Source organism: Sceloporus occidentalis, unplaced genomic scaffold, assembly GCF_023333645.1.
Source record: "Sceloporus occidentalis isolate IW3139 unplaced genomic scaffold, rSceOcc1.0.p SCAF_22, whole genome shotgun sequence".
NCBI lineage: Eukaryota > Metazoa > Chordata > Lepidosauria > Squamata > Phrynosomatidae > Sceloporus > Sceloporus occidentalis.
Window position 1 is genome coordinate 13,353,641 of NW_028317002.1, and position 72,089 is coordinate 13,425,729.

General features: G+C 40.3%; 1 protein-coding gene across 1 annotated transcript; it reads right to left on the reverse strand.

The window, feature by feature from the left end:
- Nucleotides 1-1,274: 1,274 nt before the first annotated feature.
- LOC149301085 (potassium voltage-gated channel subfamily KQT member 4-like) lies at nt 1,275-49,655 on the reverse strand. The gene is made up of 13 exons (XM_089484566.1): nt 49,381-49,655; nt 22,665-22,755; nt 18,177-18,303; nt 15,688-15,863; nt 14,859-14,984; nt 13,721-13,831; nt 13,466-13,561; nt 12,027-12,115; nt 6,745-6,962; nt 6,186-6,285; nt 5,658-5,789; nt 5,071-5,215; nt 1,275-1,493 (listed from the first exon to the last, which is right to left on the reverse strand). Exons 1-13 carry the CDS (start codon nt 49,653-49,655, stop codon nt 1,275-1,277), a joined length of 1,905 nt encoding a protein of 634 aa, XP_089340692.1.
- Nucleotides 49,656-72,089: the final 22,434 nt, after the last annotated feature.

Consider the following 72,089-nt stretch of genomic DNA (forward strand, 5'->3'; position numbering starts at 1 on the left):
TTGACATGCAAATGTAATAATACACTGCAGACTTAATACCACTGCATTCTTACTAAATTAATTTATGAAGTGTGCTTACTAAAGCAGCGGTGACCACCCTGTGGCTATAAGATGCATCTCTCACCTTTGACAGTAATCTAGAGACCTACAAGCCAGAGGTAAAGGTAGCCATGCTAACTGCTTAAATATACCACCAAAGGCTATTATTTTTTAACACAACAGGGTCATGTGATAAGGAAAATATTGGTTGAAATAACCACTTGATAATCTATTATATTACCAAGGGACAACTGCAAGAATATTGATGTTGTATACCCACTGTCAACCCTGCATTATGGGATTGTATACTTCATTAGACATACAGAGCATTTTTAGAATAGATTTTAATTCATTATTGCAAAAGTGTACACCAAAATATACACAAATGCGGGCAGTTATACAAACACATTCTCTCGTGCACACACTTCTAGAAACACACATACACGCTTCAAGCTTTAGAAACATAGACAAAAATCCGTCCATCTCACACTATTGGATCTAAACCTCTTCACCTTTCTTCCACGCAGAGGTGAAATTTTAATATTCTGCCAAGAGTTTTTGTTGTTCTCCTCCTCTTCCTCTAGAGATGAAGTTGTGTTGTTTTGAGGTCCCTTTGAAAATTCTAATTTTTGCCTCAGCACTGGGGTTGAGTACGTCATCCCAACCTCCACCAAGCCTCCTGCTGCCAACACACACTGTGTGAGATGAAGGACGGACATGAGCAGTATCTGCATGTTAAGGTCTTTGAGGCACTTCCTAGAGGCTGGGTGTGTCAAAGGTGGCACCCACCATAGTAACAATATATCGAAGCGATAATATATGACACACAAGGTCTGTGTTCATGTTCATTGACACAGTGCAGCTCATTTCTGTCAACGCGTAGCTAGAAAGACATCCTCTTTGCCCCATGAGAGACCAATGGCACAAAGTTTGTCATTCATATGGCAAAGTGGCACAGAGTGCCCATATGGCTTTTCAAGTCCTATCCAACACTCTGTGGCAAGATGAATCAAAGTTCAATTTACAGTGGATCCTCTGGATATTTGCATATTCATTATTTATTGATTATCCTGTTAATTTGGAAGACACAGAAATAAAATGACTGCCAGAAGTTCTTCATAGATTGGGGTATCATTATTTGCAATGCCTTGAGGTAATACACTCACAACCCCCCATCCCTCTGAGTGCAAATGGTGTCATGAGGCCTTGTTGTGTACCCCTGAACTGTGTCTTCCTTACTCCACATTGTTGCTGGCTGAGCAGGGGATGTTGAGTGTCTGTGCTGACACTGAGATGCCCTCCTGATCCACTGGGCTCTGGTAATCAGATGTCAAATCTTGGTCTATGAGTGGCATCTGCAAGGAAGTCAGTGTGAAAGAACTGACTGGACCCTTCTTTAAACACTGAGAGTAAAAGCCCAGCAGAATATCCAGTTTGTCCTCGATTGACTGCACCTGTATAAAAAATGGAAATTCAAGATAGACACTGAATGCCTAATTGCGTAAATAAATGCAAATGAGACATACTGCAAACCTTTATCTACATAATGGAAGTATTGCAGAATGAACAAAAATAGACATTTTTTGTATCACTTAATCTTTTTGTTTACATTGTGTCTCTTGGAATCGCATTCTTAATACACAGGGGTGCACAATCCTACAGCACAATTGGCCTTCAAGGCACCCTTATCCCCAAGGGCTCTATGGTGCTGCCACAACTGCTCTCAACAAGCATGTCTATATACAGTACTGTGCAAAGTTTTAGGCAGGCATGGAAAAAAATGAAATGCTTTAAAGTAAAAATGTTTTCAAAAATAGACATGTTCATTTATTTTTGTCATTTAACAAAATGCTACAGAATAAAAATCTAAAATAAATCATTATTTTGGTGTGACCGCCATTTGCCTTCAAAACAGCATCGATTCTTCTAGGTAAAATCGCACACTTTTTCAGGAACCTGGCAGGTAGGTTATTACAAACATTTTGGAGAACTAACCACAATTATGTGGATTTAGGCAGCCTCAGTTGCTTCGCTTCTCATGTAATCCCAGACAGATTTACTGATTTTGAGATCAGGGCTCTGTGGGGGCCATATCATTGTAAGAAATGAAGAGTGCCTTGAAAATGTGATACTACATTTTATGCATAATGCTTTTGGAAGACTTGGGTTTCTGTAAGGTGAGATATCTGGTTTTACAATGTAAGGTCATTTGCACTACAAAAGGTTTGGAACTCCCAACAGAGATGGAATACCCCCTAGGGGATCAGATAGCTGAAGCAGAAGATGAATTTTAACTTAGATGTGTGTGTATTTTCTGTCTCCTCCATAATTGGGCCATGCAGTAAATCTCTGGAAAGAGGGGTCGGGTGAGGTACAAGGAATTCTGGAATGGCTAGTTAGAAAAGAGAGCGCAGTGAACAGAAGTGTTCTGGGTCAGGAGACTCAGAACAAAGCTATGAGCTGACAGAGGTTTCCCGATAATGTGCTTAAGTATCCCTTTTGTTTTGTATTATTATCACGTTTTGTGTATGTTATATGTTTTATAACCTGTAACAGTGACCTACTTCAATATAAATATACATGTTTCTATACGCATGTATTTGTGCTTCGTCACACATTCCCCAAAATAACCCTGTAAGAGGGTCATCATTTCTTACACCATCACTTCCAGGACCCACAGTAGATGGGTGCACCAGGGTCAAACTGTTTTCTGCCAATGCTGGGCTCATGACACTGCTGGACATCGTCCGACCTTGAAGGGAAGTAAGCATGATGTGTCTTTCATCTGCTGCACTGCAAGTTTCCTTGTCTGACCATTGCCAGTTTTTTTTAAAAGAGCTTGGACAGAACATCTGGCATCACCTTGTATTATTATGGGGTCAGGTGAGGAAACCAGTACGCAGGGATAGGGGTGATGTGTATAGCCTAATATAGGCAAAGTCCAACAACATGTACCAGAACGAGAGCAGCCAGGTAGCAAGCGAGGTCTGGCAACAGGTATCAAGTCCAGAGTATCCAGGTATCAGGCAGGATACGGCAACAGGTATCAGGTAAGCGTAGTCAGGTAGCAAGCAAGGTTCAGCAACAGGTATCAGGTAAGAGTAATCAGGTAACAAGCAGGGTCCGGCAACAGGTATCAGGTAGTAAGTAATCATCAAGGACAAGGTAACACAGGGAGCTTAACCGTTAAAACAACCGAGCACTGAATGAGTGTCAGTGCTCGGCTTTTAAATGTGCCGCTTCCCCAGACCCCGCCCCCTGCAGTGCCGGTGTCCAATGGACATTCCGGCGTCTCCATGGAGGAATGAGAGAGGAAGGGGGGCGTGACGTGCACCATGCACGTCCTTCTTTCTGTGGCCGTGCTCGGACACCGTGAGGCATCGGTGCCGTAGTGATCCGGCTCGCCAGGGGGATCGAGGACGTAGGAGGACCGAGGACGTAGGAGGACCGAGGAGGTAAGTGCCGGGTACCCCCTAGTCGCGGTTACTCAGGAGACATGCTGCGTACGGGGCCGTGACACCTTGCTTGCCTTAAACCCAGGGCAATAAGGCAGCACTTCCCAATCGAGGGACTGAAAGCAACATCATTTTGCCCTAAATTGAATTTAGGACACTTCTGGTGAAATCCTCTCCCCAATCCACCATTTTGGCGGAAGTTCCTGCCAGATTATGTCCGCTGAGATGATGATGAAGATTGAAGAGAAGATAGAAGATGAAGAAGATGCGGAAGCAGTCGGCAGAAGCTAAAGTGGTCGGCAAAAGCATGAGAGAGAGAATAAACGAGAATGAGAGTGTGAGAGAATGAGTGACTGAGCAACAAATTTCGTTCCCGAATTAAAAAAGCTCGGGCGAACTGAATGTGTAAGGAACCTAATTTGTTGCCACACTTGCACATGTCTAATACATAGTATTTGGCAATCCTAAGGAAATCATGCATACAAATCGGTTCTGGCATTTGGACCTTTGTTTGCTGCTGTAAATTCTCATTTTTAGCTAAACCACTTGCACTCGCAGCTTAGCTAATAGATCAAACTGACAAATTCACATATACAGGATTTTGTATGATTCTGACACTAGAAACAGTTACATGATCAGGTTTATTTAAAAATAAAACGTTATTTTGGTGTAAAGTTTGAAAATTGGTCTTATCAACAAACAACAAACATATGCTGACATAATCACTTTTCAAACTTTGTTCCAGAATTGACCTGCTTAATTTGCATTGAATCCTTTGATTAATTAACAATACCAGAATCCTTTATCAGAATGATGCATCTATCTGCAACTGGTAATCGAAGTGAGTGTTGTGCTAATTCACTGTAGAGGAATACAAGGATTTTGTGGCCCAATAGCATATATTCTGGTATTCTGCTGCTTTGAGAAAGTTATTATCATCACAGTTAAAGACAACCTAATAAAACCAGTTACTTACAGGGAAAGTATGTGTAAATAAAAGATAACTTATAAATAGGAAAACATAAACAGATAGATGGACCTGGCTGGAAAACCACTGAGAAATGTATTTACCCCACTGGTGTAAGTTCCTGATACCATATACCAATTAAAGCGGGTGTCGCGTAGTGATTGTATCTGATAATCAACTATAATTTTGTATTTATAGATACGTCTCAGAAAAATATGCCTTTCAGGTGTATTTAATCACCTACTGTGTATCAGAACACTTATATTTTAAGTAATGCCAGGATCCCAGGAGAGGAAATTGCACAGGGGTGGTCCACGTAATCTGGAACCATACTGCTAGGCAGACAAGAAGATGCCAGGACTGGGTCAGGAAACCAAAAATCAGAAGCGTCGCACAGAATCACGAACCAATACAGTCCAATGGGAAGACAGGTCAATACCTTCAAAGCACAGTGTAAAAGTATACACCAAACAAAAGCAACGATTCAGGAGAAGGCACAGCGTTTTATAGGCAACTTCCGGGTTTATCCGAGGTCAACTGGGAGGTGGTGTTGTATCACAGGCAGTCCTCTCACGGGCCCCTCCCATCCTAAAAATGTGTGCACCTCACCTGCCTCTCTACCTTCACCACTCTGCCCATCATGCTCATCTCATCAGCTGCTTCAGCATCTGTTCCTGCAAGAGGAGGCTTCTCTCCCTTCTCTCTGGGCTTTTTCTCAAAAGGGATAGGTCCCCTGCCAATGATTTGATCCACCCTGCAAAGAAGGTCAACATGGATGACCAAAAATATTTGAGCACTCTAGATCTCAAAAACAGAGTAAATGAGTCACATTGGATTCATATGTGCCTGATATTACACACACAGTAGAAGATGGAGCCCATACTGAACATTACAATGTCAGGATAAAGGCCAATCTACAACTTTGACAGTAAAAAATACTTCCTAAAGATGTGCAGGAAATCGCACATTTAATTGTTAATTTGACATTTTTTATTCCTGACCTGTACCTATTAAAACTTGTTCCAGTCCAGTGTACAACAAAGTTACTCAAAGGTGATGTCTTCTTTCAATACCTTTTTACTAATTATTTTGCTTGTCTACAGCTACCATAAATCAGTGCCTCTCTGGCCCCTGTTCCCATCCCCATCTTGTCTAGGAATCTGTACTCCATGTTTGCACTGTAGTGTACCACTGACCGGCACTGTAGGCTCTTAATACGTCCAAGCATGTCCAGGTGTCCAGCAGAGTACTGCTCTATTACATCCTTCACGTCATATGGTCGAAGAGTTTCTTTAAACTTCCTCTTGGCCACAAGGAACTTCAGAATCCTGAAGAAAAGGTATTCCAAGACACATTTTTTAATGTTATTAGTTTTTTTTGCATTCAGTGGTAAAAGTGCCATGTGCAGTGGCGTCGCTACAGGGGGCAAATTTTGTTGCCGAATTGGAAACCACCCATCCAGGGCCGGACTGGCCCACCGGAACACCGGGAGATTTCCCGGTGGGCTGGTCGGTCCAAGGACCGGCACAGCTAGTTTTAAAGCGGGCATAAGACCGCCTCCATGCCGCAGGGCCGGACTATCCCGGTGGCGCCTAATGAAATTAAAGCGGCCGGCGTGCACGCACCGAGCCACCCAGTGGCTGTGCCTCAGCTCTTTGTCCCACCCCTTTTAAGACGTCATATATATTACATTTCCATTATATTAGAGGGCATGCTATCATCACCTAAAGGCTCTGATCAAGGTCTTCACAGTTGGCATTACATCTTCCATGGTTAGATCACTGGCGAATCTCTTCTCATCAGTACTGTCTTCTCCAGCACCCTCTATGGAGAGAGTGTACAGAAAGCGCTTAGCAATGTATCTCTTGCAGTACCTATAGCTACAATTCTTTACTTTGGCCTTTGCACCAGATATCTTTAGCATCTTCATTAGGAAACATATTAAGTTACTTTGATAGGTATCCAAACAAACGAATTTCAATAAATATCCTAGTAAATACTGTAATACAGGGTATTTACAAATGTCATCAAAGGTCAGTACCTAGCTTGTAAGACTGTCAATATAAAAAATGTAGCACCCCTGTCCAGAACAGAAATTACACAAGCGTAGATCTAGTTTACCTGTTTTGTCACTCAATGTGGTGCTCATGGTGGTGGTTCTTGGCTTAAACTAATTCTGGATCTTTCATTTTCAGTGTGAGTGACTCATTTCATGTTCCTTATTGTCCTTTACTCGATCTCAATAGATCTTTTATTCATCTTCTTGTCTGTCATTACACTTACCTTCTGGTTGTGGCTTAGCTTTGAGTCTTAATGATGCTCGGAACCTTGTTCGGTCATTGAAGCTCCAACTTTTCTGCACCTTCGTAGGACTGGGAGTTTCTGCGGAGGCATCTGCTCCTGGTGATAATCGCTCTGGGGGGGCCAGGTACTGTTTGGTGCGTGTGCTTTGTCTTGGAGCACCTGCCCCCCTCATACGATCTTTTAGTCCTACTTTATTACTGGGAAGTAGGAAGAGGATGGAAAAAACATGTCAGTGAAATGACTGGGAACAATGAATTATATACTGTGAGAAGCAGGGAAAGTGTAAAGTTAGGGTTAAAAAACATAAAATAGGTGAGTCTGCTGGGAAGTTTGTGGCAAGGCGGGTTTCATTGAAGGTGACAAGACAGAGAACACACATAGTTTTTCAAGTCAGTAGGAAAAGACAAGGGGGCTTAGGCACTATTTGATTGGAATACCCTCTTAAGAGAGCACATGTTTTTAGCCCCTACAAAATAATCCCAGCCTATGGGGTTCATCAAAGCTATCAGTAAGATGTGATCATTTTATCCTAACCAATAATACCTGAGATTTCTGTCAGGATTCATGCAGTCTCAGGGAAAAACTACTTAGACGAGATGTAGGTTCTCAGTATGGAGAAAAAGACAAGTGATAAAATACACAGCCATGGCTGTATCCTCTGTCAATCCCAGATTTTAATACAAAGCTGAGACAAGTGCTACAGGGTGAGCATGTTTTAATTGCTGCTGAAGGTTTAGTTGCTCTGGAGTTGGCACTTGGCCTCTTTCCCCGCTTCTCTGTGCAATTTTAGTGCATATCCAAAGTGGAAGCTTTCTACCCCACTATAAAAATGGACTGTGCCTATTATAAATAAGGACAAACACATGATTTTTTTTTCAAAGTGAAAGAATCAGTTTTAGTTTTTTGTTGTTGTTGTGGTGAATTAAGTTCACAGCTTTATAACTTGTCTTTTTTTTAACCATAATGAGTAGCAGTGCTTCGTTGTCAGATAAACTATTTTTGAGAACAGTTTAAATGCATCTACTGAAGCAGAACTTGACCTACTTCAGACAACAAGCTGCTAACCCAAGTTTGACCAAAATCCCACCTTCCACCAAGGAAAAACATTAGGCTGCCCAACCCAGTTAGAAAGCACCTCCACATCTACTGATGCACATGCTTTAAAAAACAGGTGATCCAGCAACATCTCATTCCTCTACTGCCATTCTACAACATTTCATTCCTTTACTAAGATGTTTGGAGAGGAACATAGCTGCATGCACATACAATTTGAAATCGCTTAACCTTTTTACTGCCAGAGATGCCTTCAGGTACCTCACAGACTCCCAAGGCAATGAAAACGGTTAATGGAATGCAGGCAAGCCTCGCCTTTTAACCCTTTTTGCACCACAATGTTAGCGTTATTGTTGTTAATAATAATACTAATATTTTGGAATAATAAGTTATGCAGTCTTGCTCATAATGGTGCCCAAAGGCTTAAGCAAAAAAACACAAATAACTTGCAGATTTCCGGTGAGGCATTATAATGCAACCATACACAACAATATGTCTTTGAGGTCTATGTCTCAAGGTGAAATCACTAAACTCGAATTGTACATCTCAGTTCCAAGAGTTAACTAGACAGGACACAAACAGTGTTTTTCATTATAAAAATAGGTATGATTTTACATGAAGGTATGCATCCCTTGATCATTCTCATTACATAGACCACTTAACGAGGATTCCATTGGTCAGATGGTGGGAGTTGTGCATCTCAAGTCCTCACCCTTCTGACAAAAGAACCCACACCGCACTGGAGAACAGGCTGGTCTCCTGTCTGCCCACGTGTTTAAAAAGGGCACACACATGCAGATTGTCTCATTCCAGCAGGTGGATACCTGGGCCTCCAGCCAGCATACAGCCGAAAGACGCTTCGTTTATTACTGTAAAGAGGTCATGGTTTTATTAAATATAGTTTTGTCTCATGAGGGAAGACAACAAAAGCTAATATTAAACCATTCTTTAGCGGTGCTGCAACTGCTTCCAACTTTATCAACAATATACACGTTATATGCCCCTACAGGTTGGAGAAAAGTATGTATAAACAAATTATTAAATAAATCTGTCTATACGCATTGGTTTGTGATAGAGCGTAGAATGAGAAAAACCATCTCATAGAGTGCTGGCATAATTTAGCAAATAAATAAAACAACCTTGACAAAAACATACAGCTTGTAAGTAGAACCCACAGAGTTCAGGAGTGAGGGACTTAACAGATACCTCTCATTGTGCTTTGAGCTGACGTAAGGAAGGATAGGGTCACACAGCTAGGTGATTAGTGAAGTTGTGAAGGAAAAAAGGCGTGGAACTCAAGGAGAAGATATCAACACCAACAAAACACAAAAACAAGAAATTACAGTGGCAGAGGGGCCAGCAGTGTACTGTGTATGTCTCCAAATTAGATCAGTGCTAACAATAGCTAAAGTATACCAATGGCCAAACCCAAAATGCTGGTTGGTCTTGGTGCAGTCTCTTGGAGAGTAAATTGCACTATGGGCAGACTATCTCTGAACGATGGAGAGTAAGACAGTCTCAAAGCAAATATTAATTGAAAATCGATAAGACAACACAAAGGAACATTATACGGGTTTAATTTGAAGACAGGTAGAATACTATTATCATAACTAACTTACTTTCTAGGTTTGATTAGAACATACACACATCAATGTATGCAAGAATGTGTACACACACATACTACAACTAGCATTTGTAAATCCATTTTTATTGAAAATAAGTTTCAATCTTCACCTTGACCATATTAACATATCACACGTTGTACAAGAGTATCTATCTACAAATATATCACATAGCAGTATATTGCAGACCCCTCTGCCACTGAGAAGACATTCAGGCCAACAGTGAAACTTGTGATGTGGGAGGGGGCCCCTACCTTTCCCCTGCATATAAAGGGGGTGCCGCAGATTTCACAGTGGAAGGGGCAGGATGATAACGAGGAGACCCCTGACAGAGCCTAACCCCTCCATTTCGGCTGCGCGTTCGATGCCAGGTATCAAACAAAAGGAGCAGCTCTCTGAAGGGGGTATATACAAATATGTAATGAGATATTAAGCCTTTGGATTTCGCAATAGGAAAGGTGACCACGGAAAAGGAATTTCTTTTGGTTCCTCTAATGACAAACTAGTTCAGTCTTGGTATTGTGGAATGCAGAGTGTGTGCTTACTTTATTTCTAATAAAATCACTGATGCAGTGTTTATTAGAGCTACCTGTCAGCTTTCCCTCAAGAAGTCATATAAATGATCTAGCAGTTTATATATCACTCTATAAGCTGTGTCAGCTAAAATGTTTTTCATATGTGTGGTGATAGGGGGCTGGTTCATACAGTTCTGTACTAAAATATCAGAACATTGCAGCCGTGTATATCTAAAAAAAAAAATCATGTTTGTTCAGGTGTTCAAACTGCAATGGAATAACTGTGACATTGGACTGGGAGAATTTCAGGGGAAATCTAGGCACACAGGAAGCCTGCTGCTCTTTATAGTGGGAGGATAACAGGGTCTTGAGGCCCTTTTTGCATTATTCTAATATTAATTGGAGGATCAGGTGAGAGGAAGTCAACAGAAGCGTCTGCCCAAACCACGACACTTTCACTGATGTCCTCTCCCCTAATCGGAGGATCGAAGGAGAGGATGTCAGTGAAACCACCACTGATTTGTCTGCAGTTCACCTTAGGGCAAAATCCTGGAGCTTTTGGTGACATTGCCTCTGTCGATTGGATTTCATCCGCATCCGGGCAGACATAAACTGGCGTGAACTTCTCCCAAAATGCTGGCGCTTCCAGTAACGTCCCCTCCCCAAGAGGACTTTACTTTGTCGGACGTTCACTCCAGTTTATGTCTGCCCAGATGCGGATGAATATAGAAGAGAAGATGAAAGACAGAAGATGAAATAAAGAGGATGAAGATGTAGAAGAGGAAGTGGTCGGCAGAGAAGGTAGTGAAACATTTAGAAAAGGTTTAGAGAGAGTGTGTGAGTGAAAGGTCCCACACATTTTTTATGAAAATTAGCTTTTCGCTTGGGTTTTTGTACACTTTGTGGGGGTCTGGCCTCGTTTTCGTGGCTTTGTAGGAATCACAGCATTTGCCAAATTTCAGTAAATTTGCAATTTGTACGAATTTGAATACACAAGTCTACCCCCTGATAATGTCATGTTGATATAGTTGGGGTCCACACGTTTTCTACTTTTTCTACTATTTCTTTATTGATTTTATTTTTCATTGTAATCTCACTCTATGCACCTCACACAGTAATCTGCAAGCAGGATTCTTCAGCAATGTGTTCTTGATCATGATATGTATAATAAGTGGCTGGTGGTCATCTGGGTCTTTATCAGACAGACTGATACAGATGGTATCAATGCTAAGGACATACCAAATGGACCATGGACCCCCCTGTCCATGCTAGTGATAACATACTATTACATCGTAGTGGTCATTGCACCCACTTTTGAGAGGACGTAACAGTACGTTCTAAGGTCATAAAGATGTTAAACAAAAAGCAGAATTTTTAAACCTGTACTTTGAATTTGCAAACACCTCGATGATAAAAGAACTGCTTTGTAACTTTATACTATGAATTTTGAGGAGCATCATATGCAAGGTTTAGTTACAGCTTGGTTGGCCAGTGTTGATTTAGGATCAATATCTGGCTAGCCTCTCACTCATACAGAAAGAAGGAGCTGAAGCTGTTGTAGTTTAGCCTGGCTCGTGGCTTAGCTTACTAGACAGCTTGCCCACCTCTACCTATGTGAAATAACCCAAATCCATGGCTCTCAGACTGTGCACAATACATATGTGTTTATGAGACAGTAGACTTTATTCAGTAGGGGCACTGCAGCAACTCAAAATGTTTCATCTCATAGTATCAGCTTCAGCTTTTTTCAGAATTAAGGCCCAATCCCAGCATTTTTTTCCTGGAAGAAGAGTCATGTAGGTCCTTAATATTTCACTGTTAATGAGGTGAGATGAAATGTTTCCACTCACCACAATCCTCTCATTTGTGAACGAACTCCAAAAAAGGTACTATCTGAAATGCTTAAAAAAACCAAGATAACCAGATAATGCTTTACAGAACTAAAATGTCAGAACCGTTAAAAGCCAGTGCTGGGTGGGAGTTTGTCCTATTTTGGTTATAAGTAACACACATCTAGTATTAAGTCCAAAAGAAGGGAACCCCTTCATGTTCTTATTAACGCAAAGCTCACCTAAAGGAAGGCAGGATACTGTCATAATAATACCATGTTGCTGTGAGGTAGGAACGGCTTGCATCAGTAGAATACAAACGCCAGGCAGCCTTAAAAGAGAGAGAGAGAGAGAGAGAGAGGCATAAATTATCACTGAAGGGACAGTTACATCATTAAAGTCAGAAAACCTTCTATGTAATCAGCTGCAATGTTCCCAGTTAGATATGATACTCAGATCATGTTCATGCTAAATTTTGGAGCCAGAGAGACACATGAGTAGAGTTTAAAATCAAATGGCACAACATTAGGAGCTATAATGTTATAATCTAGATAGCATTTTGACTGCAAAGCCTTAGATGGGTTGAGTCATGTAACTTTCTTAGGGGTCTGCATGGAGACAGTATTTCTCGTGCCTGCGATGTAAACCTAGGAAGCACTTGTGGCATTCTGTATTCATATTATAGCATACCGCACCGGTTCCCCAATTCAGCGTCATTGGTCAGATTTCTATGTCGGGTCTGGCAGGGGGTATTTAGCTCAGCACTGATGAATGACCATGCAGTTTTCCACTAATTGGTGAGGAAGTGGATCTGTTTTCTATCAATGTCAAGATACTGTGCTCCTTCTCCCCTCTCTTCGGCTGGATTTTAACAGTTCCCAGCATGCTTGGATCTTCCCCCCAGGTATAACACCCTCCAAAGACAGCCAGCTTAATATTTATATAACCAGCCGTGGCCAGAAGTTGAGGAGGGGGAACAACCTGGACTCTTTTGTTTTGATGTGAATATAAATACCAGCCATAGCAACACTGTACTCTTTCCTAAATATTATGGCTCGGATCATCCAACTCACCAAGATTAAAGACATCCATGCTGAATCAAGAAATGTATTACAAAATATGTACAAAGTACAATCTTTTTTATATTCACACCATCTATCTTATTTTTACAGATATTGTCAAATAGCACCAATGTAATATCTCTCTAAACTTTCATAGCTTACTGGATGGAAGATGTTAGGAAAACAAGACTTTTTCCCTATGAGCTAAACAAGAGTGTGTTCAGAAAAGTTCCAAAATATATTTATTACCTTTCTGTATTAGCCTTGACTGCTCAGGCAAGTAACGTGTCCTATGAAGCCACCACTCTGCATGAAGAACGTTCTCCCATATATTTCTACAGAGCCTGTCACCCTTCAGAATTCTAGTCTGACCTCATGTTTTGACACATTCCTTCCATTAAATATGCTTCTCTCTGCTAGTATGCTAACACTCTCATGCATGTGAATGTTTCTACAATATATCTTCCTTTGCGTCTCCAGTGTGGACATTTCAATATTTCTTTGGAATTTTCTGATGTTTTTTTATGATGTAACGTAGCCTGTGTAGCGTTTCAATAGCTCTGGATTTGCTTCTAATTTGTATTCACTCTCCTGGAATCTCTCTTTCTATATGATCTCACCTGGATAAGGTTTGCTGCTGGAGTCCTCCGTTTTTCAAAATGTTTCTGCCGATGCTGCTCCTGTACTTTCAGAGCGAAGCCAGATCCCAGAATACCCTGTTAAAGCACAGAATCTGTGGGTAACACAGCAATACCCTCAACCATCTTCTGCACCTTTTAGCCCAAAGTATTTCCAGGTGTCCATAACCAATTCACAGTCTAAACTGTACTTATTTCACCCATAAGTTTAATAAGGAATGATCAAGTGTTACTCACTGCAGGAAGGGCAAAGAAAGAGATGCCCAAAAGTGCAAAGCCAGCAGCAAGGACTCTTCCAAGCCACGTACGTGGAGTCTTATCACCATAACCAATCGTGGTCAGGGTTATCTGAGAATCAAGAGAGAAATGATGAAAAACACAAAAGAACTATCGTAATAGCTTTAGACGATACAAAAAGAAACAAATAAATCATTATATGCATGTGTATTGGTTAAAATACATAACATATTTATTTAAAAAAACATCTATTGTACAATAAGTAGATTTGACTCTCTATTAGATGTATACACAAGATTGACCAGTGCAACATCTTATTAATGAATTTTAGCAACTTAGTCTGCTACCCTGTTTGTAAAGAACATTGTCTTATGCAGAAGGTGACACCTCTACTCTCAACTCCTAACTCCTAAAAAAAATAAGGTGCCCTCATGGGTCTCATTAGATCTACCACGTATGGTATTAGTAAATCATACTTCCCCAGGCGGGTATCAGCTGAAACTGTAGTTTCAATAAACTGATGTAAAAATCAATAACTGCAAAAATAAGTAACACTTACTGAATTTAATAAATAGAATCAGATAATTTAGCTATATCCGTCTCAATAGTGCCGGATACACATTTTAAAAATTGTCTTTTCAACCAAGTTTTCTTACGAGTCATCGACAGGGTTCCTGCAGAGAAATGCTACAACTCCCATTCAAGTTTCAAAATCTTTGCAGACCATGTCAATTAAACAAAAATACCCTTTCTAAAAGCTAAATAGTGTTTGCAGTGTTCTTCCTGAAGAAGAAATGGAAAAAAGTCAGAGCATTACTTGCGCACTTTTTTTGGAAGAATCCCTGACAGGCAAAGGCTTACTTCAATTTGCTTCTAAAAATAAAATAATGACTTCCATTTTCAAACACCAAAGAAAGCCATATTGTAATGTGATCTCTCTCAATATTACAAAATCCTCTGGTCACAAGGAAGCTACTTCCACTATTTCTGAGACCAGTGGACTGTGGGGTGAAGCTTATTTTTAGAGCCATGGTTGAAAACTGCTATGGAGCAAAAATTAATTCTTGAGATGGCAAAATAAGTAGATCAAGTAAAATATAAAAAAATTCCCACAGTGGCCACGGCCCATCCAACTTACCGTTCCCCACCAAAGAGAGTCTGCGTATGTTGAAAACTGGTTATTGGAATCCTTCTCTGCCAGATACACCAGGAAGGAGGCAAATATAAGCACCAGGAAACCAATATACCAGGCAGTGATCAGCTCCTGGAGGGTGACAGAGAGATGTTGTTCCACCATATATAAGGAAAGATACATTAAAGTCCTGTGGCAATGGCCCACCTTATCTAAACAAAGCACCATCAAGTCATGTAGCAATACTCCTCTCAGGGCCGGCCCGACAATGGACAATTTGCTCCCGGCAAAAGCTCAACTAATAAATTGAGCAACAGAGTCTCTGGACAGATTTTCTCTATATTTAGTTGGTATGGAAGGACATACTTGGACCCATGATATACCAATAAATGCACTTGCTCACTTGATGGTGCAGTTATGTCCTCCATATAAGAGACCAGACTAGGAGATAAAGGGTTAGACCTTTATGGAGGCTTCCACATATATGCTGCCTAATTCTGGCTATGATCTGCCAATCTTTCCACTCTCTCCCCACCAATTTTAAGCATCTCCCACATTTTTGCTCATGTTCCAGGCATGAAACATTGACAGTCCAACATTGTTTCATATGTATGTTATTTTAGCGATCCTTTCTCATATTGTTACATTAATATTATTGTATTATTGGTATACAACAGCTTTACAGCAACCATTCGATTACATGTGTTTTGTTATCTATTTTAATGGTTCCATATATGCCCCCAATGGAGTGGCAAATGTTTAAAGTACATATTATGTTTTTGTGTACTAGAGGGTTCCACATAGCACTGTTTTATTGGTTACCCTAACAGCTTACCTTGCTATGAGCATACACCACGGACCCCAACAATTTCCAGGTGCCACCACGCCGGTCCATACGCACCATGCGCAGGATCTGGAGGAATCTCATGCTACGCAGGGCCGATGTTGCAAAGATGTTACCCTGAGTGCCAGCCGCAATGACAGCAAGAGAGGCCACCAGAACGATAAAATCTAAAGGTTAAGAGAAGAGAGGTTTTATTTTGGTGCAGATAATCCTTGCACAAGGTTGATCTCCATGTCTCCTCTTGAGAAATATCAAGAAAATCTAGAGAAAGATCCAATAAAAAATTTCAATTGCAAATGGCTGAATTGATACAAATGATCAAATGCAGTCTTGTTCAAAAACACAAGGGGGTCACTGGGTGCTTCATTGTTTTTCCCCTCTGCATGCTTCAGGGTGGCTGACTGATGTATTCAGGGTGAATCCAGTTTTTCTCTGAATTTGTATATGGAGGGTAGGCAGCAAAATAAACTAGCTCTTTTCCCTTAGAAGATGTGCTGCTGGAGGTAATAACAACCTCACCAGGAGGTGGCAACTCTGGGGTGAAAAGTTCAAAGCTGGCTGGTGTTCCAACTTAGAGTAGCTTGACTATTTCTCCAGTATGTCCATAAATATAAAAATATGTAAATTTTCTGAATAATCATTGGGATTTAATTTTGGTAGTACTATTACAAAACAGTACTATATTATACTATACTATTACAAAACAGTAATCACACCCATCACAATGTTATTATGTAATACTAATAATTAATAATATTAATAATATAATTAATAACCCATAAAAAAACAAAATAATTTATTGTTATATATTCAAAACTCCTACAATATTTTTAGCCTGTACACGTTGGATCTGTGATTTTATTTTCACTGTATTATGTAGCTCAGAGTGTAAGCTCCTCTGTTATGGACGTATTCCTTTTATTATCCATATGGTGTATCTTTTGTGTTTCTGCAGTCTTTTTGGTGAGGGAGGGTGATATTGCTCTCCGGTAGTCTAGAGGAGCAGTGACACTCATTGTTTAAATATTGCTGAACGCTCTCTTTTTCCCTTACACAATCCATCTATTACCTGTGACAGTGCTAGCTCGGCAATATCTCCACATACCCACCCATTTATATCTCCCTCTACCACTACAATGGAAGACAGGACCCCATTCTGCAGCTGTTCTGCTGACGGGGAATACAGAGAGGAAAAAAAGGCTTTGTCCCTTTGGAATTGTAACATCTGGAGATGGAGTGAAAGGCAAAGGAAAACATTTACAAAGATAAAGGAGTAGAAAAACCAGACGCAAAGGGAAAAATGCATACAGATTCAGAACTCACAGAAGCATTAGCATTAGTTTTTGGTTCTCAATTGCAAATTTAGGGACTTAATCTTTACTAACGGTTCACAAAATCATAAATGTGTGAATGTATAGGGCTTGAGTGTATAATTTGCTACAAGCTGGGCTAGTGAAATCCCATGTGTGGGCCTACAACCTTCTCTTGCAAAATGGATAGACCATATATTTTGATCTATACCTTTGCTAAGAAATTGGTTTGTACACGATAAAAAAGATAAAACGGCACCCTTTACAAAGCACCACACTGTTAGTTCTTCTTAAGAGTGTAAGTGAGATTATAGTCATGACCAAGTGCATTTTTGTCTATAGTCACTTCACTGTGGAGAGAGAAGTATCTATTATTATTATTATCTTCTGAAGCTGAGTCAAAGTGGGGTTTTTGTCCTTAATCTCTACATAACTGCAACAGAGCTATTGACCAATTCAATCCTTAACATAACAATTACTCCTCGTTGCAATTGGGATTCCAATTCATCCCAAAGGTGTTTAATGGCGTTAACCTATGCAACCATGTCTTTATGGACATTGCTTAGTGCACAGAGGCATTGCTGGAACAGGAAAGGGCCTTCCACAAACTAGTGCCACAATATTGGAAGCATACAATTGTCTAAAACGTCTTAGTATTCTGTAGTATTAACATTACCCTTTAACTCTCACTTGAACCAAGGTGCCTAGCCCAAACCCTGAAAAACTGCCCCAGAACATTATCATTCCTCCACCAAACTTTAGAGTAGGCACTATGCATTAAGTTAAGTAGTGTTCTCCTGGCATCCACCAAATCCCAGGCTCGTCCATCAGACGTCCAGATAGTGAATGATGATTGATCACTCCAGAGAACATGCTTCCACTCATCCAGAATCCAATGCTTTACACCACTCCAGCCGCCGCTTGGCATTGTGCATACTGATCTTGTGTGCAGCTGCTCTGCCATGGAAGCCCATATCATAAAGCTCCCTTTGCACAGTTCTTGTGCTGATGTTGAGGGTACAGAGGACACCCAATTTTTACATGCCATCTGCTTCACTCCCTGCTGCCTTTTCAAGGAGTGGTTATAGCACCAGACAGTCCCTGATTGTGGTGGTTTTGTGAGTGAGTTGTGTCTTCTCCACAAAAAAAACTGTGTTATTAAATCCTTACCAATGACACAGAAAGGCTTCCTGGCAAATCTGAGACGTCCTTTCCAGCCTCGGTAACGGCAGCAGCATCCAGCGGACCAGATCCGGATTATATACTCCATGCCAAACACCACTATCATCACAAATTCCTGGTATCATAGGAAAATGAGAGGAGGGAAGTTACTCCACAAATCATAAGACATTGTCTCACACCAACACACATGTATTATATGGTTAAGTGTACATCTGGGCCTACTCATAACCACTTCTGAAGCAATCTCAGAGTCAGGTCAAGTATAATGAGAGGTCTTCATGTTCTATATTTGTGTGTGTGTAAAGTTATCTCAGATCACATTGCAATGACTGCTAATAAAAAATGCCTTTCATGTCAGTGGCCCATAGTTTGTCACTCAGATGAATATATGTTTTATATGATAGTCAAGGAATGTTGTAAAGCAATATTAAGTGTGAGGTTTTCTCAGATGACACTGATCCACACTTCCATCACATTGATCTCCCTCTGTTGGGAAGGTCTAGTTTCCAAAACATCAGCAATGTATCTTTTGTTATCTCCAGCACCTTTCCAAAAACAAAGTCAACTGTGCTTAATCAAAGGAGAGACACCAAGGACTTCTTAATTTAGACTTCATCTCCGGAGCAAGGACTCCTGACGTCAGCCGATTGTGACACTGGGAGAAAGGGGCATTGAGGCATCAGGAAGGGTAGGAGCATCACAAATTAAACAGGAGCAGGGCTCTACTCAGCACAAATTTTTGATGCACTAACGAAAGTTCTCTTAAAAGGCCTACAAGACCTAGACTGTGAGCTTAAATGGCATTTCCAACATTAAGAATTTTTTTTTCACTATCAAGATGAAAGGAACTTAAATTCAAGATAACATTTTAAAAACATGTAATAATAAATATTTAGTATTCAAGAAAGTCTGTGGCTTTGGCTTAGGCATTCAAACAGTTAAAAACCATCTGGTGTGCCGTCACTGTTAATGAAATCCCAGAAAATGCTAGCCTTCATTTAGAGTAATATTATTGCTAGAAAATAATTGACTCTGTATTGTCAGAGTCATTGAGCGGTTTACATTAATAAGCTTTGCTATTACACGTTCTTTTCCATGATTGTTACACAGTTGTGAAAGGTGAAGCTAGGATATCTGCATTGTTACAAATCCCTAAGGCAGGTGGAGAATACTCATTTGGAAAGGGGAGCGCTATTAAAAAAAAAGTGTGGGGCCAAAACTTGCTATTATTTGTAATATTATTTTTATAACTCAGTTATTAGGAACAGAAATGGGATCCAATCAAAATGGAAAAAGGAATGAACATGGTCTTTTTTAGAATCTGTTCAACTATGTGGGACTGATCCTAAATCGCTGCCAATTTTTTTTATTGCTAGGATTGTGTGCCGCCTTATCAAAACAATTTGCTACTGTGTACAAACAATCCTGAATGTATGACTTTCACCCACTTGAAGCTCTTCATTGTTTAAACCCATTCAGACCTCTTTATACATATCTAAGCTTTAAAAGTTGTCTCTGAATACCAGGAGTTTTGAGGGTTTTAGAGTGATATTCACTAGGTTTAAAAGGCAAAACACAGGTTTAACAAGCTTATAACATTTTATAGTAAGTTGGTTAAACAACCACTTTAACCCTCTGAACCCCCTGATCTCAATATCAGCCGACGCATGGTAGAAAAAAACAGTATATGGTTGATACAAATGTAAAACTATCCATTGAACTCAATGAAAAATGCCTTTATTTCTTATCCAGTTTTTGTAAATTTAGGAGAAGAGGATGGTTCACAGTGTCAAAAGCAGCAGAAAGGTCCAATAGGATTAGGATGAACTAGTGGCCCTTGGGCTTAGCAGTGAGGAGGTCATTAGTAGCGTTAGGGCAATCTAAGTATGCTGAGGGTGGTATCCAGATTGAAGAGAGTCAAGTAAGGAGTTGGAGTCCAGAAACTTAGTTGGGTCTCAACAATTGTTTCAAGAGGCTGGAAGCGAGAGGAAGTAGAGAGATGGGACGGTGGTTGGACAGATTTGTAGAAGATGTAGAAGAGGACGAGGAGTTCAGTAAATGGGAGGGTGTGAGTGAGAGGTATGCAAGGGCAAGAAGGGGACTGTGGGAGCAACGTTGAAGGTGTTGGATTACTGTTCTGTGCAAAGGTTGGAAATGCAAAGAGTGAATAGTGGTTTGGGCTACATCCTCAAGAGCAGATGTAAATTAGTCGAGAATTTCTGAAGATTGAGAGAGCTAAGGTCTCTGGTTAGGCAAGGCCGTTGGGAGAAAAGGGAAGGCGTAGGAGGCAAAGTAAAAGAGCTGGACAGGTGGTCAGAGAGAGGGGAAAGGATAAGTGGAGAAGTTAGTAAGAGAGCACATGCTAGAAAAAAATAAGGTCTAGGGTGTGACCATCATTGCAACTAGGGGAGTTAGTATGCTCTGTACGAATCAAAATAGGAGGTAATGGAAAGACATTTCAAAGCCAGGAGGACAGTATACAATGGACAGCATGGAGCTCAAATGAGGAGACAGAGAGGAATGAAACAGAGGGAATAGGTTGAAAAGTGCAAGGTGGGGGGAGTAGGAAGCCTACACCACCATCCTTGCTATCATCAGGTTTTGGAGTATGAGTAAGGTGGAAGCCATCATGTGAGACAGCAGCGGGAGAGGCAGAGTTACAAGAGCTTAGCAAGGTTTCTGTTAGAGCAAGAAGGTCCAGGGAACCAGAGGTGAAGTGTATGTCTGTTAGGTTGTTAGATACAGAACATGCATTTTATAGAGCAAAGGTAAAGGAGGGAAAGAGGAGTGGCAGGGTATATGTTCTACTTAAAAAAAAATAAATCCTCATCCTATAGTTTAACAATTTATAGACAATATCATTGTCTGTAAATTGCAGGCCAATTTGAATACCTGCTGTTTGATTTTCACTTTTTTATTTTAGTTTTGCTCATCATGGTTTAAATTGTGCTTATGGGTATGTCCACGTTAAATAAACATCTATTCATGCCCGTATAACCCATATATACAATTGGGCTGAACTGAGCAAACTACACTCTGTGCAAGAAGGTGCTTCACCTGGTTCCCCTGGTTTTATCTCTTTGAATGCATTTTAAGTGGTGATGGGAGCTGGCCTAGTAAACAACAGCCTGGCCAACCCACCATATTATGGGGTAACCCCCCTTTTAAACACATTATTACAGTGTACATATGGGCTTTAGAAGTCCACTAATTAACCGTACAGGCATAGTTTAAGAAGCTGTCTCTTTTTTTGCTATTACACCATGTTTAATGGCTAATCTAATAATTTATTTACTCAAAAAAAAAAATCTGCATATAAGGCTGCTCTTTACATGTCCTTACACGTATGTTAAGACCATCTGGTATACCAGGCCAATGCCAGGAGGGCCAATGCATGGTAGTGGCTCCTACCTACCTTTAAAGATACTGCTCAGGCAGCCAAAGTAGTCCTTTAACATGGAACCAACTGATGGATACCTACTATATGGGCTTCATGCTGTAGCATGTGGCTTTGTGCATTCAGTAGACAGTAGCATACCTGTGATTCATTGCTCCGTGGCCTTTAAGTTAGCACTCCAGTGCTGGAACTGACTGGCAGTAAGCATATTATACTCCGGCAAATAGCTGGGATGGAAAAAGGGGCAAATGCATATGGGGAAAGTCTGCAGACTACCACCATGCATTTGCAAGGGAGACACCATGATAATTTCAAGGGAGCTCTCAGCTCTCATATGTGTTAAAGTGCATATAATGGTGAGTGTCCCTTTAAAGTGCCAAGTTTTAACCCCAGGGACACTAAAACGTAAACTTTTTTTTTAAGCATGCAATTTTGCTTCAAAATATTAAGCGGCCAGCTTTGCAATCACATTGCGACAACATATGTTAAATTTAAAAAAAAAAACAGTTCAAGAAAGTTTGTTCAAGACTCCAAAGTGTCCAGCAAACCAAGCTATAAGAGTTATAATCAGTATTTCCAAGACCTATATAACTTAAAACAGTGAGGGTCTGGTGCTTGAAAAGTGGTCTCATCAATATAGAATTCCTGCAGAAAAAATCAATTGGTTGTTAAAATGATAACACAAATTGTGCACCACAATCATTTTATATATAATCCCTAGTGTATAGAGGGGGACAGAGAATAAGAGCTTGTCACAGGATAACTTGCGCTAAAATGCATGTCTTGTTTGTTAAAATTACCATATCTCCATAAATCATAAATCTGAATTGCTGAGCTAAATATTTTAAGCAGTCGCGGTAAAGCATTCCTTGGTTCCTAAGTTTTGGGATCCGGTCTGCTGTGTAAGACTTAGCAGTAAAATGAATATGATAGAGTGAAAGATGATAGCACCTATAGCCAATACATTATCCATACATTTATTTGGACGTTTACCATGACATTTAGATTATAGTGGAAGTTAAAAAAAAAATGCATAAAAAAGAGATAATGGTTCATTGAAGAAGAGAAAGACTTCTCACCAGTATGAAGAGTCCTTTGTTGGCTAAATTATGGAATTCGGGGATTGTGGAAAACACCGAGAGCACCAGACAGCTGAAAACCAGAAAAAATCTGCACCAAAAAAAAAGAATTATAGTTTATTAGATTGACCCTTGTGTATATACAGCATTGCACATCAAACAAAATTACATGTGTATATATATATATATATATATATATATATATATATATAAACTATAGACTAAACATAGTTTCCAAAGAAACACATACATAAAATTTGTTTGCATTCTATTTCCCTCATATGGTACAGTATTGCAAACAACCCAAACTCCACAGTTTACACATCTTCAACCTTATATATCACAACTAGTTGATACAATTTAAAAAAAAAAACAGTCATCTGAATAATATCGACCAGTGACGCGCCTTGTCCCCTTTACTTTAATTTATGGAATAGTAGCTGGCATACAAGATGTGAGCAGTTTTTTTTACTAACTACAAATCCACAGGCTAGCTCAGTATCATGGGGTATTTAATTCTCCAACAGCTGGAAAGCTACATGTTGACTGCCACTTGTTCTTGTGCTCAGCATAAATGTTGGGAATGTATCTTATATTAATCAGCTTTTATTTAAGCTACATCTACCAAAAAAAACCTTTACTTTTTTTGTAGGTTGGAAAAATGTCCATTATTTGTACTTACACTGTTGTAAACGCACACCTGTCTACATTAATGTACTACCACCATATCGCCAGTAGAGGGAGCACAGGACACACAGGCTATAGATGGAGATGTTTGCAAACTTGCTGAGTTGGTGTAAGTGCTCTGTGGAAGTGGTATTTAATATTATTTATGCTATTGCAGCCAATAGAAATCTCACTGCACCACTAACTGTACTGCTGCCCACTCCGTATTTCTAGCAGACGTACAGCTATCATTGAATCTAAAATACAAATATTTTCCTGTTCTGACCATCTTTGGAGCTACAGGGACCTTAATGGTGCCTTTAGTTATTGTTGCAAAGTACACAAACCTTTGGGCTTTCTGGAGACCACAAGAAGGGGTATTTCTATAACATGTACATATAGAAACTATATCACTGCTAGCCAGAGGAGGCTAGCAGAATTTAGGCTGAGAAGAATGTCAATTTAAGTCTCAAAGTAGTTAACAACACAAAAAACATTCATTGAACACAATCCGGTCTTGTCTAAAGCACATTTACTGGAAGGGAAAGACTATAAAGGTCGTAAAAGAAGCATAAAAAACTGCATATGGTCACTCTATATGTGGCTATATGTGGAATTGTGGAATCAATCAGAGCAGCCCAGGAAGGCGTTTGCCAGCTCTTACTTGCAGCTAGAACATATTGGTCTTGAGTCAGTTCTACCATAGGCTGTACATCATTTCTCAAGAGTGGCCATTGGCATGGTCTAATAATGCCATAAGCCTCTGTGTTATCAGTGCACGTTTCATCCCAATAAATGGCACAAAGCAGAGTGTACAGCTCAGCAAAAGGGCACTTAAACACTGTGCAGGACAATGGTAACGGTACATATAAACTGCAATCTGGGGAATTGTCCATTAAAATTTCCCACCACCTTGCTCTTATCGAGTCTGGAGACAGTGGATAGAAATAGGCACTTAAAGGGACCGTCTGCCACCATATATATTATCAATATTATCTTTTATTTATATAGCGCCAACAATTAACGCAGCGCTAAATACAATACATATATTCAAGAGGTATGAGAAGACGAGAATTGACAGACTAAAACAAACCGATACATTAGAATCTGTGAAGACAAATGTATTTTATATGTGGTAGGAAGTGCACTATAGCGCAGCTTTACATTTTAGCGGCTGTATCATTTTACACATTCACATACTTAAACATATGTCAAAGAATGCTTACACAGCTTTCCGTCTCATGTTTACATGTAGACAAAAGATCGAGCTTATACTAATTAAAAGTATGGAACAGCTTCCCCACTGAGACACAGACCAAAATGGAATTTTTAATAAAGCTTTTTGCTACAATGACAGATTTATGTCCTAGGCTTTGTGAAGGATTATGGGTATTATAGTCCAAAAAAAAATGAAAGTCTGTAATTATGTTGTTTTTAGGGTCACTATGAATTAAAAAAAAAAATTATAATTTTTTTTTTTTTTAATTAAAATCAAAAAGCATTAATTGGGCTTTAACATGTTTAGCATTCCCATCAATTACATATTTTCCCATTCTGCTTTTTCATAGAAAAAAAAGTTACATTAGAGCATACCCAAAAGCATCCATAAAACGGAATTAAAAAAATGAAAGAGGATGACCACTAGCACTTGTTGTCATGAACTGAGGTTGAAAGTTGGATGGGCAAGGGGTAAAGAGTGCTCCTAAAAGGAGTTTCTCCAATAAAAGGAGAGTTTTCAGGAGAGTTGTGGTTTCCATGCAGCCATTTCACTATTCATTATAATGGGCCAACACTGCCAAGTTTCTCCAACAAGAAGAGCTGACCCTGTATAAAGTATATTTCAATCTGTGTGTTATACGGGGCCTGCAGTAGAAGTTCACTGGGGATGTACATTGACACCACAGAGCTGTAACTCTCCTAACAACTCTAAACCCCAAAGAGTAGTATACATCTAGAATGGCCAGCCAATTTGACGGCACTAAAACATACAAGTTATTATTATTTATTATTATATATAGCGCTATCATATTACACAGCGCTGTAAAATTGTAGGTAATATTATCATCTTTTATTTATATAACTCCAACAATTTCCGCAGCACTTCTTACAATATATATATTCATGGGGTATGACAAAACTAGAACCGACAAAGACAAGCTGATGCATTAGGTAGAGAGAGTCCTGCTGGCAAGCTTACAATGTATCTCTACAGATATAAATTGAACTACAAAAAGACAATGTGGTTACATGTGAGCATGTATGATTGGCATTAAAACCCTATGACTATCCAAGTAGGGTGCTAAAATAAATAAAATAATATGTTTCATGGGTAGGGTGGCATCAGATATCTGGGTTTAAGACTAGTTTCCCACCGTTTCTTATCGTCTGTATCTTAGTGATAATTGCTCTAGACACGGTGGAGTGATAAAGAGTGTTAGCTCTGCAGCTTTTCTCTAACAACTGCTGAGCATTAACAGAAATCAAGATGGACATTTATTTGCGGGCTCTTGGAAAGTTTAAGCTGGGCTTTTAAATATTTAATAAGGATCGTTGCTGCCGCAGAGAGACACATTCTGGGAGAAAGGAGGGAGGTAGGGTAGGCTTACTGTGGGAAACGGTGCATTGTCTTTTAACCCTGATTGTCATTTGTTGATGTTATTAAATATGATCGTTAGTATTTGGTTTATTATGCTGTTCACCACACATAATGGACATTAAGGTCTGAAGGGCGAGTGTTATTTTCAACACACTGAATTATCTATCTGTCAAGTAGGGCCAACGCTGGAATATCTCTCTTATAAGCAGGGGTAAGGTGGACCCACATAATGCGCAATTTGGTCACTTTGCTAATTTTTAAGAAAACACACAGGTTTAACAAAGTATTTATAAGGGGCTTCACAAGCTCTTGTTCCACCCACGGATTAGCCCTTCATGACGAATAGTGAAGTTGGGGAATTGAAACCCCAACTTTTCTGCACACTCACAAATATTGAATAAACTCCACACAGTATAGGATGTCCTGGAAGTACTACAATTCATAAATATTCTCAGGTACAAGTAAGACTTCAGTGATAAATGCACTCATGCAGGGTGGATAAGTCACCAGAGTAGTTGCTGGATGTTTTAATGTTTGATTAGTCAGCCTTAACAGCCTGGCACGGGATGGACCATTAAGAATGCTAACGATCCCACCACTTCTACAAGATGCTGAGCACCTTCCATGCAGGGCCAAATTACCCATTAGGTCACCCTGACCAGCGCACCATAGAATTACAGGCCCCTGTAGAAAATGGCACCACATTTACACTTACACCTCCTTCAAAGTTTAAAACATTCCATCAAAAAGAGAGGTGTGTGTATTCTAACGGCCCACAAAGTACCCTCCACTGGTCCGTAATAAAATTGCGTGGGATCTGGTGCACTGTGGAAGCATTGTGGGAGTGCACATACAAGACAAGCAAACAGTATATTTTTTATCTATACGTGTGCTACAATTATTATAAGAGTTATAGGATGCCATGTACAAAGGTGCTCCAAACTTGGTCAAATACTTGACAATGACTACACGGCAAAAAAAACTCTAGTAAAAAATAGGGCAGGGTGAGTACAGACAGTAACATGAGAAAGAGAAGAAACGAAACCATTTCAGTATGTAAAGATTAGACAGTGGTGAAGTCCTGGTGTGTTACATACTGCTTCCTAGAAACTGACAGAAGAAGAAAAAAAGTCTCTTGTCTTGCGTTTGTGACAGAATGAGTTCTGAGTACTACTGCCGTGCTGAGTAGGAAATAACATTAAACATCACAAACGGGGCAGGGGAAGTAAAATGCTTCCCTGCCCCTAGATCAGCACATTATTAAACAGCTGCCTGAGGGGGAGGCATTAATTTGACGTACACCTCCCTTCCTATTCTGGTATCACTTACCCCCCAGAGACCCTCACACACACCTCTCTGCTGCTTACGCTGCACAACCCCGCTCTCCTGCAGCCTGTGTAAGGGGTTTACATGCTGTTACTGCCCTCTCACTGTTCCAGCATCCTCAGGGAGAGGGGATCCAGACCTCCAGTACCCCTAACTCCTGTGCCTAGCTAAAAAGCCAGATCAGTCATAAAAAAATAATAATAATAAAATTAATAATAAATGATTATGCATTAGGATGATGATTTAAAATATAGCCACAAATTCATATCGTACGTAAACAAGCAAATGCATGCATACAATAGAGATGTATACAAATATATACATAATATTCTTATATACATATATATATATATATATATATATAAAAGTGGTGCACATCTATGTGGAGAATATAAAATATACTTCCCACTTCTAAAAGGATTTCTGCAAATGTCTTTACACAATCCCTGCTTAGAGGAACGTTGTTCACAGAGTCTTTCCTTAGCATACACCTCAGAAGAATCTCAGAAGAAACGTGAAATGATGCAATAACTATATGGTACATAGTATATCAAAATACATAAAGCTAAATTCATATTGCTACACCAATTTACATAACGTATTAGAAAGGCCGCTATAATTAATTATAGTAGAGCAAGTTTTTCTAATCAATAGGATAATCCTTTTAGCATCCAAAATTAAGTTTATAGCACTGTGTAATATGCACTCAATAAATAGAATGTAATGGATGTCTCTTTATGTCCAGTAGAGAGGGAGTTAAACTATACAGTAAGAGTTGTTGGAGAAACCTTCAGCTTGTGTTGGGAAAGTTGAGAACTGAACTGGTTAACATCTGAGAAATAGGAGGGGAGGGATGTCAAGATCACGCTACAAACTCCAAAACTGTTTTTTTTTTTAATACTTATATTTTCCCTTAACCAGCGTTTCTAAATGTAGAAAGAGCTTGGTGCAGTCATGTGATTTCTAGATTACAGGCAGTGGTGTCTATCCTGCATGGATCTGAGAAGTCTCACCAAGCAACTGCTTCGCATACTGCGATGCAAGCCCAGGACAAGAAGCCTTCACTCAGTGTAACTTCCACAGAAATAAAGTGTCTCTCATTGAGGACAAATATAAATCTGTTAACAAAAAGCAGGGCCACTTGCTAGGTAAAACCATGTCTATTAGAAAACACAACCACTCGATGTGATACCAGAGTTATCCAGAAGGCAGAAACATTTTGGAGGTCAAGGGCTGGGTTGTAAGAGGAAGCTCTCCTAGTCAATTCTAGGTTAAAGACCCATGCACTGGATTTGAATGGCCACTAGAAGAAAAAAACACATGAAACCTACAAGGTTGATGTGATATCCCCCATGAGTGTCATAGGTCTGGATGAATAGCAAAGGCTATGAAATGGAGTCACTGAAAATCACTGCCATAGGCATCAGTTGGCCTCGGGCCTGCCCTGTGCCCTTGCAAGCACTGTTACTTAATGGGTAGTTCAGTAAGTAGACATGATGTTATGAAAGTGCTGGACAGTCTTACTGTGTTTGGGTGGTGTGCTCGGTGGCCACGAACATGGCAGGCACAGCTCATGCACAATTTGTCCCACACTCTCAGGCTTCTGGATCAATTTAATGGAGGATTTGGATATTTACTATATCTGTGCCATAAAAAGCAGCATAAAGCACTATTAAAAAGGGTTAAAACAGTCTTACCTTTGCTATCAAAAAGCCACAAAATGAAAGACAATATCTTGTATAAATAATTCAGAGCTTCATATCTGTTCCTACTAGCTTAGCAGCGTCATTTTGTTGTGTCCCAGAAAGATAGAATTCTGAATTCACCAATCAGTGCTAACACATGGACTTGATGTGTAGCAAGACTCAAATAGTTTTCTACTTGGAATTGAGTTTAGGAAATTAGCGAAGTGGGTATGGTTTTAGATTGTATGTGATGTATATTTAAGTGTATGTATAAGAGTGTGTGCGCATGTAAGTGTGTGTGTGCATGTGTGTTTATATTTGTAAGTGCATGGAGAGTGTTAGAGTGGCTATGTGCATGTATGTATAAATGTATGGTCTTAGAGGGGCTGTATATGAATCTATGCGTCAGTGTATGGTATTAGTGGGGCTATGTGTGTGTGTGTGTATGTGTAATTGTATGTGTCTGTTGTGCATGCATGTATGTATAAAGTGTTAGTAAGTATGTGTATATGTATGTATGTTTATGGTGTTATAGTGGCTGTATTTAGGTTTGTATGTATTTATGTATGTATGTATGTACATATGTGTTAGTGTAGAGTTGTCCCGGACTATCATCATACCTAATGCATTCCAATATCTCCCAGCCACCATATTCATACCTCCCACCATGATTTCCATTCCTATCATTATCACTCCATAGTGCACCACAATCATCACCCCATCTTCATGCTCCCTAACATAACTTCACATCATGTCTATACCTATCCTTTATTTCCTCGTCATCTTAATACCCTTGGGGTAGCATGCCCCATTCATACAATATTCAACAATAATTGTCATTAATTCATGCAGTTCAACAGAGTATAACTAGAAAACAGTGCCCCCAAACAGCTTGCCTATTCCCATATTTGTCCCCAAACAGCTTGTCAGTACCCCAAACAGCTTGTATGTGCCATCTTTGTCCATAAACATCATGTCAGTGGCCATAAACAGATAGTTTGTGCTATCTTTGCCTCCAAACAGCTTGTCAGTGCCACAAACAGATACTTACACATCCATGCTAACACACAAACACTTACACATCCATGCTCACACACACAGACGCTTACACAAGTACACATATATGGTGCGGCACAGACTGGCATATGCGCAGTTGGAATAATTATATGTGTACCCACAGCGGCCACCGACAATGTAGCTGCAGGTACAAAATCTATTATAATCATATTGATTATACCACTACTTGCGCTGTCATGTGGGCTATACAAGAGCTCAGTTCAGTTATGTACAGCATTCATATTAGTGGTGCTGATTTCTCAATTTAACGTGTCTACACATTTAATATGACAATGTTGCTAGTTTAAGGGGCCCTGTCATATAAAATATTCTCATGAGTGTGATTTTTCAAAATAATATATACATTGAGCTTACACATGGAAATGTAGTTGCTTAGCTGAAAATATAACTATAAAAATAGTTTTTTTGTCTCAGTTAAATGCTATATATATATATATATATATATTACATGCTTAACAGTATTTCACATTTTTATAGTCACTAACACACACCATAGATTATACTATTCCCATTAGAGCCTTAAACCTCATCATGACAGCAAAGCAGAGGTGAGGGCTGTTCCCTGGGGCATGATTAATGTTTAGGGAATACATTTCCAGTGCTTTCACACAGCTCTGTAGTGTGAGAAATGTTTAAATCCAGTGTCACCTGTTTAGGATTACACTGAGCCTCTTGAACAGAAATGCCAGCTCCTTTGGCAGAATCACAGCTAGGAGGCATGCACTCTATGTCCTTCAGATGTTTTTCCAAAAGTCTCACACTTTCATACTCAAGTCACATCTTCACTAAGATATCTTTCCAAAAGGTCCTGTCACTCTTACACAAGGCCTCACACTCGGATCACACACATCAAGATGCCAAAGTATGGCTCAACCACTCCTTGGCAGCCTCGATCAGCTTCAGTTACTGTGTCAAGACCAAATGGCACCTTAAACTCAATCTTGTAAAAGGACTGGGATGCCCCAAGCCCTAAATTCAAAAGGCTAGAAACATGGCTTACACACAGGAATCTGGGATAGAATATCAACCCTTGGGGGCTGTTGATGTGCAGTATGAACTACCCAACAATATATATATATTCAATATTCCACCCATAACACTCTAGCAGCAGTGGACAACTACAACAATTTGCTCAACCTAATATCTTGCAAACCCCCACTCAGGAGTATTACAACTATGTGCTTCTTATGCAGTTACAGAGAAAAAACCTTTTTGACACCCTTAAGGGCATACCAGACTTGAGCTGACACTCATAAGCCTTATCAATGAGATGCAGTTGGCATATCAGGGGTTTGCATTTGAGCTACTAGTTTACTCATAGGGAGGGCCCAGATTGTTCAAATAAAATATCAAATATGTTGATATACTCCTGTAGGGAGGGACTAACCATGGGCAAGTTATTAGGTCTTTCCTGTTCTTGGTCTTTACCTAAGACTGAAACTGGTAATTCAGCCATGGATGCCTTGCTCACAGAGAAAAAATACATTTGGGTATATGTTTGTCTCATGCAGCAGCATTGGAATCTGGGCTGCTCTCATCGGCGGAATTAGTGTAATATTTTGATGGAGAGTTTCATTTTGTAAAGGTTAATGGTAATGCTTATTCTGTAAAGCTATTAAGTGTTGTCCTTTCTTGGTCAACCAAGTGTTAGATCTATTTGTATGTTTCATTTGAGGAGATTCTGAAAGCTGGCACTGTATTGAAAGCCTGAGGGTATTGGCCATATGGCTTCTAAAGCAATGCCTGTTTTCAAGATCACTACCCATGTATGCTGGTGAATCAGAAAGAGCCCGCTGCACAATGATACAACCTGAGCACTACCCTTCTAAATGAGAGCTTTTTACACCAGCCCTCTTCTGGTAGCCAGCAATACGACCTCTTTAGTTTTTACAATGCTCCAGTGTCCCCTTTCCCAGCCAGACAACAGACCAAATCAGTGCAGTGACATCCTCCGATGATGACAAACAGCCTTGTGCAAAACCATGTTGTACATAGAAAAGGCAGCAATTGGCTTTTTGGCAATATATGGCATCCGTACTTGACAGATGTAATAATTCGCATACTACATAGTGTGAGATGTCATTGCTGCAGTGATGTTACTGTTACTTAGTATGTTACTGTATGTGTATAAATATGTTAGTGTGTGTATATGACAGTGTGTTAGCGAGTGTAAGTATGTTACTGTGTGTGTATACAAGCAGCTTGGGGCCTCCACCATAAGTGTCACAGGACAGCCCTGGTATTTTTTTGTTACGCCACTGGCTACAAGGGAATGTTATGGAGTACTTGAGCTGATAATCACCTTGGAATTTTTGTATTTCTCATGAACTCAGACCAACATGCCTCAATGAATAACCATGACCTACCCAAGCTACTAAATTCTGATGCAGATTAAAAATGTGATTATTCTTTTTTCCAACTAGGGTGCAAAAACCAAGTTAGCCTTAAAAGGGACAGTTTACTATCCCACCGAGCCTTACATACTCTGTGCACATTCTACCAAAACAAAAAAATAGCATTGGAGGTAGAAGCTGCAGCCTTCCTTCTCCTCCTTGGTCTGACAATTATTGCCACTGATTGACTGCTTGAAGCAGTCAGTGGCAGGAATGCGCTGCCACTGCAATCAGTGTGAGTAGTTTTGGCAAATGGGCACATGGATCTGATCAGACACCTGCCCGAGCTAGCCCTATAACTAACGGGAGATAAGATATAGTCAGCCGAACACATCTCCTGCACAGAAAATAGCCAAGGGTATTTGCATGGACAACCATGAACATTTAGAGTGCCTATGAAGGCTGGATTGTACCTTTAATAAAGGAAAAGACACCGAAAATGATAATATAAAACAGTCCTAAACATATGTAAGATATACTACATTAGCGTGACTTCAATAGCTCAGTCTGCCATGGTATACTGGAACTCTGATAAGAATCTAACATAAGAGGTAGAAGAAATTCTGAGGAGAAGAGAAATTCTACTTTACTTAGACGAAACACAAACTTCTGCAAAAGCCATTCATTATGAGCCAGTTCACTGCCAGAAATGGGATCAAGGATTTTAGAGACACTTCTGTATAATGTAGCACAGACATGCCTTTTTAACCCATTCAATAACATGCTGTCCTAATTATTAATGCAATGTAACTAGAGATGGGGGGGGGATCAGCGAGTTTATAATGGGCGCTCCCATTCAGCATACCCTCTGCAAATCTCGTTGTCTGTGGCAACCCAAAAACATTTATGTTCTTTTTGGGAAAAGGCTCAGGATGAATGTAAGCTGGATCTAGCCAGATTTATCTTGTGTTATGCTCTGCACGGATTACCATTACTGTGGGGATTATTTTTTATTCTTTAAATACAGTACACTTATGGAGGAACCACTTATAAGTCACCATGAAATGGGTATTTTTTTATAGGCAAGAAAAACAGTCTAGACTACTAGACTGCAACACTTGTTTGTTGAAACACTTTGGAAAAATTGCATGCATGGCTGTTCTACCTGGGAGAAGAAAACATGAAATGTAGAATATTTTTATATGACTATTTAAAAAAATCAAGAACACAATTTCATTAGAAAATTCCAAATCTCATCCAGGCAGGTGTGAAACAGTCACAACGGTCTGAAGGAGAAAATAGAGGGGCCGGGAATCCAGGGTAAAGAAGCTCCATTCACATTTTCATTTATGATTTACTATGTTCCCCTTCCGTTGCTATAATGAAATTCTAAGTAATCCCCTTCTCATAGTTACTGATATTATGGGGTAAATGAACTGCCGACTGCATTGGACTATAATTAAAACCTAGCCTTAGCTGGAGGTCCAAGCCGGTTTTGCTGTTAATGGACAGTGTAGTGGCTGGAGTCTTGTACACTGATTCTTCATGAAATGGGACAATGATCCTGATAAATCCCTAGTACCTTCCACGTAAGCGAGGGAATGAAATGAAGTGCCTTCTTTTTACTTTTTATGAAACCTTGGGCTTGATTCTAAACCCTATTTTTTTCTAAATGGTGGTAGAAAATGCATGGTTTGCAATTCATCTTCCTAATCTTAAAACAGTGATCATACATTGACTGGATACATTTTTACACAAACACTCCAGACCATGCAAAACGCATCTAACAAAATGTAATAAAGAACCTAATCTTGCATATTTACTGTTTGTAAGACTTTGATTACATGACAAATGTCTACAAGTATAAGACAATATAGTAAGTAATAACAAGACTACAAGCATACAACAATTTCGACACATTTAAAGGTTATTAAGATATTACTTAACATATGGCTTGTTTTAAACTTATTAGACTAGCATTGAGTGGGCTGTGATTAAGCAATATGTCCACTAAACCTTTATGAACATCTGAGCAGTTAGCGATTGTTTTGAGGCTTTGAGTAGTGGGGGGTGAGTTTTCAGATCGGTCACCGACTCAAGCCACGTAATGGTGGGTGAATCCATTTGTAGGACAGAATGCATTTGCTTGTGGAGGTGTGAGTCTATATAGATATTTACCCTTTCATCTTAGTTGAGATAAAAAAACGGTGAAAGTGGTTGAATAACTCTTAGTTTGCTAAAGTGAGCATGTGTTTAGTGACAAGTAGACAGGGGTTTAGCTATATCCCGGCATTGATATAGCTAAGTCATCTACCAACAGAAGTGCAAAAGAAAGCCTTTATGATTAATGGCTTTTCTGGGGGGTTTTTCAGATGCATCAATTACCTTTAACCATCTCTCTGTTCACTGATTAATTACAATCTTCTTCATGTATCCTATGTAAGAAGCATCATTATTTTATTGGTCTGTTCCCACAGGCACCAAATCAAAAGACGAAAATGTCATCTAATTACACAATGCGGCAATTAAACAAGCATATAAAAAAAAGGCTCCTCTCACATTATCCCTGAAAAAACCTGATTGTTTAAATGAAGAGTAACTTGCTAAGCAACCGTCTCCGGTATCAAATCTATTAGCTAAATCACAGGCTCTCTTTAAGTGTTCTGCAACATAAACAGTGATGTTTGCACAGAAAATTATAGCAACACACACGTCAGTCATCTGGGTAAGAAAATGCTGTATTTTGAGGTGACCAGATGATTCAAAGAACAGCTACTGACCAAGACCTTGGTGCCTGCAGAATGGTTCCCACTTAATGATAAAGGCTAATTACATTTACTTTGGTCTTTTGGTACCATAGTCAATTCATTATAAAAAATGTCACTGTATTGTGTAATTCATTTATGGTAAATCACATTTAATAGTTTATCAGTGAGAGGAACAAAAAACATGTATTTAAACATAGTTACAATTAGGTTAAAGAATGTGCGCTGTTTATAACAAACCCCACACCATATCAATGTACTTAAATTGTGCCAAGACTGACATGGGCAGAATGCTGGCAACTGTGTTTAAGTTACACGGCAGCATAAAACTGTCTATGGAATCTGCTGCACAGCTCTGGTCAGCAGATATTTATCATTTAAATCAAAGCCTCTTGTACAGCATATGCACAGATATATTTGTTTCAGGGGTGTAACATAAGCCCCTGCAGTCCAAATGTTGTAAGGGGGCTCCCAAAGTGTCCTGGTGCACGTCCAAACATCTGCTGCTAATGGCTTTCCTAAATATTTCTTAAAACCACAAAATGGCAATGACAGGGTGGCGCTGGCACTTTAAGGCCACTAGGCCAGTGGCCTCCCAATGACATAAGTGCAGTAGACAGCTGGATACATACGGACCACGCTACATTTTTATGCTCACAGCCAGTCATATTCAGCCAGTGACCACTACTGTTCTGTAAGAAAAAAGAACACTTTGACAACGTTGCAGGCTCTGGCCCATTGTTTTCCCTTCTTACTGTGATTTTCGCTAGCTCTGGGATTTCCTTTCTTTTTACTTTTAATAGATAATTAATGCATCCTCAGAATTCAGGAACAAATAGCAATGCTCAATAAAAAAATCATAATTTGAATTAGAAGACTTCTCTTCCGGTGAGAGGCTTTTAACCCCGACTAGAGGTAATCAGAGCAGGTTCACATAAGACATCTTAATCAATAGCTGGTTGTCAACCTGGCCAGGGAAGGGTTAATATATTTAGAAAAATCTTCCGACCCTCAGGCCTCCTCCTGCCTTCTTCAGGACCATCCATGCATTCTTACAGTTAGTGGGTGTAATTATTCATTTTCATGTGGACGGCCTGTACAGAACTCCAATTTGAGACACTTTGTCTCCTTAATTATCTGTCAAAAGAGAAGTAGTCTTCCAAGAATCATACAGTGCTTTGGTAGGTAAGTATAGTTTTACAGCCACAGGTAAATATACCACTCAGCTGTCGCACAATGAGCAAAGCAGAAGGACCCCAGACATATGTGAACATAACTGAACGCTGACACCGTTCATTCCAATACATCATTCATTCACTCATTCACATTCCTGTATATGTGCGAAGGTAAAGTACACAGACACACAGAATCCACACACGTTATAAAAACACAGCTAAGTGATACAAAAATCATTCACGCATATGAACCATCTAGTACATAAAAATAAACAATACTTTTTACATTTTTATCTATATACGTAAAACCTACCAATGTACCAGGAAATGCATTACAAGGTTAAGACACATTCACTTCAAACGAAGCACTTCACAAATATGCGCACAGCTAATTCTCACTCACACTAACCAAACACATACAGGAAAACTGCAGGTCATTCACACACTTAAATCAGAGACGGTTTTGTACACACACAGCTAAGAGCTCTCAAGTCCACTGTTAATTCACACTAGAGCCCACAGATGTCCCATATGCATAGTTTTCATACACAACTCTGCCACATGCTTTTTTTTTCATTCTGAGTCAGTGTTTTTTTCTCTCCTTTTTCTGTTTGTCGTCACAGTGTATTTTTTGTGTCTATCCCTTTCCTGTCGCACAATAAACAGTGAGGTAGTAAGAAACAAACAAAGTGTTCCTGAGAGGGCATCTGATAGATTGCTTGCCTTGATATGTAAGGAGAGAGGATGGAGCAGTAAGTACACAAGAGACAAACTAATCTCTCCTGAATCCTGTGAGATTCCTGAGGAGTGAGAGAGGAGCGCAGGGCAGCTGTGAGGACAGATCGAGATTCCAAGAAGGATCCTGATGCCAAGATTCTATCGTATATCATGCCAAATGTACTCCCAGCATCTTTTCACAGATAGTACGAGCAGGAGATGGGATAGTGTGCATAGGCAAGAGAGACGGTGTGAGGAACAAGGCAAGGTCTAGAGAAAGCTGTGAAAGCTGGAGATGTCAAGAAAGGAGGCTAGTGGGCAGTAGTTAATTAGAGAGGAACGTAAACAACTGGAGATAAATGGCAGATAAAAGCATTATAAAAGCGAGCTAGGCTTTATGAGCCTTTCATTTTTTCATATTTATATTTAATAAGAATCCAAAAATACAATATATGATGTATGGTCATTTTTACTTTGGTGGTTTCAACAGAAGCAGCAGATCTGTTTTGTATGCTAATATTAAGGGAGATAGTTGGATCCCAGAAAGGATGATTAGAGACTTGAAAGGAAAGGGCTTATTAAAGGAAACTTGGATGGAGGCTTGTATTCTGCCTCACTGGGAGTTTGAGGGATATGCTCATGGAGAAACAGTGAAAATTAAAGGGAGGGGTTCATATGGAAGTGGAAGATGTCCCCCTGGAGAAACTATGGGGAGGACTGGAACTCACACTGCAAAATCGTTTGTCCTTTTATGTATCTATATTCTATTAACTAGTTTGCAGAACTAGTACATAAAAAATATGCATGTGGGCTAATACTGTAAACAGAAAGGATGCCCTGCGTGTCCTGAAAAAAAGGATGTCTAATTGTGTGGATACATAAAACATAGAAAAGGGGGAATTGCGATTAAGTCAACATATGGTAAAAATGGCTGAATAGCTGGTATTTATTGTTATAAAAATCCTCATTACTGAAGAGTACTTTAGAGGAACAGTTGCGTGTCCCTGAAACTCCCATTAAAGAATAATGTATATGAAAATAGTCTGTTGGTACCTAAATATGCATTCTACAAAATGAGAAAAGAAAGAAAACACTTGGCCTACAAGTTGCAGCCCTGTTGATGCAGCTGCCCTCCTCCGTGATCTGACATTTCATGCCACTGAATGGCTTCTTGAAGAGACACCCGCCGGCACAGCTCGCTGAGCCAATGAATTGGTGGTAAGCATATAATGTGAAGATATGTTTGTCAGGAATTCTGCTTAATCCCACCCATGCATTTACAAAAGCAAATGCATGAACATATAGCTATGGTATGCATTAAAGTAGAGCAACCCTTTAATATACATTCTTCCTTAGCGTGGCGGTTCATGTCACTGATTTCATTACGCAGGGCCAGCCCTTCTTACAGCAGAATGCATAGGGATACCATGAAAACTTCCAGTTTTGAGAATACATACAATACATATCTAAGATGAACAAACTCACTAAGAAACGTAATTCCCCACAACAGAAGTGAAGGAATAATTTACATAAAATGTAAATACAGCTGAAGCAGAGAGACAGGTCAGATTTGTGAAAAAATATCCATATGGAGGGTGCCTGCATAGTTCTCAGAACATAACACCACATGTATGCAAAGAGGTGTAATTGTGTGTTTGAACTTGTATTTTAGCCATAAAAACCACTTAGTTCTAGGTTTAAAAAAAGAAAAAGGAATACCAATTTAAATACCAGCTTTAAATGGGCTTATTTTCCAGCAGGATGCTTTTTTGACGTGCCTCATTCCCCGCAGGCAAGGAGTATCTGAGACGCGTAAAATCAATAGTCAATCAGCCTGGGTACTGAGTCAGCATCATAACAGCAAAGAAACCTACCCCAAAAAAACCCTTTTGGTTTTCACGACGTTTCAGCATAACTTTACTTATAAGAAGGGACTGAGGAGTTAAAGTCATGAAAACCAGTTAGTAAAACCATTTGGTGCTCATGTCATTATCCTACTAAGATGCCTTGGCCATTGGAGTGGGTTATTACAAGAGGTGTTACTGGAATTTGTGAAGGAGCTATTATGAAGGGATATTTCTCTATGTATATGTCAGTGTAAAAGAAGGTATTCTCTAATAAAACACGCATTATTTCACAGAAGAAGAATTTGTTTGTTTATGGCACTGAGTGCTATCTTTCTTATTTACTCAAAGGTCCTTTTAACCTAAAGTTAGCCATGCTGCTAGCTAATTTTGACATTCATGCTTCCAAAGGAGGTCAAAATTGTAGTAGTAGTAATAATAATAATAATAATAATAAATGACTTGTTAAAATAGATCTCAATATAGATATATAGTTAGGCAGGCATTACAGGAAAGATTTTCTGATCTCCTGTAGGCTCAGCTGGTCCTAGATGGGTTGCCCTTGCATATAGCTGGTGTAGTACAGGCCATGGGTGTGAACGTACGTACGAAAAAATAATAATAAAAAAAAATATATATATATATATATAAAAACAAAAACTATTAAAAATAAATAATAATATGTATGGACCCTTCTTCTACTAAGGATACTTTGTGTGTATTCCAGCTGTAGCTGACTTCTTAATGCTACAGTTAGGTAGGTACACTAATATATCACACGCGTTTCTGTGCCATCAAATAAAGGACACAGAACTGCATTGTGTCTTTATAATTATGTTCCTGATTAAGCCAGGGCTTTAAAGTGTTTACCGCAGAGCAATAACATAATATTTCAATAGGTTTTATAAGCTCAATAGAAGCGATAAGAGCTCTAAACACAACAATTTAGACTAAATGAAACAATCCAGATGAACAATCGAATGCAAATTGACATCTATAATTGATCTGAGAAATACTGCACAGCATTTAAGGTTTTGTTTAAAGAACACGGGTAATAAATACCCGAATACAAATACAGTGTTCCATTACTACCAAAACGGAAAAAGAAATCATTTACATATGATTCTATTATCCACGATGAAAACAAAATTACAAAATTTACTTCCCAAAAATGATGTTACATGAACTGCACTGGGGGTTAAAGGCACATTACAGCTATCATATGCACTTTAATGTGATATCTGAAAGGTCTGTTAAAATATTCATGTTACCCCCCCTTACAAATGGATGGGGGATTCTGCGGAACCTCCCCCGTATACATGTGCCCCTCGCCCCAACCCCCCAGTTATTTGCACTGCAGCAGATGTGTTAAGCCAACTACATCTTAAAAAAAAAGACTTACTGTCAATCAGTTCCAGTCCTGGCTTCTTTAACGCTCTGGGAAGGGGTCTAACAACTCCTGTGCACACGTGTGGGAACTGCTCTCGTTGATCTAAATGGGAGTGCTTTCCTGCAACTGATAGGTTACTTCAATCAGCCAATCAGTGGCCCAATATCCCAGATCACGAAGGGGACAAGGTGCTGCAGATCTGCAGCTGCACTTCTCCTTTAAGTAAATACGTTTTGTAGGTTTGATGAATGCATATAAAAAAGTTCATTGTTCAGTGTGGTGGTTACTTGGGACGTTGCAGTGTTCCTTTAAGAAATATTGGGTGTTTTGTATAAAAAGTGACCATTTGAAAAGTAGTCTGGTTGCTGTGGTGATAAGACCACTTTGTAAACTTTTGCACCTGAATCACATTTTATACATACACCCCTCTTTGTATTTATCTACGAAAGGTAACAGGTGAAGTAGCTTAAGAAACATTTACCCAAGATAATTTCCCTAGAAGCTTTGGTCTCAAAGATTAGCAGACATAACCTTAAAGAATAACATAGCTACTACAGATCTGCTTCAGACTTCTAGATGCCTAGTTCAGGGTGAGGGTGAAACAGCTACCTAAAGAACACTAGCCCCTGGGCTATCAGACAGCTCACCAGCTTCATCCATAAACTGTTCATTTTATTATGATAGCAGATTACTAAAATGAATAACTAATTGCATGTAATCAGGTACGTCTTGCTGTTTTACCCAGGCTAGGCTATAGGAGTGAACAGTATTATGATTACATTTAATACACTTTCTTCAGGTGTTGTGCCAACATCCACTGAACATAATATGAGATGGAGGTGGTCATTTCCAGTGAAATACTGGCTATAAAGCTCTACCAAGGCAGCGCGAAGCCAACTCCAACACCGACCTCTCCACTATGAGAGCATACAGCACTGTGAGAAAAGTATACGCTAGAGTAGAAGAGTGGTCAGTTGGGGATCCATGACCTGAGGACAGAACCAGGGACCTCCATGGCAGAAATAACCCTGCACACTACAATGTCCAAGGCTGCCATCTAGGGGTAACCAGACTCTAGCTGCATGGTCACATTGTTCACACAGAACAACTCAACTTGCCCTATGGAGTGTGGATCACCCAGAGGTGTCTGAGATTGTGATTGGGATTGTTTGTAAGTGCACCTTACCAGTAAATTGCTATTTTCTTTATTTGGAACTTGTTTTCTTGTTGTGAGAACTGTAAGCTACTTTTAGTGGGAAGGTTACACGCAGCGCCAGTTGACGCATCTCTGAATATCTCAGCAGTAGAGCTGAAATGTCTGTCCCACCTACCTTTCTAACTAAATGCAACATTGGAAGAGAAACATTATTCCTAGCACTGCAGAATGACCAAACTTCTCAGAAGTGATTCATTAATCATGTCAAATCCTGCATCATTCATAATATTTGGGAACAATTGCCACACAAAATCAGGCGCTGATAGGTTGTTGCCGTATATGTTGAAAAGCTTGTGCTTTCTTTTTGTTTGATTAAACCCCACAGTAAAATGAAGTTGCTAAGGTACATTTGCTTACTGTACTAGACAGTGAAATTACTGTTTTGAGGAAGCGAAACAGCCCCCTTAACTTAGGAAAATTTGCCAAATGCTCACAGCATTAACGTTAGTATTTCTTATATGTGAGGCAACCAAACGTTGTAGCTGTTTTACACAATATTTAACTCTAGATTCTACTCTTGCAACCGATTCCCCGTTTACCTATAGTATCAAGGAAAAACACAAGATGTAGGTACTTTAAGTATATTAATGTGTTGAAAGCTGGGTAGGGTACAGTTCCACTAAAGCTAATAATGAAATATCTATGGTTTAATATTTGCATAGCTATTAATTGCAGTGATGTATTCTGGCCTAGGGCAGCAGGTCCATAGGGCAGCAGCCCCACAAAACAGGAAGCCAAATGCCCTTTAGGGACTGGTTCAAATTAAAAATGAGATCACCGATCTCCCCATCCAGCCCATTGACACAATGGCGGACTGTGCAGAGGAGGTCTTCTGCCCAACACCACAGGTTCTTAAAAGGGGGAGCCCAAGGATAAATGCTGAAGCTTAGTAGGATGGTGGGATGGAGGGGATGGTGGAATGGAGGGGATGGCTATTGGCGTTGCACTTTGTTAGGCCTAGGACCGTGTTGGAGGTAAATACACCACTGATTGCCATACAGGATATGCAAATCAGATGATAAACACTGAACTTTAAATAAAGTCTAGTTTTCTAATATTGTTGTATAGATACAGGAATAGATCAGGAATTATGCGTTAACAGTCAACTGTGCATTTTAGTGACATTTGAACATTTGCACCAAGACATGAAAGCTCCGCAAAGCCTTCTGCCTGGGACATGCAAATAGTGTGGCCTGTTAAAACTGGTGGCCACCAAATCTATGTTTGGCCACAAACCAGACAGAACCATATCGCTAAGCAAATACAAAGGAAATCTGTGATGAGAACGGGGATTTCCGTCTGCCTGCTCAGACCTTTCTACAGAATAAAAAGTGCAGGTATTACCAGCATTAAGGAAATAAGAACATTTGCCAATCAAATATTAGGTATGTCACCATAATGTGCATAAAAATGTGCACGTGAAAATATTTTTCTTCCGGGACCAAAACAATATTAAACATCTGTTAACTTTAAAGATTAGTCTTTCCAGGATGCTGGTCTTGGGTTTTCTGGTATATGTTGAAGAGAGGATTTGTTTTCCGGTGACTCAAGAGAAAGGAATAGCAGGTGCAAGAAAAGCATGTACAAGCAAATTTCCTTTGCTTGCTAATTAGAAGAAAGCCCTCACAATTTATTTCCCCGTGGGGCTTTACTTGTCCTGTGGCATCATACTGACTGGCTAAAGCTTGCAAATGGGTGCAGCTGAACCCGGTAGACAAAGTCAAAAGGTTTTGCAAACACCCAAAACGTCATTGTGACTTCTTAACGCTTAAGATCAAAAGATCGTTGCTCTATATAGGAGCACAAGAGTTTGAGAAGACAGGTCTGTAACATTAACAGAGCAAGCAGCATAGTCCCTCATATCTCCATGGCTAAAGCTGAGAAGCATCTCAGAAACCTTCTATCATCTATTTTTCAAATAGGAAAGTATTTGTGATATTTTTCTATTAGGGGAAGACATGCTGTCTTGTATGTCAGACAAAAGAAGGTAGCAATGACTGTATTATACAAAGTCCTTTGCTCTATGAAAGAGATGCGGAGACCTTGCACGATGTTCCTGTCTAGCTCAATCTCTTATGGTCTGTTATCTCATCAATAATTAGCCATGAATGCATAATTAACCCCTGCACTTCCCAAATAAGAAAGCATCATTCTAGAGACGCTGAGGGCACTGAGGTTTTATAAAGCCGTTTTACTGCCGGCATGATGGAACCATTTACTTTTATTCTTTTGCCAAACTTTTGTCTAGCCTTACACACTATTCCGACCTGAGAAGAGGTTTTATTAAGAGAGATGTGATAAGCCAGGACGTAAGTGACATTTTGTAACCAGCTGCCAGGGGAAACGTGACTATCCTTGTTGCAGGCTGCTCCTTACGAGACAACATTCTGCTTATATGCATATTTCATTATTGTATAGACTCTGGAGAACAGGATTCTGGTCTTTGCAGAACAAATGATGAGAAAGAAGATGGGGGGGGGGGTGCCTGCCTTGGTGTTCCCACATTGCCATCAGCAGAAGGGTTAAGAGTTTATCCCCTGAGCTAGAGGAATTGAACTGAAAGCATGCTGTATATTCTGGAAAAGTAACAGAGTCCTCCTTGTGCCTATTTAAGACCGAAGGCCTCCTTGTGTACTTAGACAAGCTCTGCCTCTGTTCATAGTCTAAAGGAGCTTCAAACAGGCTCAAACCAGGGGTATTTTTGGAGGTCATAATTACATGAAGGGTGAAGACTCTTACCCTTTTAATTGGTGTGAAAGGAGTTGTTCCACCTACACTTCTGAACTTAATGCATGTGATTAAATGCAGCATCCAAAAATCATTCCACGTACTGCCCAACAATTATTTTTTTATCATGCTACATTTTCTCGTATTCATAATTGTTGGTCTCATGTGACACAAAAGCAGGCAATTATAAACTGTTGATGCTAAAAAATGCTTCCTGAAAGTTTTTGGGGTTCTTATGTCATTATACCTTCAGTGTAAATTGACAGATCTGCTAAGATTTATTGGCTTAACACCTCCCAGCAGCACATAGGCAGGAAAAGCAGGCGCCATACAGAGCTGCCGGAGGACACATGAAATTGCTCTGGACAGAGAAGCTGGACATGCGAAGCAGCTCTGTATATATGGCTGGACACATAACTCTATATAGAGCCAGGTTGTGAAACATATAACCCCAAGATATAATTCCTAGTCTCCATCATGACCTGGTGTCTGGGTTTGGTCAAGCCCTGTAATTGAGAGTACAATTAATATCGTGTCTATGCGGAACTACTTTAACTAAAAAAAATAACGTATATATTTAAGCTGGAACAGAGTAATGTGGAGAGGATGAATAAAGACAGCAATAGTATGTGGAATGAATTATTGAAAGGAGTTTCTGGAATCTCCATTTCTAAGTAATGAATATTTCATACAAATATTATCTCACGTGTCTCTTGTTATCAATACTCTGCAATCATCATCACATCAGTGGTGGGGTTGTCCATCAGAAGAAACATTAGTATATATAAACCGGACAGCAAACACAATGTTATCATAAACATGTTGGACCGACCTATAAATTCACAGAAGACATCTAAATTGATACAGGACACACTGGCCCTACTGTGTAACGCTATACCCAAATTAAAAGACATATCTGGTGACACAACAAGCACTGGATATCATTAGTGCCCATTTTCTGATGGGTCATGCCAGGTTGACAATCCAATTATGCTTACTGAAAATCTGGCAAGGGCATATGGATGGTGGCAAGGCTTGGTGGTGTACCAAAAATCAAGTGATCTGGTCATGTTTGGATATCATAGTGTTGTGTTACATGTATCCAGATTCTCTATAACATCGCTTGTGCATCATAAGTGCACCAAAAAGCTGAAAACTGTAAGCAGACTTTGTAAATGTTGTTGTTTGTTAGAAGTTACATATAAAAACGAAGAATAAGAGGAGGGTTAGTCATTCTCCCATTTTTTGCATGCGCAGATGAAAAATTGTTTGATGAACTACATGTACATAATATAAAAATTGATATATAAAACAGCAAGTAGGTGAGCCTGGAAGAGCAAATGTTAGAAAGGGACTGTGCCTTGTAATAAGCCCATTTACTATTAAAAAAGCTAAGCTACTAATAAATGTGATTGACCTCTCATTACCACTGGCAACCCTGTATCTCAAACATGATTGTCACTCAAAGCCAGCTCGGCTCTCCTTTAGCAAGATGTTCACTTGTGTTCACCTTTCATAATGCTTACTTTTCAGATACCCGACGTGTTCCTTGGTTTCAGGGCCATCTTTAAACATAAAAGGGACCCGGGCAACCCCCTTCCATAGCCCAACTGTACCTGCGTGGAGAATAATGGAGCTACTAACAGTGCAGACTTCTCCACCAAAGCTTCATTCATGGTCTGCGTACCATCTGCTGCTGGTCCCTACTACATGACATAATATCCCGGCCCCCTCTAACAGCAGGGGGACAGTGCGTTACTGGAGTATGGTGGCTGTTAAGAAAGCCCCTGGGACAACTGTGTGGGCTCCAACAGTAAACCTGGGCCCAGGGCAGCAGCCCATTTTGAACCATGTCAGAGACAGCCCACCCTGGTTTGCAGGAACCATTACCACGAACATGGTAGGAGCATGAGTTTGTGCTAAATAACAACACTTAGAGAAACATGCCCAATATCCCTCTCACTTTAACCTACCTCTAAAAAAAACTCATTTTACCAGACCCACAGCAGACTTCAATATACTGTATCTAACTCTGCGATCAGAGTGAGGAGCAGAGCTTCAGCAGCTCCCTGTGACGTTATAAGGCTACTGGAAAGTGTGACTTTAAATACCCGTCTGGAGAAGCAGACATTACACAGAAATGTTGTCCTACCAGAAACCCTGAGGATATGCAAGCTTGGCCTTCGAGTGTGAATTAACATGTTCTGTCCCAGAATACAAGATGGTCCCTTGGAGGAGCGAGATAGTTTGTCATTGTGTGACACTTTCCAGGTATTCACAATGTAGTACAATGGCACACAACATATCCCTGAGATTTGTAGGTATGCTTGGGGCACTCGTGACTTTGGGGGACTCATGCACTATTGTTGCTTACTGATACTGTTGTCAAGTGTGATGAGTGGTGTGTAAAAAAAGTAACATGACAACCAATATTCCCTTATAGCTTCTGTTCTCATCATGTTCAATACAACACTCCGAAAGAAGGGGTCCTGTTCACCGTTTCTGAAGCTGTTCAACTGCAAAGACTTGGAGCATCTGAGGTCACAAATGTACGTTCCATTTACCGTAAAACAGCTCACCATGAGGAACACAACTGTTTTGTAGCCACTCTTACATAGATGCAAACTAGTAGGAACTGAAACAGTCCTAAATGGTTACAAAGATGATTAGTGATTCGCTCTTGAGCTCTTAAATTTTTTCTTAATCACACCTTGCAATGGAGGCATTTTAAGAGATTCATGGAACTAATTCCCACAGTCTTTCCATGTGCATGGAAGAAGCTTTCCATAATAAATCAGATTGTTACTATGTGTTTATTAGTAAAGGGTCAGCAAGTTACGCAGCTCTTGATCTCCCCATACCCAGAGCTAGTAACTCTGTTACTCTGTTTTATAATAAAAGATTGCACCCTAGTAACCCTGAGGACTACGAGTAACAATAAATCCAACCTCCAAAAAAAGCCTGCAGTTTAAAATTTGATAACATACAGGAATTGAGCTGTAATGCACATTTGCATTAAATAATATGCTTTGTATTTTATTTTTATTTTCATCATTACTTATCGCCTTCGTTGTGGCAAATGAATCAACGCATAATATTGTGGATCTCCTGGATTTACTGTTTATTACTAGTTCTCATAATCTCCGCGCTAAACGGAACTTTCTATTGTTAAAATAGAAATTCCAATGCAGATTTTTTTTAAAAACCTAGTCGTAAGTTATTACTAGTGAAAGTGCATGATAATGTATGCAAGGTATTGCAAGCGTATATGTAGAATTCTAATCCTAACCTCTGCCTATGCGGCCAGATAGTTAGCTATTCTACTATATCTATCTATCTATATATAGATAGATAGATAGATAGATAGATATAGATATCTATCTATATATAGATAGATAGATATCTATATATATATATATATATATATATATATATATATATATATATATATATTGGTCTCTTGAGAACATTCAACCTCTATATGAAATCTGCCTTGGCCAAGAATAATTTTCTTACAATCCACAATAAGTTCCATCACAAAAAGGGGATATCATACTGATTGGAATGTGGCTTGCACGTGCCAGATGAGAAAATGTATATATTTCAACTTTCTACGTCAGCATGGCCAACATGCCATTAAAGGGTTAAACTATACACACAGGAACCACATGGTGCCCCCTGCTTACAAGACCTGTCAGTATGACTGATCTGAAGCAGGAGAATAAAATTCCTATAATGTAGTAGGGGAGTGTTTTTAGTCTCTCTCTCTCTCATGGAAAGTCATTTCCCAACATGCAACCTTTATTGATACGCTTATTATTGGAAGGCATGGGGGGATGTGCTAATGCACTACATTCCAAGCAAAGGGTTAATTTACATTGATGACCAAGGCTGCGAAATTGATTTCCAAAACTATAATTTACTTAACTTTTTGTTTTATTATTTATTTTAAGTCGTCAGCGATGAACATGGCGTGACGTTATTACAACCCTTCCGAATTAAGGGAACGGCATAACCTGAAGTGTATATATACAAGCCAGATATTAAAATAAATATTAATAAAATAATACATAAAATAAATAATGTGGCTCCGGCTTTCACAACCAGGTGTTTTAAGATGTTTTGGTTTTTTTTGTTTACATATAATAATTATAAGGCTTGATGATAGTATTAATAAGATTAATAATAATGGGCTTGTACTGACCGCGGCATAAGCTAAAACCTTTTTTTTTTTAACTAAGTATTAATTAATAAAACTGGATATTAAAATAAAATACAGATATTTTGCATTACTTGACTGAGTTCAACTCCCACAATCCCCAGGAAGCAAGTGCGTAGCTTAAGGCTCCAATTTTTAGACGACGTTGATTGATATCTAAAAACTATTTTTATGAGAGAAAACTTTGAAATATATAAGTATAAAAACATCATTAAAGCCCTATAAATAGGAGTGATGAAGACATGGTTTCATGGGACAACAGTTTGGTACATTTATTTTAGTGGATGATTTATGAGTTTTGAGAGTGTTTCTCATGGTTTCTCACCACACAGCAAAATAGCAGAAAGAAACGTATGCTATTATAGAATGGCTCAACACAAGGTATAATAATAATAATAATAATAATAGCAATAGAATTACTGATTGGAGATGTGCTTTCAGGAAGTCAGAAGTACAAAATGTTAATATAAATAAATAAACAAAACGTTTACAATACTGAATACAGAAATGTTTGAAACTTTTATACCTATAGACTATTTTGGTAACTGGACTTATTTTTTCAAGTTGAATTTTTTTTAGATAGATTGATAGATATATAGATAGATATTTACAGATTGGTGGATGGATAGACATATAGACAAACATATAGATACAGATTGGTGGATGGATAGACATATAGACAAACATATAGAAACTGATGGATGGATGGATAGATAGATAGATAGATAGACATATAGATATAGATTGATGGATAGATATATAGATAGATATCGATGGATAGATAATGGATAGATATATAGATGATAGACAGGTAGCTATAGATTGATGGATAGATAGATGGATAGCTATATCTCTAGACAGATGGATAATGGCTACAAATAGATGTAGATGCGCACATGCTGACATTATATGAGACTGCTTGACTTTTTGTGGCATAGGGCTGTCAGTCCCATGCCCGGTAGTGAGGACGGTGTACTCACATGAACACATGGTAGACGAAGGCCCACCCTCGGGGTCTCTCCAGCACGTTGTACAGATAGTTCTGCAGGCGCCGGTACCTCTTGTGTGAGGCTGAGGTGCGCGGTGGACCCGGCAGGGGAGTCCCCAGGAGCCCCAATCGGCGGGGGCTGCCACTATCCGTCTGCACAGCCGTAAGTGCCACGAACTCCATGCCGCTCTCCTGGCCGGGCACCGTGGCCAAGGATAAGGAGGGCACCCGGCCATTGTCTGTCTGGGGCTGTGCCCCCACGGCCATGGTCCCTTGGGGGGGATTGGGGGCAGCGGGCTTCAGCTCATTACAAGAATGGGAGTCCCGCAGGGATGAGCCCGGAGAGGGAGAGGATCTGCCGGCCGGGCACGATTCGGAAGCGGAGGGTCCCGAGGATTTAAGGGGTGAGGGATGAGGAGACGCTTGGCAGCGGGGCGGCAGGGGTTTCTGTGGAGCGGACACTCGGGGGCTGGGAGGTGAGAAGTTGTGGGGAAAGTTTCAGCTCCATAACAGTGGAAAGTTAGCGAGTCACTAAATCCGGATGAAGCTCGGCGCCGTGAGGAGGGAAGGAGAGAAGCTTGGTTTGGCTCCAGCCGACCAACAGTGTGCCCGGCGTGCCCTCTGTGACAGCCGCACACGGACTCCCGCTCTGCAGATCCCCCGCTCTCTTTCCCTCTCGCTGTCCCGTGTGCGCCGCTTCTCCCTCTCTGCTACCCCCTCTCACTACTAACACCTCCCCCTCTCTCATCCCTGGTCCTCCCCTTACACAAGTTACAGTAAGTCACAGACACAGCCGGCCTCCCCCGTCTCTCTAATATCATGTCTCGTGGACTCACCATCATCTCTTTGCCTTACTGTATCATTGTGTGTCTCTCTCATCACACTTCATCACACTGCATCTTACTCCATCACACTGCATCTCACTCCACCACACTGCATCTCACTCCATCACACTCCATCACACTGCATCTCACTCCATCACACTGCATCTCATTCCACCACCACACTGCATCTCATTCCATCACACTGCATCTCACTCCATCACAGTCCCTTCTACAACTGTCCACCTGGGTACCAAATTCTTTCCCCAATCAATGCTCAGACCTAATTCACAGTGCAGGTTGTTCTATTGAGTCTTCATGGTCATATAAAGGCATATATTGTGGTCCTCAGTTTGCCCCCTGCTCTGGACAGTCTCAGGTTATCTTGTTAATCCCCCTGCCCTCCTCTCTGTCTCACTATATCACTAAATCTTCCTGTTCCCTCTTTATTACACATGCCAATCTATACCCAAGTCACACAGTCCTCTTTCAGTTTGTCTCATTTGGGACTAGAACCCCTCACACCTCCTTGCTACCCTCCTCAATTTCATTTATCTCCCCTATGCCCTACAATGTAAATATTGCCCCAAGCATGGCCTACATTGATGCACTGGAACATATGCATCAGCTCTCCATCTCATCCTTTATATATATATATATATATTTATATAGCCCTGGAACTCTTTTAATGATTTTTGTTAGTCTGTAGGTATATAATTTGTAATTTCATGACAACGATTTCCTTTTCGTTTTATGGTAGACATTTTCCACCACTCTTCTGCTTCGACCACAATCTTCCACTCTTCCAGTAACCCCTCCTTTACATTTCTCTTAGCTTTCACCCTTCTCTTATTTCATCTCATACTATCTTACACTCACATCTCCCTTCCTCTCGTTTTGCTTTCTAAAAATGATTGTATTTACCGCGTGACACTAAATTATTTCCATTCACTCTCTTAGACATCTTGCGCTTTTGATATTATTTTTATTATTGAGATGAATTGTTGAGAATTTCTCATTTTCAAAAGGGATGTTAAATGTCAAAAGTGCAATTTTAAATCATACTTTCATGTTCCCACCAAAAGCCCTAATAGGATATGCATAAAATGACGGGTCATTTCTTTGCATGTATTGTGTAAGCTCTACACAATGGTTCCAGTGTTGTTAAAGTATTCTTAAAGGGAACATCAACCTTCACAGCTTTGAATAATTGAAAATGAATTATTTTAACGTGTGCTTTATGTTTTGAATCAGTGCAATTAATCAGCAAGATATTTGGTTTAAACATCTTTTTTTTAAGGGCAAAACGTGGCAAAACTAACATATTCATTTTCTCTTCTGAAATCATATAATTTCTACAAATTTCTAATTGGATACAAAAAGCTTCTACCAAAAAGGAGCAGTAAGAGATGGAACAACTTAATGGAGAAGAAAAATGATGTCAAATCCTGATATTGGGAAGTTACGTTGAATAAACAGGAGATGAGTTTCTAATATTCATGCGTTGCACATTTTATACTGTTAACACTACTATATAGATGTGTGAACTGTAAAATATGATATATTGGCAAGTAGCAAATCCATTCTAAAGAGGAACTATCATAATGGAGATAAAACCGGAACGGAAACCCCAATCACATGTTTCATTATAATTCATGTTTTTTTATGTACAGTTTTATGTTATTTAAGTTTAAGGTATATTGTTACCCCATATCTGCTTTGACCAAGGACATTTCTAGGGCATTTTATGCAAATCGTTCCTCCACCTCCCATGGTACCTCGGTGAAACCTGCATTGGAATCCTACTGTGAGCCCAAGCAGGAGGTCGAACAATTCCGGTACCAGTCATGCAATGTTCTAGTAGACTACATAGACACCTCTATAAAGACAATGAAGCAAAATGATGGCAGCTCTCATATGCAGCACAGAGCAATTACACATTTATTGATACTTAAAGGGATATTCTAGTGTCCCAGGCAGGTCTTGCATAAATTAGTACTTTAGAATGGATTATTAAAAATAAAAAAATAAAATGATATGCCTTACCTTTAGTGGAAGCTCCAGAACTCCTTCATGGTTTCACACCACTGAGTGGCTGCTTGAATGGGAACTCTCTGGGTTTTCCCCAGAGACTCCTGGTAAAGCTGGACCACGCTCAATTTCCGGGTCACGGAAGTGGCAATTAGGAATGCCTACTCCTAGCCACTTTCTACCCTATAGAAATTTCAGGCTAGTACATACCATACACATGGTTAGCCCCTTCTTCTCATGTAGGTAACCCTGTCCATCACAACACCATTCCTACCATAGGTTGAGGACTCAGGTAGCCAGAGCCTGGAAGTTCTCAGGTATGATCATATTGCAGACGATGTGGTCGGAGCACAGGGGCATTTGTATATGGGGGATTCTGAAGAATCGTCCCATACATTTGCAAGGAGGACATGACAAACATATAAAGGGACCACTCAGATATTATTTGCATTAAAGCGAGGATGACAAAAACACTGACAAGTATGAGGTATATAAGTGTAAGAATTTGGATTGAGAATGATTTGAAATATGTTTCTATTTACTCTGTCAGACCTATGCTATGATCTGGAAGGTTGTAATAAGTCGGCCGTCCTTTCTAACCTCCCTAAATGCCAGTTTACGAGGCAGCTGTTGATGTCTGTTAAAAGGTTGCCAACTGCGTGTAATTGAGGGCAGCTGGTTTGAGTATCTGGTGAGCTGAAGGGGCTTGGGTGAGGGAGATGTTGGCATGGAATTGTTAGCTTTGGCGGGAACTTAAAACTGCAATGAATGGGTGCAGGTTTTTTGTCCCATGACACAGAACCGGAAAGTTACTACTTTGTATAATTCATTGCAAATTTAAGGGGTGGACAAGTTTCAGTCAACTATTTTTCCTTGTTGAGTGCCCAGTGGCCATGTCAGATGCAGCTACGTGAAGAGATCTACTTGTAAGCCATATTGAGTCCCAGGGGTTAATGCTACTGCTCACCTTTCTATTTAAAATGCAAAACATTTTACATTTGGGGGTTAAACTCACAAGAAATGGGGGTGCGTGAGTAGGGGACAAGGATGACTGCACTGTTCAGCACATAGCACATAGCAACATTTTACAAGTGCTGGTCAGCAACTTGTGCAAGGTATGCTGGGAAAAAATGAACGACACTGTCATCTTAATGGGAACACAACTCTGTGGCGCATCTCACAGTAAATTCACTTACGTGTCTTTGAGTATCCTGGGCCACTGTTTGTCCTTAGTAAATACACCCATTTACAAACGTTGTAACTCATTTCAAAGAAGTTTGCAAACCCCACTGTCAAGGGATAACAGCGATGGCTCCCTTCATTAACTGTAAAGAGGATTTTTGTATGTATAAATGTTTCTTCCCTCCAAGTTGCATTGAGCTCTCTGCTCTTCTGCATATAGGGACCCCCCCCCCCTTAAAATATGTGCTAAATCAAAAGATTATCATGGTACTGTATATTTAAGGTATACAATACTGCTGGTTTCTATAGGAATTTAAATGTAAACGTATTTTACCTCCGTTGTACTCCTAAAAGGGATTTGACAACAAAAATCCTTGTATTTGTTGCTTAGCCTAAAGAGCTCCGACGTCAGCAAAAAATGCCTAATTGCAGATTTCCATCCTGCCCTTAATGACTTACAGCCTACTTTTTACAGCTAGGTGGGTTTGCACACACTGGAGCATTACGTTGAAGTGGCACAGCACTGCAGACTTTTCCACATGCCGAGTGATGGGAGTTGTAGACCACCTATAGCGGTGCTTTTGCAGAGAGGAATATTTAGTATGTCAGGTATTCTGAGCGACAATTTGGAATCTGACTACGGTGCATCGAGACCCTGCATACTGCCGGCATTAAACCCTTTGAAAAGCGGAGAACAAGCTGCTGGCAGGCAATGTAGTGGTTAAAGAAAATGATGGGGAGATACCCTGTTAATGAACATCTCTCTCTTTGCTTACTCAGGCACTCCGGCACATCCAGTACTAAATATCTGCAGGCATTGTGGGCCAGCACCCCCACCTCCCGGCTCATTCTGTTGCCTCTGCTCTTTAAAAGTGTTTAGTAATGCTAACGGGGCATTTACTAACGAGTAGTATTGTTATTCCCCTGATACCTATAACATGCACTTCTCTTTCACCCCCTCCCTCTTCCTACTTTTTCGTTTGCGGTCGGTTCATTTTCTTCTGTTCACTAAACTTTTTATTTTTTTTTATTTTTTTTTTTAGCTTTTGCTTTTTTTTGTTTGACTTCCTGTTTTTTTTATATAATATCAGAAATAAGTGTAGACGATTTCCTGGATTAGCCAATATACGAGGGAAGTAGAAATATGCCATTGTACAGCACTGCTTTATACGATAGCACTCTATAAATCGATAAATAATAATAATGTAACAGTCCCCTATTTCTCCTTATGCGTCAGTGTCTCATTTTTATCATTTTCCAATCTTCTTCTCACCCTTCACATAGATCTTTCACATTATTTTATTACTTTATTTGGTGTGTCTCAGTTAACTCTAATCTCTTGGGTTTCTTCATTTTTTACTCCGAGTTCACCCCTCCTCCTGCCTTTCTGGCTCCCCTGTGTATCTTCATATACCGCTTCTCATTCTACCTCTTTCCGTTTTTATTCTATCTTTTCAGTTGTCTTTCTCATATTTTGCATTTCCGTCATAGATTCCCTCTCTTTTTATATCATCACTTCTGCTCTTTCGGTTCTCCTTAATTTGCTATCCACTTAGCTCAGCTGTTTTATATATTGTCTTCCTAAATCTTGCTTAGGATCTTTTTTTTCCTTTTTCTATTTTCTTTGTCTACCTTCTCTATCCCTTTAAATTCTTCTCCTAGGTACAGCTTTCCCGTCGCACTGCTTGTGACAATAACCCTGTGTGCTTGATATTTTTACCTCTGCACATAAATTGCTGACTACGAATTCTCTAGCTAAAATACTTTTTCACACAGATGGGGGCCACCAAAATATCTCTTTTGCTCTTGCTCTTTGTTTTTCAGAAGAACATAATTTTAATTACTCACTGTCCTCGCCTCCTCTAATTAAACAGAAGAAAGAAACATTTAGACTAAGAGACTACAAACGGAATATCGGTCATTTACAGAAGACCCAGACTTGCAGTCATATTTATTACATGAAGAATGGATATTCCCCATTGGGGAGGGAGCACATCTTTAAAGCAGTTAAAGAGCTAGTACAGTTGTGGTGTCTGTTACTTAGTGTAGCATGAATAAAGTAGCATGTCACAGATTTTGCTTTAAATTCTGTAGGTGGGGACATGGGTTAACCCTACATTGACATAGATGTATGATATATCTGTGGTTGTCTTGTGTATCATTAGTCCTTGTAACGTTAGACATCCTAGTGGCAATATGTGGAAACGCATTTAACACCAAAATACATCCTTTACACAGTGACCCAAACAGGACAACCCAGGAGAATTTCCCCCACCTTGCCAGTATTCTCCTGGCTATGTTTTTCACAGCCTCCCTTGTAGCACACTGATCACATCACTTACATCTACACTATAGAGGAGTTGTTGGTTATTCATCAGTCTCGATGGGCATGTTATTGCAAGGAGACTATTCAGGCCCCATTTTTCTAGTTGTGTTTGACATTTACCTCTTCTGACATGGGCTATGCTTAGTTTCCATCACGCCCCACCTTTTGGTTCTACTGGTGGAATGCAAATGTGCATTCCACCAGTTGTACAAATATATACAATTTGTGGTGTCCTTTGACTAGGTTTAACACAATTGGGATAAGGGTCTGGGCTACTTTGTTCTCTCTTCAGGTTTTATGCCAGCGGATGAGGAACTACTATGTCGTTCACCAGAAGAATCAACTCTAGGAGAATAACGGCCTTATTGTAAAATGATCTCCATAGGGCAAGCATCACCACTGGATGAATTCTTAAGAGTATTTGCAGAAGAGGAAGTAACACATTTGTAGAGACAGCTGCTTGACACAGGCAGTGTGTGCACTACTTCTGCCACCCCATACTTGGCACTATAGATCTTCCTCTTTCTCCATATGGCAGAGGGTGGATCTGTGCCAGAAGGAATGGTACTAGATGAGTAAGGGGTTGGGTTAGATGTAAGAGGGAGGAAGAAAGGAGTTAAAGGGGAGTGAGGATGGGCAGGGATTGAAGTGAAACACCTGGAGGCAGGTGTGCTGCTCACCTGCGCACTGTACAGATGTACAGTATGTCATAAGAACAATTCTAACAAAATACTGCAAACACAGGGGGAGATTTTACAATTTACCGTAATTCTCTGGGGTATGACAAGACGAGAGACTAAGACAAACTGATACACAAGGTGGAGTGAGCCGTGCTCACAAGCTTACAATCTTGAAGGAATGGGGTGACAAACATAAGCCACAGAGAAAAGGTGAGAGGTAGTGAGAATTAGGATTCCTCATGCCCACTAAACTAGACCATTTAAAAAAAAATTGTGTCTGTAGCAAGCCCGGAATTGCGAGTAAACACTTAATCTCAGCAAAGCAGAAATGTTATTGAAAGTCCCTTTCCTCTGAAAAGAGCTGGTATTTGATTTCCTATCAATCATTCTAAAAGAGTAATGGAAAAACATAAGGCTGATTGTGAAAACTGTTGTTCTTTTTGCCATTGATTAGATTTTAAGTTGCCCAGCGTTTCAGCACTTTTTTACGTTAGCATGTTCTGCTAAGTACAGGGCAATCTATCTATCTATCTATCATAGTTATGATGTTCAGTTTTTTAAAACTCTTATGTGCATACCTGAAAACTTGGCGGCTCTGCATACCCGGAACCTAGCCAAGCGGGACGAGAACAGGACTACCCATTGAGGTCAGTGGGCGCTCCTGCTAACATTGCAGGGATGCATTTAAAAGGGGAATGGGCAACGAGTGGGACGTGTCAGGTCCTGCCCCCGTGACTTGGAGGATTCGGGTGTTGGCCCGAAGAAGCGATGCCTCTCTTGTAGTTCTCCGGGCCAAACTCGGAGAGTGCCCAGGTCCGTATATGTGCTACTACAGTAAACTAAATAGCCAACATAATAATTTTTATCAATATTGCAATTTTTTTCAAACAGCCACCTCGCAACACTATTGGGAGCTGCAAAGGGGGTCCGTGCTATGATGACACAGACCTCCATTGCTTTTTTTCACCTCCCTGGGACGGTCATGGAAGATCACAGGGTCCCCCTAACAAGCCCATGCTCCACACTGCCCTTCAAAGCAGGACAGTGAGTAGTTACCCTGGACTGTGCCTGAAAATCGAGACTGTCCCACAAATTCCAGGACCTTTGGGAAGTATACAATATGTATACAATATGTACTTAAATGTGTAGGGGAAACTTACCTTAAGGAATATGCTTGCCAGTAGATCACAGTTAGTCTCTGGACACATATAGTGTCCCATGACATATCTCCATGGAGATCTAATCATCTCACTTTCATCGTTCGGTCATAACATACCATTTGTGCAGCCAGACTGACACCTTTTCCAATAATTTCCCCATTTAACCCTTCATTTTACTACATAGGTTCATCTGAATAAAAAATGTACACAAATACGTATAAAAAAACATCTGCATCACAAAAAGCATGACGTGTATTTGCATGTGTGTATTATTTTATTTTGTATACCTGGGCAGTGCCTGCATGGAGTTCTACACGTTTAGGCTTCTTCAAACCAGCAAACGAAACCGCACAAACCACTAAAAACTAAACAAACACTTTGTTCATTAAGGGGCCTTTTAATCTCCTGCTCTATAACACACATACTTTAAGTACTTAATCTTTTCTTATTACATTAACTAGAAGTTTGTAATTGTGTGTGCAGCCACATGTTCTGGCCTAAGCTGACTAGACCTAGGATGGCAGGTCCGGGGGGGATTTTAGGCTTAGGCAACCAGGCCCCTGGTGTGCTGTTACTCAATCGGCCAGTGAAGGGACATCTCTGATCTATGTAGGCATGCACATCCTTCCGTGTATGTGTTTAGCACCCAGTTTTCTGTTTTCCCATAGGGGGATGAGAAGGCCAAGAGCCAGCTCTGACGGTAGCTTACTTTGTTAAACAGGTAGAAAATGAAATACGGATTTGTAGGAGAACTTTTTTTAACAGCTTTACCACTTGTAAGGTATTTGCAATAACGTTGATCAGTCTGTGCCGATTAGTAGCTTCTCTAGTGTAAGTGTAAATTAATTTAAAAGTGAGTCCTGTCTTTAGACAGTGGTAGAATTCATGGAGCAGGCAGCCAACATGTCTGCTTGCTGCTATGGTAACCAATAATGCCACATGAAATGCTACCAGCTGATCTAATGTTACATTAGCTAAATGTCATGTTTGAAGAAGACCCTATGACACCACAGTTGACCATCTCCTACTATAAAACACCTTCTCTCCAATAACATCAACATAAAAATAAAATAAGACTCTTAAAAAGTAATCTTACTGTTTGGACTGTACTAGGGCTGCAACTAACGATTATTTTAATAATCGATTAGTTGGCCGATTATTTTTTCGATTAATCGATTAATCGGATACTGGATGTTAAAAAACAACTTAAAATTTACATTAACATTCTTATTTTGTTATGATGTAATAAAAAAACAATATTTTCAAAGTACAAAAACCCAAACACAATATTTATGAAACAAAATAACCCCAAACATTCTGAAAAGAGGTGGACTATTACTGTTCAAGAAACTTTGCCCCAGCCCTGGTACTTTGCACCCAGCACTTTGCACTTTGCACCCAGCACTTTGCACCCAGCACTTTGCACCCAGCACTCAGCACTTTGCCCCACCCCTGGCACTTTGCACCCAGCACTTTGCACCCGGCACTTTGCACCCGGCACTTTGCACCCAGCCCTGGCACTTTGCACCCAGCACTCAGCACTTTGCCCCAGCCCTGGCACTTTGCACCCAGCACTTTGCACTCAGCACTTTGCACCCAGCCCTGGCACTTTGCACCCAGAACTTTGCACCCAGCCCTGGCACTTTGCACCCAGCCGTGGCACTTTGCACCCAGCCCTGGCACTTTGCACCCAGCACTTTGCACTGTGCCCCTGCACCCAGTCTCCAACTCTGCCCTGCACCCAGCCCTGCCCCACATTCTGCCCTGCCCCCACACTCACACCCTGCCCCCACACTCACACCCTGCACCCACTCTGCCCTGCACCCACACTCACACCCTGCCCTGCATCCACACCCCCACTCTGCCCTGCACCCAGTCTCCCACTCTGCCCTGCACCCCCACCCCCACTCTGCCCTGCACCCAGTCTCCTGCCCTGCCCCCACACTCACACCCTGCCCTGCATCCCCACCCCCACTCTGCCCTGCACCCCCACCCCCACTCTGCCCTGCACTCAGTCTCCTACCCTGGCCTGCCCCCCCACCCCCACTCTGCCCTGCATCCCCTGAAACCCCACCCCCACCCCCGCGAATCGCTCTGTGCGAATGGAGCCACTCGCACAGAGCGAACCCCTACCCCCGCGAACCGCTCTGTGCGAACGGAGCCACTCGCACAGAGCGATTCGCACAGACATGAAGAATACTTACCTCCGGAACGCGTCACATCCGTCACGCAGTGCAGAGCGTGTAGCGGAAGCAGGGAACGCTCGCGGAGGTAAGTAAAAGGAGCCAACAACGAATCGATCACTCGATTAATCGATAACGGAAATCGTCGACAACGATTTCCGTTATCGATTATTATCGATTTTATCGATTCGTTGTTTCAGCCCTAGACTGTACCTTAGGCAGGGCCACATTAGCCCTTCTTGAAGATACATGTTTATGGTGCTTGATATTGTAAGTGAATTCAGGGGCAACCCTTCTGCAAACTCTCCTATTCCTGCTTTATTGAATGAACCTCTTTGTGTTACAAGCACATAAATGGCACAATGTGGCAAACAGTGTCCTCGTTTGACATATTTTACAGCCGGTAAGGATGCCTTGTGTTAGTAGATTATGTAGTTAATAGCAGAAGAGGCAGGCGGTTCTTATCTTAGAAACTGCTTCTCCATTAAAAACCACTATGTATAATGGAGTAGCCAACAAGTATTACACTGACTGTTACAGAACTACATCTCCCCCCAGGGGCTAGTTCGGTAACATTTAAAGGGCTACCCATAACTATGTTTTTAATGGATTAAGCAATATTTGGTTTCTCATTTCCCATGGTTAACATGGATATAACTCAGCAAATTGTTCTCACAAACTGATTTTTTTAGCTTTTCATGAAGATTCTACATTCCAAGTGTCTGCGTTCCTACATAAGAAGATGCACATTCGGTTAAAAACCTGCAAAACATGAGTCTTGGGAATACGACACCAATGCTGGTATCATTTTATTATGTGCTTCTGTCACATTATGGAATGCGCAACCTTTATAGAAATATATTAGGTTTAAAAGGGACCAAGAGAAATTATTATTTTAATTACCGTACACTGTTTTTGCACTTGTTTTTTTACTATTTAGTAAAGTAACATAGATACGTAGTATATATTTGTCAATATAACACAAGCACGAGCTGTCAATGTTATAACGTAGCTCGTAGCAACCGGCTGGACATGCAAAACTGCAATCTCCTATTCTACATCTAGGTTGAAAAGTGTAGCATACCATGTATGATCTATATGCCACTAGTATACCTAGCTTCATGTAGAGTTGGGGCTAGCCATGCACGTTAAAGCCACATGCGGGATGGGGAAGCCTTGAATTAGCTGAGAATGGGTAGGTCACAAGCAGCTTCTCTGCCCAGAGGACGATAAAAAATTGACCCAGAGACCTGGGGATGCTGGGCTTCACCTGGAAACACTGGGTTAAGTCCAGTGTCTAAGTACCTGGCTATATCCCCTAATGGAAAATCCAGATCTGCTCCCAAAATTTGTTTCCCCGAGCCCTATCTCGTACAGCCACCACCACAACCTGTCTTATTCTGGAATTGTGAATTGAGACTATGTGACTGATTCTATGCTACCTCTAACTCAATTCATTTATCTACAGAAGTCACATGAATTAAAATATAGCCTAGTCCAGTAGTTCTGCACGTCATGTGTGAAGTTAGTGGTACCACTTCTATTTCATGCTGCTTAGAACGCTTTCAATTAACGACCTATCACTGACCCTTGAAATACCAGACATTATAGGCAGCCATGGGGTTATTTTTTCCACAAACCGTCAATTTGCTTAAAGAATGTTTTTTCGTGTCTCATACTTTGGAGTAGAACCTTAACCTTTGAACAGTGTAGCGTAAGGCGTTTTATCCATACACGCATTATTGCTTTCTAACATTTCAAGGATAGCTGATCATCCTATTATGCTTGCCAGACATCTCCAGCACACAACGAGTTAAAGAGCAGTTCCACTATGTTTTCTAAGTGATCGCACAGTATCCTGAGCATACACAGTCGAGGTGTCTAAGGGTTACAGAGCTAAGATCTGGAATACCCCTGACTTGGCACAGAGCAGTCTGAAGTTTTGGCGCAGTGATCACATCCATCTTTAGATCTGTGTTCGACTTTCATCCACACTGCTCAGTGTAAACACCTAAGGGATTCCACAGGGGTTATTTAACCCATCAGATACCAGCGGGAACACATACAAGTCATTCGGCGTTAGTAAAGTTCAGCCATAGTCCTGTTCGTTTTTATCATCAAAATCAAATGTTTATGCTAATTTGTCGAATTGTTTTAATGTAGAGGGCCACACAATTTAGAAGCACAATTGTGATACTATTAAATAAATTATATAATACAAAAAAAGCTGCTTTCTCCTTATTTCTCTTACACAAAGGAGACCACACAAAATCTGACCTGTGGGCCACAGCTACGTCTTACTGAAACATCAGCCAAGCAATAGCCAACAGCAGGACGTTGACAGCATACGTACGGACTGCAGATAGCATTGGGTATATATATAATGGACATGTATATGGTCAGAAAACTGAAAGGGGGGGGGCAGTCTACCAGTAAGTTGCTCTGCAAATTTCTAGTTCATCAGCTGCACTAATTGTTAATGGAGTTTGAGTTTTGGGGTTTTTTTGGATTGAGGACTCCAATTCAATTGAAAATGATGTATGGACCTGCTTCCCTCGGTACATCAAGCTCATGATTTAATGATGACAGTTGTCTGTGTAGGGAACCTATTTAGAAGACAGCCAAAGAGCACTTTGGCTTGGCAGTGCTCATTTTAACCCTCGGGCTGCCAAACTGCTCAAAGTAGGAGACACGTACCAGATCTTCATTGGCCCCAGCTTCATCTGGACAGGGATTACTTGTCATGATGGACCTTTAATGTACTATTCTGACATCTGCTAAATTCAACATTTATAAACTAAACGCAGCATAAGAAACTGTACTGTGTTGACTGCCCAGAAGCTTCCCAGAAATAATTCTTTACTCACAAAACATTTTGGCTCATTAATATTTTTTTGCTGAGTACATTTAAACTGTCAAATGACATAAAAGCAGGTACTGATTGGTTGTTGACACCGACACTGATAAGGAATCTTAAGTACAGTATTTCCCCATGTATAAGACGCACCTTTTTTTGAAAATTTTGGGGTCTAAAAATGTTGGGGTCTAGCTGCGTCTTATACAGTGGTTGTAGATTGCAGTTACTACTTCCCAGTCCCTCCCTGTAGTCACACTGACAATCGGCCCCGCCCCTTTCTGATTAACAGTCCCTCCCTGCAGTTACACCGATGATTGGCCCCGCCCCTTTCCTTATAGCATCCACATGGCTAAGTAACTCATCTAACAGTAAGTAAAAAATTAATATTTGGGTCTGTTGAAAGTTAGGGGAGCTGGGGGTTAATTTAGGGTCAGTTATGGTTAATGGGGTGTTTAGGGTTAATTTAGGGGTATTTATGGTTGATGGGGTCTTTAGGGTTAATTTAGGGACAGTTATTGTTGATGGGGTCTTTAGCGTTAAATTAGGGGCAGCTAGGGTTGATGGGGTCTTAAGGGTTAATTTAGGGTCAGTTATGGTTGATGGGGTCTTTAGGGTTAATTTAGGGGCAGTTAGGGTTGATGGGGTCTTTCGGGTTAATTTAGGGGCAGTTAATGGATGGGAGTGATGAGGATGATGAGTATGAATTTTATGATAAATAAAACTTGAGTTCAATAACTATGGAATACATTTCTTTTCAAATTTCGGGCCCCAAAATTAAGGTGCATCTTATACATGGGAGCGTCTTATACATGGGGAAATACAGTAGTTTGTGTAGTTTTTAGGTGATTAATAATAAGGTGATCAATAATACCTGAAAAATACAGGTATAACAAACAAGTAAATGATGTAATTTGGGGGGAAATTATTTGAAAAGAAAAAATGTCATTTCAAAGCTTCAAATAACCTGAAGACCTGCGGCAATCAAAACACTAAAGTGCTCTGGGTCACATATGTCTAACCTGCGCAATAGGATACCCAGCCCTGTCACTGCCTGTCCGCTTCAATAACAAACTAAGATATGTTTAGGTTTCTTTGTAGTTGCCACCAAACATTTTCATTTCCTGCACTCCACCCTCTGTATGGTTTTGATGCATTAGAGTGATAAATCCAGGTCATGACAGGAACTACCTATAAATTGATTTTTAAGATCGTTTCTTTGCATGGTCATGTTTTCCACAGGACTGAATGGTTAAACAACTCTGGGTCAGTCCTAGGCTGTTGCGCATTTTATTCTATAAAATTATTTCCCTATCACTAACCATCAGTGCTGTACTGGAGATTATGAGGTGGCCCTGGCACTTTAAGGTGCTACGTTTTATGCTTGCTGCCAGGCATATCCAGTCGCAGGCTGGAACACCAGATCCGGTGAACATGGAACATCGATGACCAGCAGCCAGTGTTAGATAGCCAGCCTGAGGCTGCTAGCCACAATCGTATTTACTAGGTTATTGTACACAAGTGTGTGGAGGGCCAGGAAAAAATTTGACTAAATTGAAAGTCTAGGTAAAGGGCAGCCATCAGGTACATTTCCATCTGATGAAGAATTAGGAATCCCATGAAGATTAGCGAGATAAGGGGGATCAAATAAAAGAAAAGAGAAAGGGACAATAGGATGAGGGAGATATACAGAAAAGGAAGGGATAGAAAAAAGTGAGGTAAAGAGAAAGTGGAGAAGCTGTAAAGAGAAAGAGGAAATAAAAGAGAGATAAAGATAAAGGGGAGAGAAAGAGGATGAGAGATAAAGGGAAAGGTGGGAGGAAAAAAGAACAAAGAGATAAAAAGGAAAAGGAAAAGATAAACAAAAACAAAAGTGATAGCATGGAGTAAACAAAGATAATGAGAAGGGAAAGAGAAAAAGAGAAAGAGGGATAAAGTGGAATGGGGGAAATAAAAGAAAATGGCGAGAAATCGAGAAAGAGGAGGAAAGATAGCTGAGATAATGAGATGTATGCTAGAGCAAGCAAGTGTGTGCATGCAAAGGCAAGTGTAAGCCAGGATGTTTATGTGTAAGGGCAAGTGTGAATGTGCGTGTGTATGTACGCGACATTTGTAAGAGTAGAGTGTATGTGCATATTTTGACGGTCTATCCATTACTGCTTCGGGCCTAAAGGATACAGAATGGACAAAGTGTGTGTGCCCGAGCAAAACTGACAGGAGGGCAATGTGGGTGCAATCTGGGAAAATCTTATGGGTGCAATGTGATGCGAGTTAAAATATGATGTCTGAAGCAGATAGACTTGGTTTCTACCTTTGCAGAGGTTACAGGAAAACAACGTTCATTTATAAATGTTTTGCAAATATTTGTGTGTGTAAATGTGCAGTGTGCGCAGCAACCACTCCCAAAGTGGACTCCACTGCTATCAAATCTGCTCTGGGTTCCAGCCCCGGATATTTTGGAAACTTAGCAATGCCCCTGGTCATCATCTTGAAAGAAAAGGATCATCCATTGCTGATGGTCTTTGGAGTTGTCATTCCAAGAAAAAGACAATATTTTACCTGTTGGCTACCTAGGGTACACATCAACTGTCTCTCTAAACCTGAACCACCTTGTTCCCATCACAGTTCCCTTGCCCTTTTCTGTTCCTCTCTCTGGTTACAATTTCCCTTTAAACATTGTTGCGTTTGTAATGCACCCTCCATCATCCCTTCTGTACCATATTAGATCATAAGATATTATGTCATAAACTATTTTCCTACTTTTCTAAACCCTAAATTGTTTATTCCCACAATGACATTGATGTAAAAATCCTCCATACATAAAACCATTCACCAACCCAATCAGTTGTTCAACCGTCCAATTAGCTACTTAATAACCCCTGAGCTAATTCCATCACACATCCAAAAACAGTTATCTCTCTTGACTTGATTGCGCACGGCAATACTGTAGATATCAGTCAAGGCAAGAACAGAGATTGGCGTGGTCATGCTTCAAGATCTTATTTTAGAATAAAGTTTGGCACTGGTATTAGAAGGAATGGTAAACCAGTATGGTCGTATGCGTTGTACCCTAAATTAAAACTGGCCACTAGCAATGCTGCCATCATTTACCAGGAAAAAAGTTTGTATGCTCTTCGTTATACTGAGATGCCACTGAGCCTGTCAAGGATATACTGAGAAGACCTGTGTGACAGAGAGGGGAGGTGTGATGGGAGTGGGAGTGCTGGTACCCTTATCCTTCACAACCTGTTTAGTATAAAAAATGGTTCTGTATTGCCTGACATGAAAAAAATAGGACAAACAGCATTTACAGGTTCTGTGTGCATCATCCATCACATCCATGACATTGTTTGTGCCACAATATGCAAAGAAGCACACGGCAGAAAACTAGATTAGGACGTAGAAAGAGTTCTCAGAAATATGTACAATTTGTGAATTTCTCCATAAAGAGTTATTTTAATCGCAATCTAAGATTTTTTGAGTGCACTGAATTCAGCCCGTGTTGTTGACGTAAGTCATTTCTTACATATTTAAGATCTCTTAAGGATTTAGAATAAAATAAACCCACAAATGGCCGCCTCTATTTACGTCAATAAATCAGTTAGATGATTGCAGCACGCTGTATTTTTTTGCAATATACTGCATTGATTTCTCTTTGATAGCACCATAAGCACTTTTAGTTTTTAGGAGCAGCAACATTGACCACTCTTTCAGTCAGAACGGAGGCAGTTAACTATTTCATAGCTAGGGGTAGGATACTGTATTAATACTAGAACTATTTTATGAAGAAAGAAATAAAACATTTTGAACACACAACCTAAATGGGTCCTTTAGTAAAAGATTGAATTAGAAGAAAGTCATGTGCCCTCTAGTGGCCATTTCTGGGAGTATCCATATAGTCACCGATAACAACTCAGTACGATCTATCGCATATGGCCATCATGTAGGGGGTAGAGAGTTGTTAAGGTTACCATAGGTCAGGGTCAGAAGTCACTAGAGCAATAGTTGTCATCATTCATATGAAGATGGACACAGTACCTAGAGGACCTTGTAAGGACCTTGAAATGCAACTCTGGACCACACAATTGACAAAAAGTGTAATCAGATACAGTTATGGTCAACATTTGCACCACTGAATATCATGTACAGTGTCTCCTGAAAGAAGGGAAATGGGGTGACAAACATAAGGCATAGAGAAAGGGTGAGAGGTAGTGTGGTGGTTGTATCGATGACAAGGAAGTTCTAGCAGCTAAGATGGTGCGGCTTCTCTGAAGAAGTGGGTTTTTAGATGTTTCTTGAATGTCGGGAGGGAGGGTGAAAGCTGAAGGTTCCTTGGAAGTAGATTCCAGAGATATGGGGCAGCCTGAGTGAAATCTTGTAGACGGGAAAAGGAAGAGGTGATGAGTGAGGAGGAGAGCCTTAGCCCATGGGAGGAACGTAGGGATCGAGTAGGAGAGTATTTGCTAATGAGGTCAGAAATGTACGGAGGAGCAGTATTATGGATGGCCTTATATGTTCGTACCAGGATCTTAAATTTAATTCTAAAGGTAATTGGGAGCCAGTGGAGGGTTCCACAGAGGGGGGAAGCAGAAGAGGAGCGACGTGCAAGGAAGATGAGCCTAGCAGCGGCATTTAGGATAGACTGCAGAGGAGAGAGTCGAGACAGTGGAGTGCCAACCAGAAGAGTGTTGCAGTAGTCAAGACGGGAAATGATAGTGAATGAACCAGAGTTTTTGTGGATTCTTGGGTGAGGAATGGGCGGATGCGAGATATGTTTTTTAGGTGCAAGCAGCAGGATCTGGCAAGGGACTGAATGTGAGGGATGAAGGAGAGGTTTGAGTCAAGGATGACCCCAAGGCATCGGGCCTGGTTAGTAGGAGAGATAGTCGTGTTGTTAATGGTGATAGAGAATTCAGGTAGTGGAGTGGAGATGGAGGGAGGTAAGATAATGAGTTCAGTTTTAGAAAGATTAAGTTTCAGGTAGTGTTGTGACATCCATTAAGAAATAGCAGACAAGCAATTGGTAATACGGGACAGGAGAGATGGAGAGAGATCAGGAGAAGACAGGTAGATTTGGTTATCATCTGCATATAGGTGATACTGGAGGCCAAATGAGTTGATTAGTTTGCCAAGAGAGGAAGTATAAAGACAGAACAGCAAAGGGTCAAGGACTGAACCTTGGGGGATACCAACCGAAAGCGGAAGGGGCGATGATGTCTTGCCAGAGAAGTTGACAGAGAATGAACGGTTAGACAGATATGAGGACATCCAGGAGAGAGCTGTATCTCGAATGCCTACAGAAGTGAGTCTAGAAGAAGTTGGTGATCAACAGTATCGAAAGCAGCAGAGATCCAGTAATATTAGAATAGAGTAGTGACCTTTTGCTTTGGCAGAGAGCAAGTCATTGGAGACTTTTGTTAGAGCCGTTTCAGTAGAGTGAAGGGGTTTGAAACCAGACTGTAGAGGGTCAAAGAGGAAATTAGAGGAGAGGAAGTTAGTGAGGCGATTGTACACAATCCGTTCAAGTAGCTTAGAGGTAAAAGGAAGCAGAGAGATAGGGCGGTAGTTAGTGAAACAGACGGGATCTGAGGAAGGATTCTTTAGAATTGGTGTGATTAGCGCATGCTTGAAGGCTGTTGGTACAGTTCCAGATAATAGAGAAAGATTAAATAGGTGGGTAAGTGATGGACCAAGGGATGGACATAGAGACTTTGTGAGGTGTGAAGGGATGGGGTCAAGGGGACAGGTTGTTGGGTGAGAGGAAGAAATAAGAGAAGAAAAATCTCTTTTTCAGTTGTAGGGGAAAAGGCAGTTAGTGTAGTAGGAGTGGAGAGAGTGGTGGTGAGTGGTGTAGGAGGGAGTTGTAAGGAAGAGAGGTCTTTTCTAATAGTCTCGATCTTCTCTTTGAAGTGGGTATCAAGATCTTGAGAGAGGTTTGTGGTGTGGGTATGGAGGAACAGAGAAGGGAGTTGAAAGTAGAAAAAAGGCGTCGTGGGTTGGAATAAAGAGAGGATATGAGAGTGGAGAAGTAGAGCTGTTTGGCGAGAGAGAGGGCAGAGTTGTAGGTGTGAAGCATGAATTTATAGCGAGTAAAGTCTTCGCTGGATTTGGATTTTCTGAAGTAGCGTTCAGCTGTGCGGCAGCACTTCTTTCCTGTGTCTGGGCAGGAAAGGGTTAACATGGAAGGTAAGAGAGGTTCAAGTGAGGCTGACAGTTGGGTAATGGTATTGTCTGGTAATGGCCTACAAATATGAGGTGAGCGCTGTAAGTTTGTTTTGTTAGGGGCTAGCACTGGAGAAAAGGATATAAGGTGGTGGTCAGACAGAGGGGAGGGGATACAATATCAACTAAAAAAGAAATGGGAGGTTAAAGTATAAAAACAAAAACATGGCTTGAATCAATCCACTGGCTTTAATGCTTAAAAGTCCACTTTTATCACCTTTTCCATTTTCTTCACAATGGTGAAACCAAGAGATCTGTCTGAGAGGCCATCTCCAAAGACCTTATACCGGTTTCAACAGTTTGTAATGCTATTAAGAAGTTTGTTGTTCATGGAATTGCCAGGAAACTCCTGGAGTGTGGTGACAAAGAGGAAAATTTAGTCTCCGACCCGTTGAGAACCTGTACCATATACCGCACGGCCATTGGGATTAGGGATCTTGCAAACATTCACAAGCAAAACTGCAACTGAAGAGCAGGAGTAACTGTCAGCAGACAGAGGGGGGGAGGGGGGGGGGCAAGAAGCTTATAGACAACTCCAAGAAACATTTGGAGGCTGGCGTTGCAAAGGATTGTGTAATCAAGTATGGTATTATGGTAGGTTACCTTTAATGCTGTCCAGGTCATATTTTAGGTTTCTTCTGTAAGTCACTACAAGTCTGCTGAAAGTGCATCTTTTGTTGAATACTGCTGGACATCCCATTCAATTATTCTGACAGTACAAAGTATGTCCATTTCCAATTAAGATATTGTACATGATATTCAAAATATTCACGAGTGCCAGTGATGTTGACCATAATTGTAGAAACCCCTTCATGGATTACCAACATGCATTTTAAACAGAACTCATTGAAAATAAGTAATCTTCTACACGGGTATCTTAATTCTCAAGCATTACATTCTCAACACTCTAGCTCCTGCATCCATAACCACCGTTTAACTTCTCCACAACCAGTATTATCCAGATCTTACACAAGTGAACAATTTGCTTTCATTGTGTCTGCCAAGTGTACCAAGGCCTGCCTCCCAGCATATGACTCAACAAAGCTTCGCATGCTTGTTGCAAGAGAATCTGATGAAGCTCAGTAACATCAGTAAATTTTAAGCACTTTGACCTTTCCTTGGAATGTTTTGCCTTTGCCACACTGGTTCAGCTCACGGCCGATCAGCGATGGCTACATCTTTATAACAGCCGTGGGCCGAGGCCATAACGGCACTTTTTTATTTTTGTAACTGTGGCACACTTGCTTGAGTTTATCCACAATACTGCACACTTAAAATGCCACACAGTAGGGCTATGTCCCTAAAGTCTTTTTTGGAGGGGGTGTGGGTTGACCTTTTGGCTCCTACATACCCTTGAATACTATACTTTAGCAGCTCTTCTCTTCTGATGGAGACCAAGAACATGGGAAGGGGGAAGGATGGCGCTACATACCCTTTGGTATTACTCTGGCATTTTCCACCATTGCCAACAATGTAGTTAAGCAAAACTCCTTGAGCTTTTAACTTAAAATCACATAAGTACATATTAATTTCGTACACCAAGCTTCCTGAAGGAAACGCGTAAAAAAGACAATTTTTTTTACACAAAAGTAGTCTTTATTGACACATCTTAAAAACCCTGATTTTCCCTGTACAGAATAACCTTGACAGTTCAGAGTAAGCGTGGCCATGTGTTGATACAAAACCAACGTCACATGAATTTGCAGGACAGATGTGGTTTCAACTCAATGACCCGAGGAAGTATGATGAATGACCAACCTTAGGAAGTTTCTCCTGCGTTTGGAGCGCAACTGGTCACTCAGAATGTCAAGTTCCATGGGGGAGGCGATTTTCTTGAAACCGTCTAAGATATTACGGCAGAAGCAGCCCACTGGGTTGCACCTTCAATGAAAGTGGTGAGGCTGGCCTTGAGATGCGCACAGACTACGAGCTGTGTAATTAGATAAGTAATGTTTTTCTTCCACTTATTGAAGGTTCATTAAAAAAATATTTTTGTAAATCACAATGACAATTGACAATTTCATTTGTTTCGCATCAAACTAGTAATAACACTGGGGTTTGTTCACTAAAGGAGGAGTCTGTATATGGTTTGTAGTTGGTTTCACTGTAAATTATAAAAGGTCCATGCCCAATACACCTCTACAGCAGGAAGATCTTGGTTGGTCCTGTATAATGTATAGTTAAATCAGTGTGATTGCTCCATTCTGCTCACGTGTTAAATTATGCTTTATGCAGGGCAAGCTCAGCAATAGTCCTGGAGAAACTTGGCAGTGTTGGCCCTTCGTAATAAATAGTAAAGTTTAAATTTCTACTGCAGTGAATACGTCCCATCTGTGAGCTTCCCCCAGCAATTACGTTACTTCCCAAAGAAACATAATACCCATGAGACAAGCATCTTCGAGAAATAATGGGAAGATCCACAAACATACGATGTTAACATTGTTGCTTTTGGCCAAAATCAACACGTATTTGTTGTAAGGAACCCCCCAAATAACACCTTAATGATAACAGCTCTGTACATTGTGCATGCTACCTTTTTAATGTGGTATAAGAAGAAAATAAAATCATGCATATCTAAAAAGGTTTGTTTATTGCTGTCTGTGTAGTTTTCATACATGCAATTGACGCAGACTAACGCAATACTTAAAAACAAAAAAAGATGAAAAATGAAAAATATATATATAATAATAAAAAAAAAAATCCCAACAAAAAAAAAAAATCCCAATATCATTCCTCCCGTATGTACTCAAAAGCCTATCTTGGCTCCCATCAGACAAATGGAAAGAGACACAATTTTCACCTTGGCAGTAATACAGGATGTATATTATTTCTGGCAATGCAGGTCTAGGAATCGTGGCAGGTATGTGCGACTTATGGAAGGAAAGGTAAAATCTGCCATCTAGACTGGGTTAGAACAAACATCTACAATATTTGACTGTACTTTGTGGGTCTTGCAAGGGGGTGGGATGTGGAATCCCACAGGCAAAAAAAAAAAAAAAAAAAGATAGTTGACAACAACCTGGCTGAAATCATATCTCAATAAAAACTTTTCAGAGAGATGGCGTGGCTTTGGATTTCAAAAGGACTTTGTAGTCTTCAGATGCTCCAGGGCACATGATAATATACCGGACAGCAACCGGATGAGGGAAAGCTTTTTGTTTTCTGCACTACAAGATGGGGAAATCTACTCATTAGCGGTGTGTTTACAATCCCTCTGCTGGGTGTGCTCAAATTATATCCGG

What these genes read in the sequence shown, in the direction of transcription:
- LOC149301085 (XM_089484566.1), bottom strand. Translation starts at nt 49,655, where the DNA reads ATGGCCGTGGGGGCACAGCCCCAGACAGACAATGGCCGGGTGCCCTCC. An exon ending in CAGCAGCAAACCTTATCCAG is followed by an intron (nt 12,116 to 13,465) that starts GTGAGATCATAT and finishes CTCTCTTTTAAG; the next exon opens with GCTGCCTGGCGTTTGTATTC. An exon ending in ATTAAGAGCCTACAGTGCCG is followed by an intron (nt 5,216 to 5,657) that starts GTCAGTGGTACA and finishes CCTTCTTTGCAG; the next exon opens with GGTGGATCAAATCATTGGCA.